This window comes from Rousettus aegyptiacus, unplaced genomic scaffold (assembly GCF_014176215.1).
Source record: "Rousettus aegyptiacus isolate mRouAeg1 unplaced genomic scaffold, mRouAeg1.p scaffold_m13_p_14, whole genome shotgun sequence".
Classification (NCBI taxonomy): domain Eukaryota; kingdom Metazoa; phylum Chordata; class Mammalia; order Chiroptera; family Pteropodidae; genus Rousettus; species Rousettus aegyptiacus.
The window spans coordinates 60,786,603-60,857,775 of NW_023416289.1; the positions used below are offsets into that span (position 1 = coordinate 60,786,603).

Here is a 71,173-nt window from a genome sequence, read left to right on the forward strand (position 1 = left end):
AGATGAGCCCCAGTAATGCCTGCCTTTCGCCCCTCTATAGCTGGTAGACTCGGCGCACATGGCTATAAGTGAGTCAAACAATGAGTTACAATTTTCACGAGTTCCAAAATTGCTTATTTACGAAGTGCCTCTCACCGAGACGAGGCCTGTGCCGCATGCGCCCTGCCACACGCAGCCCTCGCAGCGTCACAGGGAGAGCTCTGCAGAGTTCCACTGCGACCAGGTGTTACTGCTGGCATTGTTTAAAACTCGGCCACAGTCGGTGCGAATAACCGGATTCTCCTTTCTTCCTGGAGCCCGGGGTCACGGTGCAAAGAACACACGGACAGATCCAAAGATGCGAAGAGTCACGCGCATTCTCCAGACAGACAGACGGACAGACCGAGCACGGAAAGAAAAGGGAGAAGCACAGCATCGATCGGAAGGACGAGGCGTTCGAAAGAAAAATGGCGAGGAGTTCATTAAAATGGCGTAACTCCCACTGACTGAATGGTTATCATTCGACGACGCGCCATCCTCAAAGCTGTACATCCTCTGTAAGTGCCTCTCAAAATCCACAAGTGTTCGGCCCCATTTTACGTGTCAAGAAATTGAGGCTGAGGATGGTGATTATCTTGTCCCGGAGCTGACAGATTCTGGAGTTCTCGCCTGATTGACTGCTTGCTGAGAGCCAGCATCCGGTGCTATTACCCGAGTCCTGCCAAAGCTTTTCTCTTCTTAATTTTTGATATAATTAACACCGTGAAATGCATAGATCTACATTATTCGGTTTAATGAGCATTGTCACCGAGACCCCGTCTCTCAAAACTCGATAAAAAACATTTTCTTTATCAAATAAAGGTCGTGTGCCCTTTCCCAGGTGTCATATAAATGGAATCAGTACAGTATGTACTCTGATTGTGTCTGGATTCAACTACTTTTTTTTTTTTGAGATTTAGACATATTGTTCCAAGTTTCGGAAGTCTGCTATTTTATGATGCTGATAGAATTCCATCCGACCACACTACACAATTAGTTTGCCTCTTACCTGCCGGCATTTGGGATACTTACAGTTTGAGGCTGGTATGGAAAATGACTGCTTTAAAAATTCTTCTAAAAGTCTTTTTGTGGGTGTAATTTTCACGTCTGCTGAGTAAATGTCAGGTTGAGCGATCGGGTCACAGAGTAAATGTGCTTATCTTTAAAAGAAATTGCAACGGTTATCCACAGTTCGATTACACCATTTTAGAGAATGTATGAGAATTTCAGGTGCTCGACAGCCCTAGAAAATTTTGTGTTATCAGTCTTTTGATTATTCTGGCCATTCTAGTGGCTATGAAATAGTGATTGTACAATTTTACACTCCCGTAAGCAATCTACGTAATTACCGCTAGCGTAGGCTCCTTAGTCGCCGGTCCGCTACACCTATCTTCCCGAGCTACTTGTGTCTCCCATTTAGGATAAATCTCGTACTTTGGTATTTCATTTTCTCTCCAGTAATTTGCTTTTTATCTGACATACCTCCTTTGCTATTTTTTTTAATGGTGGCTCTATAGATTTACACCATCTACCTCAAAAACACTGCCTACTTCATCAACAGTATAGGATTTTGCAACAGTGTAACCCCGTTTAAACTCCTCACACCCCCTGCTGTTGTTATTGTCACCTCTATATATGCTAGAAACCCCGCGACACATGACTATTCTTTTTCTTTAAATGACCAGTTGTATTATAGATGCACGCATATGTATGCACACCATTTTCACTGTGCATAAGGCCATATTAACATCAGAAGAATGCACCAACTTTGCACAGGTCTGTGGCAGTCGAGTTCCTATGCAGAATGAAGACATTGCCTTGATATGCACAGCACTGTGCGAAGCGAGGACTGCGTGTATCACATGAGTGTGTATGGGGGGTGTAATTTCAAATATACGAGTATTTGTATGTATGTATTATTATAGTAAATGCTCTGTATTCAGTTATTATAAACAGGCATGTACATATATATTAACATTTAAAGTCCTTCTGCATGATGCGATTTTTGTCATATGTACTTTTCACTGTATGAAAGCCCTCTCTAGTTCCCGTCACCTCTTCCCGAATATCAAGATTCCGTCTGCTGTGCTCTCCAGCCGGATAAACGTGCCTTCGCATTTCCTGCAGCGTGTGTCTGCAGGAAAGAGACCTCCTCACCTGTCGTGTGAAACAGCGTTATTGAACCTTCATTCTTTTGTGTCAGTGAGCTTGGTTTCTCTCAGATTCTGCCTGTCACTGATCATCCAGCATTTGGCTTTCTCTGCTTGCTGTCTCACTTAGCCTCACGCCCTCAAGGTCCGTCCGCGTTACCACACGAGACAGGATTTGCTTCTTTTTCATGGCTAGTGTTCAGACACACATACACACGATTTTCTTTAACTGTTCATCCATTGATGGACACTTAGGTTGTTTCCACGTCTTGGCTACTGCAAATAATTCTGCAATAAACATGGAGGTGCATATGTAGTTCAAGAGAGTGATCTCGTTTCCTTTGGATAAATATTTTTATTGCTTCGAGGATCCTCCAGACTGTTTTCCACAGTGGCTGCACTGGTTTACAGTCCCACCAACAAGATCCAGTCTAGGTATAAGGTCAGATCTCACTGTGGTCTGTGTTTGCATTTCCCTGATGATTAGTGATGCCGAAAACCTTTCCATGTGCCTGTTGGCCATTTTATATGCCTTTTTAATAAAAATGTCTATTCAGTTCCTCTGCTTTTTTTCTTCATTGGACTGTATGGGTTTTGCTTGCTGTTGAGTTGCCTAAGTTCTCGGTCTATTTTGGATATCAGCCCCTTGTTAGATAGATGATTTGCAAATATTTTCTCCCGTTCAGCAGGTTGCCTTTTCGTCGACGGTTTCCTTTCCTGTGTCTGAGCTTTTCACTTCCGCGTGGCCCCTCGTATCCATCCCTGCGTCTGTCACCTTCGCATTTAGTGTCAAATCCAAAAAACAAAATTATCGCCAATACAAATGTCAATACAAATGTCCCCATGTTTTCTTCTCTGCATTTTATGGTTTCAAGTCTTTAATCCATTTTAAATCGATTTTTGTGTTTGGCGTGAGTTAGCGATCAAGCTCAATTTTTTGGCACGTGGCTGTCCAGTTTCCCCAATGCTATTTGTGGAAAAGGCTGTCTGTTGCCCATTGTATATTCTTTGCTCTCATCTTCATTCCTGAAATATATTTTTGGTGGCTAGAAACTTATGGATGAGCAATTTTATTTTTGCTTTTAGCACTTAAAGATGTTCATCCGTTGAACTTGGTCATCAGACAGACTTCCTCCTGATGTCTTCCTGAATGTCACATTCTTCTCTGCTCAGCTACTTTCAGAAACATATAGAATCATACTGAATATCAATTGTGATTGAAAAACAAAAATAAAAAAAAAATAATAAAAACGATGCCACACTCCTCACAATCTGTTTGCTTGTTTATTTGGGAACACATCTGTTTTTACGAACACAGTTTATTTGTGCTAACAAGATAAAGATTTAATCTCTTTGTTTCTAACAGTTTGATAATACTAGACATGTCTGTGGGTTTCCTTTCTTTATCCTCATTAAGTTTCACTGAGCTTGTCAGAGGTTAGTGCACTTCACCACTTCTACAAATTTCTCAGCCATTATCATCTCATCAAATAATTTTCCATATTATTCTCTCTCCTGTCATTCTGGATCTCAAATTACACATGTTAAAATTATTTTTCATATCGCCCTGTGGGTCTTGAGTGCTCTTTCAATGCTTCAGTTTCAGTGTGTTTCACTAACCTCTCTCTGTGTCTATGGACCCCCCCCCACCCCCACCCCCCTGCTGTGTTTGGTCTATTAAGCCCATTGGGTGAATTCTTCCTTTTGATATTGGGTTTTTCCTTTTGTAACATTTCCATTTGTCCTTGTCATAGTTATTCATCTCTTTGCTGAAGTCTTTCTTTTGTTTACGTGTGTTACTCACCTTTTTACTATGTGCTTAAACATATTTATCGTGGTTACTTCAAGGATTTTTTTCATTGCCAGTTTAAACATCTTGGTCTTCTAGTGCATTTGTTTCATTTCTTGTCCATAGGTTACATTTTTCTGCTTCTTCCCTTGTTTTTTAATTTTTTATCATGTGCAAAACAATGTGTGTAAAAAAATCGAGATGGAAGTATGTAATAGTCACTTCTGGGGAGGGGGAGAAGACGAACTCTCCTCTGTCAGGCCGCTAACACGTGGGGTTTTAATGTTTAATCTGATGTGCAGTTAACTTCAACGTGGCGCTCTTCCGCACCTGTTCTTAGAGTCAGCCCCCCGCGGTGGCTGCGGACGCATGTGTTCTGAGGGTGCGATGCAGACATTCTCTTCACCCTCACCCCTCTGCTCCCTCGTCTCATGCTCTTTCCTGTAAACCCAGTCGACAGCATTTTTGTCGACTGAGTTCACTTTCCAGCTCTGCTCCTGTCTCTTCGAGCCTCGGGAGGTCTTTCTCGTTCCTGACCCTCTGTGCCTGGCATCCATCCAGGCCCCGCGGTGCACCTGTGCAGCCTGTGCGTGCACCTGGGGGGAACTTGGAGCGCGGCCGGCAGTCTCTCTCTCCTCCCGGCCACGGTCTTGTGCTCGGGAAGGGGCTCATGGTGGTCTCGTCCCGCTGCCCAGCTCCCGCCCACTGGCCTGCCACTCAGATGCAGCCGGCGGGGGCCTTGGAGGGCGAGTCGGCAGGTGGGAGAGACCTCTATAGATGGCTCAGACTCTGGAGCCGTCACACCGGACGCCGCGCGGGCAATAAGCGTGTGTTAATGGTTTCAGGAGGTTCTCATCACAGCCATCTGCGGGGAGTTTGTTCCCGTTTCTGCGTCAGCCCGGAGATGAAACGGCAGTGAGACTCTTCTCCTTGGAAGGCTCCTCTTCCCTGGAGCCAGATTGGTTTCGGTTCCTCTGTGGCTTCTGCTCACTGATGTGTTGTGAAATGTGGCCCTATTGTTCTCAGGGACAGCGTGGGACTTGGCTTGGAACAGCCTTTCTGACCTTTAAGTCAAAGGCTATCCAGAAAGCGTAGACAAGAATCAAAGATCCTAGCACGATGGCCCTGTGGGGACCTGGATCTGTTCTTGAAATGTCATAATCAAAATTTCTCCCAGTGTCTAAATTCATCTTCATAATACAATGGGGTCAAAGGATAAAGGTGCCCATGGCTTGACCGAGCATCAGGAAGTTGCTGTTGATTTTCATTCGAAAGGACACTCCGAATCTCTGTCACACACTTTGCCGTCGGCCCCAGAGTGACGCGTCTGTGCCCTCGGCTGTGACGAGGGAGGTGTGTGCTCACCAGAGCCGCGGTTATGGTCAGTTCCCGGAGTGGACACGAAGCGCCGTCAGGGCCACACGTGTCCCCGGCATGGGTGGAGACCGAGAACGCACCAGGGTGAGCCGGAGGGAAACCGTCACGGTTCTGTAAGTAATCGAAAGCACCAATGTGGAGCGGCCAGGTGTAGACGTCACTCCATCCTGCCTTCCTCACGGACTGGCAGGACGGAGTGGCTGAGGACGCTGAGGACAGGTAGCCACGGTCCTTGTTGGGAACGGGAGTCGCCTGTGGACAGGCACATGCATTTCCCAACAGGGACCAAGTATTCGCTTCCCTGGGGCTTGAACCTATGCCCATGATAAGCCGTGGGCCGTGGACCGGTAGTGGAGACCGGAGAATGGGCGGCCTGGGGGTCACCCGCTATGTCCCGCCTTCGCTGCTGCTCACACCTCCCCTCAGCTTGTGAGGGACCCCGATTCCCTGGGGCCTTGCCCCACAGTCCACCCCGCTCCTCACCACCAGGGACCTCCCTCGACCTGGGGTCTCTCTGGGTTGAGAGGTCCTGTGTGGCCCCCAGGCCCCGGTCCTCCGTCCCGTCAGGAGCCCCTCCTGGAGATGGTGTCCTGTTCAGAGCTGCTGCGAAGTGGCCCTCGGATGGAATGGGAGAAATGGAATCAGTCACCAGGTGGCAGAAGCAGCCAGCCACACCCTTCTCGGGCAGTGGGGAGGGAGGCGTCTCCATTTCTTCCTGAACTGGCCGTGAGGGTTGGGGGCTGGGGTTCCATCTGATCGGCTGGGACTGCTGAGAACTGGGGAGTCAGGACTGACAGCAGCTCCACTGAACGCCATCGAGGCCAGGCCGGGGCCGCCGCGAAGGAGCCCACAAGGACGCATCTCCCCGAAACACCTGAGAATCCCCCCCACCCCGATGAGGGATGGAAAGGAGTGGGGAGAGCGGCAGCCGCTGCCCTCACGTTGGCTTCGGTCCAGATCGAGACGGACCATCTTCCTTAAGTCAAACGACCACAAACGGTGCAAGGGGAAACAGGGCGGCGGGCGCGGGAAGACGCCTCTGCACTGTGTGACCCCGGCCAACTGCCTACCACGTTCCGTCTGCCCTGTCCAAATAAGTCCGCAGGGGCCGTCTCCTCGCGGCCCCCGGGTCAGGGCCCAGACCCCTGCGCAGAGCGCTCTGCTCCCCGCCCTAAGCCCCCATGGCCCGCTGCCTCACACCTTGGCACGCCTGCCCGAGACCTCCTCCTCCCGTCGACCTTGGTCTCTAACGCGACTGCGTGACTTGTCCCCGGACCTGTCTTATCTCTCTCCCATTCGAGTCGTCTGTCTGTGCGCACTAGGGAGGTCCCCGTAGGCAGGCACGCCGTCGGCCTCATCCAGCGCCGTTCCCAGAATAACGACCGGCACCATCGTGCGTGTTCCGTCAATATTTTTATTGACCAATGAATCAGTGAACGAATGAAAGGACACATATCAACAAGCGAATATTTCGCAATGCCGAGTGCCTCTCTTCATCTGTTGATTTACCATTCCGGACTTTATTTTACACGTCGTTCTATATCGTACACAGATTCTAAGGCAAGACCACTTTGGGTGAAAACCCCACTGGCTCTGTGATCAAAAGTATATGAGTTAACATCTGTGGGTTTCAGTTCCTCATCTGTAAAATGGTTAAAAAAGTGTACTCTCAGCTGCCTGCACGAATTGCATATTAAGTGCTTTCTAAGTATTAGCCCTTCCTGTTCACATTATCATCATCATCATTAGTCTGTCATGTCGAGTGTCCCTCTATAATTTTACAGCCTAATAAGAGTGTCATCCTTTGTCCTTTTATCTTTCATTCTGCGTTTCGTAAAATGTCCGAATTCGGTTTTCTCACACCACCAGGCACTGCGGGTGGTCAAAAAAATGGATATCACACTCAAAAAAAAAAAAAGTTCCCAAAAGTATTCTATCTCTCGTACTGCTGTTGGCATGCATTTATTCAAACTCTCTATATTGAAAACAATTTCAGACTCCCATAGAAATTGCAAGAAATAGTAGAGAATTCCATATCTCCTTCATCTGCCTTACCCCAGTTATATACCAACTTACATACCAAAGTACGATAATCAAAACTAGAAAATTAACATTGGTACAATATTATTAAACAAACTACAAACCTTATTTGGATTTCACTGGTTTCGATATGCATTCTTTTTTTTTTTTTTTTTTTTTTGAGGGAGTGCGTCTTTCTATCACATTGGACCGCAGGCATAGCCATCAACATAATGAGCATCACAAAGAAATTCTCTCGCGTTACCCCTTATGGTCACATTTCCCACTAACTCTGGTGACAACTCCTCTGCTCTCCACCGCCATCAGCTTCGTCACTTCTGGAATGTTACGGAATTGCCGTCCCACAGTGTGGGACCTTTCGCAGCCGGCTTTTTGCACACAGTGTATCTCCTCTCGGGTCTGTCCGCCTGCTGCGTGTCACAGCACTGAGTTCCTCTTGACTGCCGAGTAGTATTCCACGCCGTCTGTGCGCCGCCGTTCCCCCACCGGCTGGTCGAAGGGCGTGCGGGGTTCTCGCGGCCGGAGCTGCTGCTAGCCTGAGGCGTCGGTGTGGTGGCTCCGTGCTTTCATTTCTGCAGAGCGAATACCCAGGAGTGGGCGGTTTGGTCCGACGGCACGTGCGGGTGTAGCAGAGAGTGCCGACCCGTCGGCAGGGCGTCCGCCTCCGTTTGCGTCCCCACCGGCGGTGCGTGAGCATGCCGGCTGCCTCAGACCTCTTCCTGGGGAGAGTGTGTTCTCGCAAACACTCTGCTATGTGAACAGACGTGTTTTGCTGTGGCTTTATTTATATTCCCTAACGGCCGATGGTATTGACCACCTCTTGCTGTGCTAATCTGCCATTCACATAGCTAGTTTGGCTATGTGTCATTTCTGGTCTTTGACCATTTTCTAATTATTGTTTGTTGTCATAATGTCGAGTTTAGACAGTTCTTTATATGTTCTGGAGGCAAGTATTTTTTTTTTTTTTTAGATATGTACTCTGCAAATGTTTTCCTTCATTCTGTGGCTTTTTCCTCCATTATCTCTACAGTGTCTTTCAAACAATAATTTTTAATCTCGATGAGGTTCAGTTTATTAGTTTCCTCTTTTATGGATCATGACTTTGGTGTCTTGATTTACTATTAGGTCGTAAAGATTTCTCCCCTGTGTTTTATTCTAAAAGTCTGAGATATTTACATTTTACACTGAGATGTATAATCATTTTGAGTTCATTTTTGTATAAGGTGTGAGGTTTATGTGTAGGTTCTTGGGGGTTCGTTTGTTGTTTTTTTTTTTTAATATGAATATGCCCAATTCCTCCAACAACATGAATGTTTTTTTTTGTTTGTTTTTCTTTTTGTTTGTGTGTTTTTTTTTTTTTTGCTGTGCAAAAACTTTCTGATGTAGTCCCATTTGTTTATTTTTTTTCTTTTGTTTCCCTTGCCTGTGGAGACATATCAGAAAAATATTTACTAAGAGCAATGTCAGAGAGTTTACTGCCTACATTTTCTTCTGGAAGTTTTATGGTTTGGGGTCTTATATTTAAGTCTTTAATCCATTTTGAGGTAATTCTTGTATATGGTGTAGGAAGGTGGTCCAGTTGTGCTTTTCTGTGTGTATCTGCCCAGTTTTCCCGACACTGTTTATTGAAGAGACTTTCTGTGCTCCATTGAGTATATCTGCCTCATTTGTTGTAGAGGAAATGACCTCGTAAGTGCGGGTTTATTTCTGGGCTCTCTTTTCTGTTCCCCTGATCTATGTCTTTATGCCAGTACCATGCTGTTTTGATTGCTATAGGCTTGTGGTTTAGGTGGACATCAGGTGTCATGATGTCTCCAACTTTGTTCTGTCTCAGGATTGCCGCGGCCACTCAGAGCCTCTTACGGTTTCATACAAATTTTAGGATTATTTTTTGTAGTTCTGTGCAAAATGCCATTAGTGTTTTGATAGGGACAGATTTGAATATATAGATCGCTTTGGGTAGTGTGGACATTTTAACGATGTTGATTCTTCCTATCCATGAGCACAGTACGTGCTTCCGTTTATTTGTATCTTTAGTTTATTTTCTCAATGTCTTATAATTTTTCAAGCACAGGTCTTTTATCTCCTAGGTTAAATTTACCCCTAGGTATTTTTTTAATGTAATTGTAAATGATTGTTTTCTCTTTTTTTTCTTTTTCTTTTCTTTTTATTTTTTTTAACATTTTATGTTTTCTCTTTCTGATAGTTCATTATTGGTGTATAAAAATGCAACCAATTTCTGAATATTTATTTTGTATCCTGCTGCTGTAGCGAATTAATTCATTAGTTCTAACATTTTTTTTTGTATAATCTTTAGTGTTCTCTAGTTACAGTGTCATGTCATCTACAAATGATAGTTTCACTTCTTCCTTTCCAATTTGGATGCCTTTTATTTCTTCTTCTTTTTTTTTCTTTTTGATTGATGTTGCTAAGACTTCCAATACTATTTTGAATGAAAGTGGAATCTTTGTCTGTTCCTGACCTTAAGGAAAACGCTTTTAGCCTTTTCCCCTTGCGTACGACGTTAGCTGTAGGTTTGTCATACGTGGCCTTTATTGTGTTCAAGTGCATTCCCTCTGTTCCCACTTTGCCAAAAGTTTTTATCATAAATGCATGCTGGATTTTGTTGAATGCTTTTACTGCATCTATAGATATTATAATATGATTTTTATCTTTCATTTTTGTTTCTGTCATGTATCACATTACTTGATTTATCGATATTGAATCAACCTTGCATCCTAGGAATAAATCAAACTTAATCAGGATGTATAATATTTTTAATGTTTTACTGAATTCGGTTTGCTCATGTTTTGTGGAGGATTTTTGCATTTTGTTGATCAGGGACATTGGCCTATATATATTTTTTTTCATAATGTCTTTGTCTGGCTTTGGAGTCAGGATGATGGTGGCTTTTAAAATGAGCTTGGGAGCCTTCCTTTCTCTTGAATCTTTTGGAGTAGTTTGAGAAAGAGAAGTGTTAATTCTTCTTTTAATGTTTGGTAAAATTCAACTGTGAAGCCATTGGTCCAAAACTTTTGTCTGTTGAAAGTTTTTTGATTACCGATCCAATTTCGTTGGTAGTAATTAGTCTGTTCAGATTTTCTGTTTCTTCCTGATTTAGTCTTGGAAAATTGTATGTTTCTAAGAATTCATCCATTTTTTTCCAGATTGTCTAATTTGTTGGCATATAATTACTCACTATTTTCTCATAATTCTTCATATTTCTGTGGTGTTAGTTGTTACTTCTTTTATCTTTTATTTATTTTTTGAGTCTTTTCTCTTTTTTCTTGATGAGTCTTATTAAAGGTTTATCAATTTTGTTTATCTTTTCAAAGACCAGCTCTTGGTTTCACTGATCCTTTGTATTGTTCTGTTCTTTCATTTGGGACATTCTTTTTCATCTCCTCATTGTGGCTTCCTTTTTCCGTTTGTTTCTGTATATTAGGCAGATCTGTTACGTCTTCCAGTCTCCAGCCAGGTAGTAGGCCTTATGTAGTAGATTCCCTGCATGGCCTGTTGGCATACTCTCCCTGATCATGAGTGTTCCGGGTGTGCCCCTTGTGTGGGTTGCATGTGCCCTCCTGCTGTAGTCGAGCCTTGAGTGCTGTTGGCCCGGCAGTGGGTGGGATCGACTCTGAGGCTGACTGGCTGTCAGGACTGGCCACGCCCACAGGCTATAGCGTCTGTGTTGGGGCTCGCTTGACAGAGTGGGGTTTGCCCCAGGAGGCTCGTGTGCAGGCAGAGACCACGCTGTGGGTGTGCCACCTGTGAGGCTAATCGGGTGGTGTTCTATTGTGGTCTGAAGCCGGCCACCAAGTGTGTTGGTTCTGGAGCCTCTTGGGAGGGGCTCAGGTGCAGGCCAAGGTCGGCTGGTGCCTGTGCTGGACCTAGAGGCTCATGGAAGAGGCCACGCCATGAAGCGAGACTGGCTGCCACCAGCACTGGGCCAGAGGCAGCTCGGCAAAAGGCCCAGGGCACCCGGAGGCCTGACATCACCTACTGGGTACCCGTAAGACTCAGTCGCTGAAAGAGCTTTGGGCAGTTCCCGAGCTGGGTGAGGGGTGAGGCCGGGTCTCAGGGTGGGCGGAGCAGTGTTCTCCAGGGTAATGCAGATTCTGATTGGGCACCAGTGCTGAGCCTGGGGCCGCTCAGCAAAAGGTGCAGAGCACACCTAGGCCAGCCATTGCCCACCTGTGGTCCTCAAACACCCCTCCCACCTGAAAGTTGTTCATGGCGGTCTTAGGCTGACCGCTGGCTGAGAATGCGCCTCCTGGGGCTCATGAGATGAGACCAGATGCTTGAGATGAGGCCAGGGCCTTGGTCCTGAAAGAACCCGGCGGTTGGTGATTGGGCGGGGCTGGGCGGGACCCCAGGGGCACGGGGCGGGGCGAGCAGAGCCCCCAGGCCAATGAACGTCCAGGTTCGGCCGCGTGGGGGCGGGCTCAGTGCAGGCAAGATGGCGGCGCTCCGCCCACCCGCACAGGCTGCTGGGAGGAGGCTACACAGGGACAGCGGTGACCGGCCCTCGGGCCCTCGCCCTGAGGCCACACAGCCCAGGCGCTCCCCGTGTGTCTCTGACGCCACCTGAGCTGCCGTCCCCCCGCCGGAGCCCGGGGTGAGTGTCTGAGTGCGAACGCGTCTGCGCGCGGGCCCTTCAGGGGGACGTCTGGGCGCTGGCAAGCGTTCTGTCTCCCCCGGACGGTCAGAATCCCTGCTGCTCTTCAGTCATGTCGTGGCGGCTCCTCTTCCTGTCACTGGTGCCCCTAACTGGGGACCTCGGGGTGAGGCCATGACCCCTCGCTGCCTCAGGGGGACCTCCACTGCTGAGCTCGCCCCCCCCCCCCCCGTCATTTGCAAGCGCCACGCCCTGGGGTGGGGCCAGCCCCTGTCCTGTCTCTGCCCTCCTGTCAGTCTCTAGGTGACTATATTTTTAGTTTCGGGACTTCTGTTCAGCTAGACTTCAGATGGTCTGTCAGGTTGACTGCTCTACAATTTCGTTGTCGTTTTAATGTGGTCATGGGAGGAAGCAAGCACAGTGTTTATTCCACCATTTTTCCCAGAACTCCCAAGTCTGGCAAGAGTTCTTAATCAAATAACAACACTAACTTTAAAAAAAATAATTATGTATGATAATTATATGTGTATATACATATATGTATTTTTTTTCTGAGATAACTGAAAAAACAAAGGGTGAACTCTTCAGGACCAGAAACTCTAGTCCTATTCCCATGTCAGTTGTCAAGATCTCAGTGAAGCAGTGACCTCTGAGTTCTGATGGTCTCGGCCCGAGCTGAGTTCTTATGCCTGATCTAAGCACTGTGGCAAGGAGATACGACCACCACACTTCTCGTAACCAAATCGTCCCCCACCAATGGTCAGTATTATCCAAAATGAGCAGCAGACACACAATGGGATGTGAGGGTGGGGGGAAAGCTTGGAGATTTATACCATTTATGGATGCTTTGAGCTACGCGAAGCAAAGCAAAATAACATCATCACCACAAATAACCCACAAAACTGCAAGACAGTAGCTTAAAAAATGGGATTTATTCTATACTCCAAGAAATACAGTGGTCTTAAAAAATCAAAAATAGAACTACCATATGGTCCAGCAATCCCTCCTCTGGGTATTTATTCAAAGGAAGTGAAACTGAGATCTCGAGAAGGTATCTGCACCCCCATGTTCACTGCAGCATTTTTCACAGTAGCCAAGATGTGGAAACAACCCACGTGTCTGTAAATGGATGAATGGATAAAGAAGATGTGGAGAAAGCTATGAGAAAGAAGGAAACCCTGCCATTTGCAACGTAATGAATGAATCTTGAGGACATTATGCTAAGTGAAACAAGTCAGAGAAAGACATATACTGCATAATCTCACGTGTGGAACATAAAAAAATGCCAGACTCATAGAAACAGCAGAGTGGTGGCCACCAGGAGCTGGGGGAGGTGTAGGGGAAGATGGAGAGGTGTCGGTCACAGTGTGCAACCTTCCAATTATAAGATGAATAAGTTACGAAAATCAAATGCACAGCATGGTGGTTATACTTAATAATACTGTATTATGTACTGGAAAGTTGCTAAGAGAGTAGATTTTAAGTGTTCTCACCACACACAAAAATATATAATGTTATGTGACGTGAGGGAGGTGTTAGCTAATGACATAGTGGGAATCATTTTGCAACATGTAAGTATATCAAACCGACTCATCATACATCTTAAACTTACCCATTGCTACGTCAGTTATTACTCGCTAAAGGGGAGTGGGAGGGGGGAGTACAGAGATGAGCGGGCAGCTGTTGATATTTGCTCAGTGGTTGGAAGGTGTTAGGCTCCACAACTCTGATTCTGTTGGCTGTTTTCACACTTTTCCTCACAGTGGCTCCTGATATCCCTTCTCTATTCTCATAAATGCTTTATGCTCTGTGTAAAAGGACACAAGACTTGTCCTTACTGCTCTTGATTGGAACATGGCTGAAGGCTGATAAATCAGATAATTAGTCTGTACTTCCTCGGTCACAGAGACAGACCAGAAAAGAGTGTTGGCTGTTGTTTGTGGGTCAGCTCATCTGTGTTGCTGGAAAAGTCAACCACAAATCCACTTAATTAACTCTGGCCTTCAAATATGCTGCTTTTTTTCCTGCTTGGAATCATGTTCCCTCAATTCTTTGCCAACTCTCCCATAATCCTATAAGTATCAGCTTAAATTTCACCTTTTCAGAAAATTCTTTCCCAAGCATGTTATCTTAGCTGATCCCTTCCATAGTCTTTTATTACTCTGACCAAGTCGCTTTCTTCATTATCTTATCCAAATGTGTAATTTGTATTTAAAGCATGCCGGGTTTGTTTTCCTTTCCTAGTGCTATGAGTTTATCAGTAAACTCCGTGAGGTCAGGGGCCATTTTTGTGTAATTTATTAATGTGTACTCAGTACCCAGCACAATATGTCCATATGGTCGAAGTTCAGTAAATCTCTATTAAATAAACATACAAGCAAATACATTTATACATCAAATTTCAGAAGCTGTAAGACTTTTTTTGATATACCAAATAAGTTGCTAATAAAGGGACAGATGAAATTCTTTAGACCCAGGAAATTGTACAATATAAGTAAGGGCTGCAAACCAATCAGTAGGTGAAACAAAGAAAAACGTGATAAATTAAGAGATAAGGACCCCTGGTTATCAATCAGAAAAGAAAGAATGTGCTAACTCAAAAGAAGCCTGCAAAAAAAAAAAAAAAAAAAAAAGAAGAAGAAGCAGCAGCAGCAGCAGCAGCAGAAGAAGCAGCAGAAGCCTGCAGTGTAGTTCCTTCGAAATGCTGGGTCATCCTGTGACTAAAATTACTAGCATTTTCGAGGACATCGACTGTATCTTCAGCTTGTTATTTTTCTTCTCTTTTGCAGTGTTCTAGACTCCAGCCCATTCTAACATTTATCTCCTGTCTCCTTTTAGTAGATTGCCAGAAAACTTTTATAGTCTCACAGACCTGTGTGCCTGTCCACAGAGCAGTTTCCCAGTCAGAGTCCTCCTCCGAGGTTTGTGCTCCCCACCACGGCCATGGTGCTGATTCCTTTGCATCCTGTAGATGGACACTTCTGTGTGACTTCGCTGGGAAGTTCTGAGTTGGGCGTACCTGTCTGGGCCTTTTGGCCTCCCAGAGAGGCATTCGCTGCACTGAAGCGTAATTCCTGTTATTCATCAGCTTCATTAACACTAAACACTGTTCTCGTCTGTTCTCTGTTGCATCTCTGACCCCTGGCCCTGCGCGCATCCCAAATGAAAGCATACTTAATTAATTCATAATTAGCTAATAAAATAAGAAAGCATGAAGTTGTTTATACAATTACAGGTGTAGGAACATCAATTTGTATTCATTTTTGCTAGTACAGATTGTTGACTTTTATTATATTGATCAATTAACATTCAAGAAGTACCTCAATTTAATAATAAGGGAAATTGGATTTATTTTTCGTTTTTGCTCTTGACATTTTGTGTTCCCTTGGAACATTGACCTGTTTGTTCCCTTGGCTCATTTACCTAGTAAAACAATACTTATTTGCATTATTTCTCCTTAAAAAAAACCATCTCACACTCTTGTCAGAATGACTATTATATTATCAAAAATGGAAGGAATAATGGCGCTGCTGAGGATGTGGAGGAAAGGGAACCTTTGTGCACTGTTGGTGGGACTGTAAGCAGGTGTAGCTACCGAGAACAACAGTATTGAAGTTCCTCAAAAAATTAAAAATAAAGCTACCACGTTATTCAGCAATTCCACGTCTGGGCATCTATCCAAAGGAAACAAAATCACTATCTCAAAAAGATATCTGCTTCCCCATGTTCACTGTAGCATTGTGTACAGTAGCCAAGACATTGAAACAACCTATAAGTCCCTTGGCAGATATCGAATGGATAAGGAAGACGTGTATATATATATATATATGTATGTATATATATATATACATACATACATACATACATACACAGTGGAATATTATTCAGCCATAAAAAGGAAATCCTGCCATTTGCGACAACGTGAATAAAACTTGAAGACGTTATACTAAGTGAAATCAGTCATGCTGGGAATGACGGATACAGCATGATCTCACTTAAAAGTGAGATTTTTAAAAACTGAACTCACAGATACCAAGAACAGATTGGTGGGTGCTGGAGGCAGGGGTTGAGGGGCGGGCAAAGTGGGTGAAGGTGGTCAAAAGGTGCAAACTTCCAGTTACAAGATATATACAAACCTTTGGAAGTTGCTATGAGAGACCTTAAACATTCTCTGCACAAGAAAAAATTGTGACTGCGTGGTGATACGCGTTAACTGAACTTTCACAGTGCGCCGCTGTCACATTGTACGACAGTGTTACATGCCAATGAAAATAAAGCAAACGCATAAATGTCAGCCCGTTTCCTTGGTGTAATCAAAGGACCAGCTCGTGAAAAAGATTCTTGTAGACACTATTTTTCTTTCTTACTTTGTCTTTCCCTAATTTCAGCTAGACTGTACTTCCTCTGTTTTAGAGTGTTTGATCCTTGTTTGCTATCTTTGAGGGTTTTTTGTTTCTTTGTTTTTTGCTGTGTGGTGGAGTAAGCCTTTTATAATATTTTGAGTTTTTCTGCTCTTATCAAGCACATGCGTGTGCACACGTGTGCACACACACACATATGCCAGTCTCTACACTGAATATCAAGGCAATTATGGAAATGACGGATATGATTTTTACCCGTACGCCTTCAGGAAGAGAGAGACAAACTAATATACAGGTATCATGATGTGTGGAAAGCACACCCCGTACTGGAGGGAATGAGTCAACACGGAGGATGCCGCAGAGGGAACGCGCGACCGTGTAAGATGTTCGTTTAAACGTCTTCCCTGTTTGACAGTGATGCCACCAGTCTCGGACCAGCTCACATCGGGATTTCATATTTGATTTTAGGTTTACAGAAATCGTCTTGCCCTCTGTGACTTTAACAAAATGAAGGTGGTCCCCGTGACACGTGTGTGTGGGTTTTGGCAAGAATGAGGCGGCAGTGAGCAGGACGGGGGGGGGAGGGAGAGCTCGCATGTCGTGGGGTTCGGTGCCTCTCCCAGGGGAAGTCAGGGCTTCGCCGCTGGTACCCGGTCTGGGACGTGGGCCACCTGTTCCTGCACGACCTCCCCCGCACTTTGTCGGGCAACCTTTTGGGAAATATCTGACAATACTGTCCAACCTTCCAGTTGAGACTCAGGTGAAAATCTGAGATATCAACTGTTCCCTCCCTGTGCTCCACGCCGCAGCCCTCGCAAAGCCAGGCGTTGCGGATTAACTGCTCCATGGCAGGGGAGTGTCTGGGGGCGGCTGGCCGCTCCGGGTCGGCACAGGGGCTCAGCAGCCTGCCCGCTCGGCTTGCTGGGGTCAGCGGCTCACTGCTTGTGACCCTGACTTTCTCTGGAGGGCTGGTCCTCCTTGATGAGGCTGATGTGCTGTGTCAGCGAGCTTGGGGTGGCTTTGGAGTTGTCCCCCCACCCCTCCTGGCGGAGAGGAGTGGGAGTACAAATGTGGGGAGGGAGGTGGGGGAGCGGTTGGCTCCTGAGTTTGTGGCCGTGGCCGTGCGGGGAGCCAGCCCAGCAGCGAGGGACGCGCTAGGGCATTAGAGAAAATGGCCAGCCCCTGGCTGTGGCGGGGGTGACAGCTGTGTCCCTGCTCCAGAAACGAAACCTCTCAGGCAGTCCCGGCATTTTAAAGCAGCGAGTTTGTTTTGATTCTGCAGAAACTGGCAGGAGGAAAGGGCGGGGAAAGTCATTTTTTAACAATTCTAAAATGTCTAAACATTCGCTTCGGTGTGGGTTAGAGGTGGCCTAACAGGTTTCCCTGCCCCGTGGGAGGCCCTGGGGAGGGGGCCGTGTCGGCACACAAGGAGAACTTTAGTTACTTCTTTGGGGGGTGATGTCTCACACGTTCCCCTCATTGCCCGTGTTCCCCTGGTTAGGTTTTGACCAAATGGTCTTTTTCAACCTTCCTTGCAAGACTGACACCTTCCTGAGGTTTCTCATGACCGTCCCTCGCCCCTCCCTGTGCCTCCCACCCCGTGAGGGCTTGTTTTCTGGGTGGCCCGTCCCGAGGCAGCCCCCCGCCCACCCTCACCCAGGCACCCGCATGTGCCCCTTGGTCCTCCACTCTGGGGGGGGGGGGCCGTGTTTCCAGTCTTGGCTTCACCACTAAGCGGGAGTGTGACTCAGTCGTGTCCGCCAGGCTCTCTGAAGCACTTTCTTAATTTGGACAATCAGAATGTGGTCACTTTCTAAAAGGTTAATATGAGCGTTTATTAGAAAAATGAAATCCTTAGGCTCGTGTGTTTGTGAAATCTTAAGAAATAAACCGAAAAGCAGAAGGTGGGGGGCAGTCGTGGGCACGGGAGGGCAGAGCGTACGCTCTGGACTCATCCCGTGTGGGTCTAAACCCCACTCCTCCTGTCACCAAGCTCATGACCCAGGGCGAGTCATTTACCCACTCTCCTCCCGGACTCCCCCCACCCCCCGCCTGTCCTGTGGGTGAAGTAAAAGGGGAAAATGCATGGAAAGGATTTAGCGCAACGGCTCACTAAGTGCCCATGGAAAACAGCCACCCGTTTTGTAAAATGTAGAAAATGCGAGAGAGCAAATTACTCTGGGTATTAACTGTCCCTGTTTCTGTGACGTGATCACGAGCACTTCTGCTTTCTTGCTTTTATACTTTTCTGTATTTGTCAAAGTTTGGAAAGGAACATGTGTTACATTTTAGAAAACTAGAAAGTTCACACATTTATGAGTAATGAGTAGTGATTTTCCCACCCTAATAGCCGAAATAGTTAGGATATTTGCACATCTTGTAAAACGTCTCATTGCCGGCCCGCATTACTTTGTGAGAGATGAAAGTACACTTTTGCAAAACTGATTGTATCACAAGAATCTTTAATGTTTAAAGTTTACTCATGGTGGGGTCTACTGCTGGGTACACTGTGCCAGATGCCCACGCGGAGGCCAGCCCAGCCCTTGTCACTGCACTGGCCCCTGCCACTGCCCGTGCCCGGCCGGGTCACAGGCGCAGGGCGCCCTGCCCTTCTCTCCGCGTTTGCTCCCAGCCGCCCAGAGGCAGCCCGCCCAAGGCGCACACGGCATCCGTCCCGCATAAAAGGAGATGGAAAACTTCTCAGTGTATTCGTCATTTTAGCACATCTCTGGTACAAAAATTCAAGGCAGCATGAAAGCGAAGCACCGACCGAGCTCACTTAGAAAGACATGCAGGAACCTACGCGCTAGCTAAGAGGGCCGAGATGAGTATATGTGGCACTAACAGGTATAAAAGCGCTGTGCTGAAGATTAAAGTGTGGCACGGGGCCCAGTGCTCTGAACACCCCCGACGCGCCCCGGCCCGCCCGCCTCTCCCCGCCCCAGGGGCTGGAGCCTCGCTGCGCCCCTGGACCTGGCTAGTCCTCGGAGACAGTGGCACGGGGGTAGTGGGCAGCGAGCTCTGCTTCCCTCAGGGCCCTGGCCTCCTCCAGCGCTTCTCTGTAGCGAGAAGGCCAGGCCTGGGGGTCTTTCTTGAAGACCCTGGCCAGGAACTCCATGATCTGCATCTTGGTGATCTCGCGGCTGGCGCGGGAGCCCCAGAAGAACTCGAACTCGGGGGGCTCCACGTGGGGCACGCGCTGGTACTTCAGGTAGTTCTGCTGGACGAAGTCCTCGGTGATGAGCCGCCGCACCTCGCCGAAGGTGGAGTGCTTCTTCCAGGGCCGCAGCCCCAGGATGCGCAGCACGTTCCAGACGGCGCTCTCGCGCGCGCCGCGCCCCTTCACGTAGATGAGGCTCAGGATCATGAGCAGCAGGCCGGTCATGGGCATGCGGCTGCTCAGCGCCATGCGGTCCAGCTCCTCCGGCCCGAGCGCCCTGACCAGCGAGAACTCCATGGTGTGCAGGCTGGTCAGCCGCAGGTGCAGTCCAAACACGCGGGCCAGCACGAGGCTGCTGCGCCGCAGGATGCTCCGGCACCACTTCCTGTAGCTGCCGATGACATCCTTCACCATGTCGGGGAACCAGATGACCATCCTCTTCTGGTCCTTCACCAGCACGTACCACATCAGCTCGTGCGCCTTCTGCACCAGCTGCGCCGGGGTGGGCGGCTCGGGGCCCAGCTGGGCCACGCTCAGGGCCTGGGGGGCGCGGCCCTCCTCCGCAGCCTCCTGCAGGGCCTTGGGGTCCCCCTCCTCGCCGGGGACCTCGGGCGGCGGCGGGGCCGGGGCGGCGTTGCTCGGGCCAGGAGGAGGGCTGTCCGGCCCCGCGAGGGTCGCGCCTGGGGACGGGGACGGGGGCGGGGTGGGCCCCCCGGGGCTGCTGAGCGCCTGCGGCCCGGAGGCCTCGGCTGCAAAGCTGGGGTCGCGCCCATCCTTACTCTGCTCGGACATGTCGACTCCGTGTGACAAGGGCAGGGCCTCCGAGTCCAGCAGCTCCTCGAACCTGCGCTCGCTCCGCGGGCTCCGGCAAAGGAAGTGCGCGTCGCTGCGCGCTCGGTGCCTTCCGCAGCGGCTGGCGGGGCGGGGCGGGGCGGGGCGGCCGGTGCGCCTGCGCGGCACGGGCGGGGGGCGGGGCGCGGCCCGACGGGGCGGGCGAGCGGGGCGCCCGGGGCCAGGCGGGGGCACCGGGCGGCTGGCCAGGGAGCAGGCTGGGGGGGCGGGGGTGACAAGGGTCCTCGGCGGGGCCCAGGTTACTTCCCGGCGGGACGCCCGCGGCAGGTGTGTCCAGACTCAGGTCGGACAGCGGAGTCCCCAGGCGGTGCCAGGCTGTCGCGCGCACCTGGGTCTGCCGCGCGCACCTGGGTCTGCCGCGCGCACCTGGGTCTCCTGCGACCACCTGGCTCTGCCGCGCGCACCTGGGTCTGCCGCGCGCAACTGGGTCTCCTGCGACCACCTGGCTCTGCCGCGCGCACCTGGGTCCCCTGCGCCCACATGGGACTCCTGCCCGCGTGTGTCAGAGCTGGCTCGGAGTGCGCAGTTGGCGTGGTCTTGGCAAAGTGGCCAGCTCTGCAAAAGGTGTCTCCGCTTGAGACACAGAGACGTGCCCGCTAAACCCGAGGGGCCGCAGACCCAGAGAGGCGGTGTCCTCAGTCCGTGTGCAAAGGGCGCGTCCCTGGAGAGACTGCGCTGATGACAGTGCCAGTGCTTCGACGGTGTTGGCTTGTCATGGGGATTGCCATGTCCCTCGGGTCATTTTGATTTCACTTTATTTTTTCCACTGAGGTCCTGTCATTCAAAGGTTGCCGTATTTATTAACACTCAGTGGCGTGGCGTCCCCCTGCGCAGTGAGCCCAGCACCCTCTGCCCCGATGTGGTGGTGACCCGCCCCCCCCCCTCGTGTTCACGTAGGAGCTTCATCTCACAGCAACTGACTGGTCCCACCTTGGCACCCACGGCTGGCGTTTATTTTTTTGTTTCTTTTTGTTTTTATTTTTGTTTTTTTAACGTGAGTCCCGTAGATTATATTCGATAATCTCGAATGGCCAATAATAGGTTATGCGACATGTTGGTGGTTGTGTGTTTTTAATTGCAGAAAGCAAGTCTGCAGCGGGTGGAGCCAAGCTGTCACGGGGTGGTCGGGGCCTGTGTGGCCCTCTGCCCTTCCTGGGCTTCCTCAAGCCAAGGCTTCTCAGATATGCCGCCCGGAGTCTGGTTATTGTCACTGGAGACCCAAAGCTTCTTACGGTATTGTCCGGACATCTCTGCGGCTCTCTGCTGGCCTCGCCGTCCTCATCTCTCTGTTCTTCTCTCGGGCAGGTAGAAGGAGGTGCCCTGCTGCTCCGGTGTCTTTGGATTGCCCCACTCCTGTCCCCTTTCGCAGGCTTCCCGCCGGGCACACAAGCGTGATTCCTGCGGACTTTGCAGGTACGTCCTAGCTGATTTCCCCCCACTCATCACTTTTCTCTCTAGTTTATGGACGCCTGTTTTTCTGGGAACAACTCACAGAGTTGTGTCGGTTGTGTTAGTTTTTTTTTTTATTATTATTGTTTGAGAATGTCTCTCGGATTGCCCCCATTTTTCTTAAAAATAATCCTCACATTATGTTTTATAGCCATTAATTTTCTTTTTTGATTCCACATGGTTATTTTTTAAACATTTGGGTTAATTGTTTAGTTCATTTAAAGTGTTTTTAATAATGAAAACGTTTGAGCCTATTAATTAAATCTCAGCTCAGCCTCCAGCCATGCCACCCTGAAGCCCGATCCCATCTGATCTCGGAAGCTAAGCAGGGTTGGGCCTGGTTAGTGCTTGGATGGGAGACCACCTAGGAAGATGGGGTGCTGTAGGCATAAAAAATGAGGGATTGTAAGCTACAGGGTCCTTGCAATCTGTGAGGACAACCAAGGGTTGCCTCGCCTAAAAATAAATGAATAAATAAATAAGTAAATAAATCTCAGCTCAGCTTTGGCCACAGGTCATAATCTTTGCCCTCGTAATGTTATTAAAAGTGCATCCCTCATACTGTAGGCTTCTGGATTTAACAGATTCGTGAAATGGAATTACAAACGTGAGCACAATTAGGAAAGCATGAACTCACTTATATGTGAAAAGTATAAAATCAACTGTAAAAACAGCAACAAAAACACAATGACTGCGAAACTGTGCATGTGCCTCAGGGAGTACTCAGGGCTCTGGCAAAGGTGTAGCTTGGCCAGAGCTGGACCCTCGGCTGGTGGCGTTGGCCCATGGCCAGCAGCAGACCCATGTCTACCCCAGCTCCCGTTGGAGGTCGCACGTCATCGTGACGGGAGGGCTGTGGAGTGCGCCCCAGCGCCTGTGGCCCTCTGAGCCAGCGTGCTCGGGGGTCTTACAGTGTTGGAAGTGGTGCTGGCTTCAGAGTGGAGCACGGGGCGGGCCCCAGGGGCGCTGGGCCACGGAGCCCAGCTGTGCATGTCCTCAGCAGGCCAGGAGGAGCCTGCCGAAGAGGCTCCAGTTCCCACCAGGATGGGGCGGGAAAAGTGTCAAACTTGGGACAGCTGTGATGGGGACAAAGTGCAGCTGTGTCCCGGGAGGGGAGGGGCTGGTAGCTTGGTGACTACCTAGGAGGGTGCATGCCCACACAGCAGAGGTGCAGACCCCGTGACTGAAAGGACAAGGGTGGACGAGTGCACGGGGCGGCCTCCTTAATGCAGGGGTCACGATTTGGGGCCAGAGCTGCAGGGGTGCCCTGAGAACTCTGGGGACAAACGAGCTCGCTGGGTTTCTCCAGGCCCGGCCCCATTTGAAACGGGGAGCGAGCCCCCTCAGGGCCGGTGCCTCGGAAGCAAGAGCCTGAAGTTTCCAGAATGTCTCTGCTGGCAAATGCAGGAAGGGCCGGTCTTGGAAGCAGGGTCCTGTGATCGGGTTGCAGGGGCGCAGCAAGGTCATGGTGAAGCCGGTCGGCTGTGGGGCGGTGGGGCGGGCCGCCCTTGGCCACCGCTGGAGGAGGAGGGGCCCGTCCTGGCACTGGTTCCCACGCTGAGAGGAAGGGGCGCGGCGCTCCCAGCGCGGAGGCCCAGGGCCCCCGCCTGGAACGCGACTCCAGGCTCCTCTGGCCCCCCAGGCAGCTCCTGAGCCTGGCCCCCCACACTTCCCCACCCCCACCCCCCACCCCACCCCCGACACGGGCCCCAGACGCAAGAGGGCTGAGCAAGCGACTCTCGAACGAGTTCAGCGAACATTGAGCAACCCCCGTCATGTGCCTGGGGGGAAGGGCTGTGGGGGGACCGCCCGGGGGCTGTCTGGCCGCCTGGCCCCTGAGTGTCCCCTCAGTGTTCTCACAGGGACAGCCACTTGCCTGTCCCATTGAGGCCCAAGGACACTCACTGCGAAGGGAGACCCCTGTTCTCTCCAGGCCCACAAGGCAGCCTGCTGGCACTCGGGGACTGACAGGGTCCCCAGTGTCTTAGGATAGGTGACCTAGGAGCAGTGGTCAGCCAGGAGACAGGTGCAGGTGGGCGAGGAGAGGCAGGGAGACCAGCGAGGGGGCCCGTGAGGGACACCCCCTCTTCACCCTGCCACTGCTTATGACACGTCGGTCCTGGGCATTGTGCCTGGGGTGTAACGAAAAGGGACATGGCCTCCTCCATCTAAAGTGAGGGGACGCAGTGGAGGAAAGGGGCCGTAGCAAGTAGGCAGACGCATGCTTAAGACATCCTGTGTTGTGTGCCTCGCGAAGGAGCCACAGCGCTGTTGCAGAGGCCAGAACAGATGGACCCCGTGTCCCGCCCAGGTGGCGGGAAGGCGCAGACAGCAAGGGGGCGTAGGGCACGCAGGGGCGGCCGGGTCCTGCCCCGGTGGGCAGGATGGAGCAGGGCCACGTGGCCGGCCTGTGGAGGACGGTGGCCACGCCCCGTGGGTCTGGGTATTCGGGTCCCAGGGAAGAGCACGGGGAAAGGGCAGGTTCGGGAGACGAGGGTGGTAAATGTCACCGCTCTGCGGGGATCTAGAGCAGGGCTCCCCCGAGGGACCTTGCGTGGCCTGAGGAGATGGTCCCTCATCGTATGGAAGTGTGACACCTGCGTCCCCGTGAACACACGTGTCGATGCCTTTCAGACGTGGCGAGGGTAAGGACAGCAACGCCGCCGTCCCGCACACGGCCACGGCCCGCGCCGGGCAGGACGCCGTCTGGTCGACAGCAGCTGCGAGTAACAACCAGGGCCGTGAAGAGAGACTGACGACAGGCTCAGGCCGTCCGGGCCTCCTTCCAGCTGGTCTGGGGGTCCCCCCAACTCGGGGCGCACCTTCCTGAGACGGGATCCCCTCAGCAGACCCCGGGCTCACGTGCGCGGCGCATGATTCTGTCTGCACGTTGCTGGGCTCCGCCTGCTGGCGTTTTGTTCAGCATCTGCGCGTGCGCGTGCGTGCGTGTGCGTGCGCGTGCGCGTGCACGTGCACGTGCATGCATCGGGCACGCTGGTCTGCGGCCATCCCTGTTTGTCCTGTCTTCATCTGTTACTTCTGGGTACAGTGTCACGTTAGGTTCAGGGTGTACGACGTAGGGATTCGACCCTTGCAAATCTTGCAACGTGATCATCGCCCCGCGAAAAGCTGTCACACTGCCACAGACCGGAGTCCCTGTCACCCCTCCCCTCTCACGGCCGTCAGTTTCTCTCTGTGAGTCTGCTTGTTTTGTTTATAAGTACCATATATAAGCGAAATCACGTGGTATTTGTCACTTTCTGAGTTATTTCACTTACATAGTGCCCTCTAAGTCCATCCATGTTCTTGCAAATGGCAGGATTTCATTCTTTTTTATTGCCGAGTAATATTCCATTATATATATATGCACTTTATTCATTTGTTGGTGGACACTTAGGTTGCTTCCACATTTTGGCAATTGTAAATAGAATTGCAATGAACATAGAGGTGAATATGTCTCTTCGAATCAGTGTTTTGGGTTTCTTTGGATAAATATGCAGAACTGGAATGGCTGGGCTGTAAGGCAGTTCTGTTTTTCCTTCTGTGAGGGACCTCCAGGCCGTTTTTCACAGTGGCGGCACCATTTCGCAGTCCCACCAACAGCGCATGAGGGCTCCCGTCCTCCGTATACTCACCAACACTTGTTCGTTGGATTTTCAGCAACAGCCATCCTGACAGGTTGGAAGCGGCGCCTCATTGTGGTTTTGGTTTGCGTTGCTCTGACGATGAGTGCCATCGAGCATCTTTTTATATGTCTGTTGGCCCATGTGCATGTCCTCTTTGGGGAAATGGCCATTCAGGTCCTCTGCCCAAATTTTCGATTGGATCGTTTTATTTTCAATTACTGAGCTGTATGAGTCCTTTACAAGTTTTGGATATTACCCCTTATCACATGTATTATAGATGAACATCTTCTGTCATTCAGTAGGTTGCATTTTCATTTTGTTGACAGTTTCTTTTGCTGTGCAAAAACTTTTTAGTTTGATGTCGTCCCATTCGTTTATTTTTTGTTCCTCTTGCCCGAGGAGACGTATCAGAAAATATTTCTAAGAGCATGGCAGAGAGCTCACCGCCTGAGCTTTCTCCTAGGAGTGTTATGGTTTCAGGTCTTACGTTTGAGTCTGCGATCCGTTTCGAGTTTATTCTTGGGTATGGTGTGAGAAAGCCATCCGGTTTTATTTTTCGCGTGTATCTGTCCAGTTTTTCTAGCACCGTTTACTGGAGAGGCTGTCTTTACTGTATGTTTTTTCTTCCCCTGTCACAGATTAAATGGCCACATAGACGGGGTTTATTTCTGTTCCGTCGACCCACGTGTCCGTTTTCGTGCTAGTGCCGTTTCGGTTCTTAGTCTGTCTTCGTTGCATAGTTTGAAATCAGGGCGTGCGATACCTCTCACTCTGTTCTTCTTTCTCAAGGTTACTGTGGCTCTCTGGTCTTTCGTGATTCCATATAAATTTTAAGACTATTTGTTCTAATTCTGACGAAAATGCCCTTGGTGTTTTGAAAGGGATTGCAGTGCTGTGCCCTGTCCGTGTGGGCGAGTGCACGTTTTCAGAATTTCGTATGGACGGAATCATGTGGTATGCGCTCTTTCCTGTCTGGTTTTCTTCACTCGGTGTAGTTATTCTGAGATCCATCCAAACTGCAGTGCATACCGAGAGGTTACGCTGTTGAGCAAAATTATGTTGCCTGAATACACCACAACCTGCACGTGCTTAACCACTTTGCTTAACCATTTAAACGCTTTATTTTACCTTTGCCGATAATATGAATTGTTTCTAGTTAACATCTATTACAGATTAAATCACCGTGAACACTTCTGTGAAAGAGTTTGCTTGGAGACATACCTGCATGTCTCTTCCTAGAAACGGAATGTGTGGAATACTTGGTAGGTGGATGTTTACCTTTTAAGTGCATTGTCAAAATGTTTTCCCACAGTTGTAACATTTTGCATTCCCCCTAGCAGTGCCTGAGGGCACCATTTCCTCCTGTGCGTGGTCCAGGCGTTTCCACGTGGGCGGTCCGATGGGGCTGCCGCGACAGCTTGTGGCAGTTTGGATGGCATTTGCCTGGCGGCTGATGAAACTGAGAACTTTTCATGTTCTCAACCATGTATCTATCACCCTTGGGAAAGGCCGCTTTGGAAATATCTTATCTTAGGCACAGCTGGTCTTTCATTCTCTTAAGAGGGTTTTTTTGAGAGCAGAATGCTTTTTATTTTGATAAACTCCAGTTTATCAGTTTCTCCTGTAAGGGACTGCACATTTTGGTGTCTTAGCTAAGAAATCTTTTCCCAGCCTGAGGTATTACAGTTTCCCCTGCTTTCTTCTAGAAGTTACAGTAGTAGGTGTGATTTTAGGGTGCACTTACAATGAAAATGGCATATTTTATAATGATCAATTTTGATTCAAATTTTGTATAAAGTGTAAGTTATGGATTGAAGTTCAGTCTTTTAAAAAGACTTTTTCTTGATACAGAATTGTCTTTGTAACTTTGTCAAAATTCAGTTTTCGACGTAGCTGCCACTCCTCGCATGCGTTTTCAGCTCTGTGCCGCTGATCTGATCTAGTTTACACCGACACCCCCCTGGTCCTGACTGGTACTCAGTTATCATAAATCTTCTAATGAGGTACCATTCGTATTTCATCTTCATTCTTCCTTTTCAGGGTTGTTTTCAGCTATTCTGGGTTCTTTGTGTATCAAGAGGAATTTTAGAATCAATTCATCAGTTTCCATCACCTACATTGCAAAATGATTACCATAGTCAGGTTCACTAACACGTACCTTTGTGAGGAGCTGTCAGCACTTTCTGTTACATTCCCACCATCACTTTATTTTTATTTTATTTTTTGTAAGCAAGGCAACCCTTGGTCGACCTCACAGACTGCAAGGACCTTGTCCGCTTACAATCCCTTCCTGTTTGATTGTTTACGCCCACGGCACCTGGTCTTCCCCGGGCGGCCTCCCATCCAAGTACTCGCCAGGCCCGCCCCTGCTCAGCTTCCGAGATCAGGCGGGATCGGGCGTGCTCAGGGCGGCGCGGCCGAGACCCGCCACCACCTTACAGGGGCCCCAGTTTCCCTGTGTGCTTGTCAACACTTGCTGTGCTCTCCCTCTTTTCATTGGTCGCCGCCCCAGTTGATGGCACGTGGCATTGTATTGTGACACGGATTTGCATTTCCTACTGATTGAGGATCCTGAGAATCATTTCGTGTGCGTATCGGCAATTTCCATAGGTGATTTAGAGAAACATCTATGCAAACACTTTACCAGTTTTTAAAACTGAGTTGTTTCTGCTTTTGTCATTGAGTCAGAGGGGGCCATGATCCATTCTGCATGCCAGACACTTAGCAGATAGAAAATCTGAGGCTATCTTCTCCCGATGTGTGCGTCGTCTCTTTACATCCAGCCCCCCTAGCCGAGCGTGGGAAAGCAAATGTCGGCCCATGCTCCATCAAGGACCTGCCTGCCGGCCCAGAGGGCACAGTGCCCGTCTCCCTGTCACAGCGTCCACGCGTCCCCCCTGAGCGAGGCACGCGAGGAGCCTCGCCCCCGTGGCGCGTGGAGGCAGGTGAGCACCCACGGCGCGGCGGTCTGCAACCGCGACGCGGCGGTCCCCTCCTCAGCAAGCGCTCCCCTCCTGCTGCAGGTTTTCGTTCAGGTTCTGAAATTCTGAGCGAGTAGATCTGCGTGTTCTCGCCGGTTTTATAGTTGCTGCAGGGGAAGGAAATACCCCAGCTCCCCACTCCGCGGCGTCCCGGATGTCACTCCCTTCGTTCAGCTTTTGCATGAGTCTGAACGCATCTTTGTCCCGCCTCTTTTTGAAAGCTTTTTCCCCCCACTGTGTGTAAAATTCTACGTTAGTTTTGTCTTCTTTTAGTACAGAAGTCCTCCTCCTCTGCAAGGGACGTCCCAGCGGACACTGGAAACTGAATAGTACTGAAGCCTATGGACACTATGTCTTTCTTGTACGTTTGTACTTCTTATAAAGTTCAATGTATAAACTAGGTAGAGTAAGTAGTAAGACAATAGAACAAGTACAGCAGTATGCGCTCTGTCGCTCGCTCTCTTTCACACACACTCACACACACACAACTGATCTGATAAATGAGGCGACCACTAAGTGACTAAGTGTTGGGTAGTGTATATGGGCTGTGGTGACCTTAGAAAAAAGGACGATTCATGTCCCAGGCAGGATGGAGTAGGATGGCACAAGATTTCATCACCCTTCGGGCCTGCTCGCAATTTGAAACTCATTTAATGATTTATTTCTGGAGTTTTCCATTTAATGTTTTCAGACCAGGGTTGGACCTGGGCACCTGAGGCCGTGGAGCGCGTGCACGAGGGAAGACTCTGCTTGAAAGGGCGTCTTTGCGGTGGTGCGGACTCCCAGGGCGCGTCTGCCACCACCTCGTCCTGCTTCCTCTGGCCGTGATGTGTCTCCGTGTCCCCTGGGTGCTCTTAAGCTTTCTATCGCTGGGTCTGGGTGTTTTGATTACAAGGAGCATTGACGTCATTTTCTTTTAAGTTTCTTCTCCTTGGGTTCACTAAGCCTCTTGAATGTGTGTGTTTACACTTTTCATCAGATTTCCAGGATTTTTCACATGACATCTTTGGTTTTCGGAGACACACACAGCCTGCTTGGAGTTGTCTCAGAGCTCACGGATTTTTTAAAATCTCTGTTCTCACCCATAACTCGGTGAATTAGGAGTTCTTCCGGTATGGCTGCTGGGAAGAAACATTGTTTTCCATCTATGTCAGGGTCACACCGTGTCAAGTCTCATTTTTCAGATGGTGTCCCCTGAGTATTTTCCTCACGTGCATGTGTTTCTCAAGCCATAAAATTTTGGCTCTTTCGCTTCTAATTCCAGAGCTGAAGCCCATTGGAAAAACATATAATTTTTTCCTTACTCGATCCCAGGATTTTATTTTTTTTATCGAGATGAACAAAGTTAATAAACTTGTATTATCATTTTGAATTCTTAAAAATCCTCTAAGCTTCTAAACAGGCAGTTGTTCTTACATTTGGTTTCGTTTTCCAGCTGGAACGCGAAATCTGGGGGCTTTAGATTTCACAGTGTGTTTTGGAGTCAAAAGTCAAAGAATAACATCTTTCTGTCTTCGCGACGGCTCTTCCAGCCAAACGTGCTTACTTAGAGAAACCGGCCGCCTCGCCGAGCCCCTCTGCCTTCGGTTTGCTTGGCGACGGTCACTGCGTGGACACCAGGCCATAATCAATTAAACGAAGTCTGCAATCTCGCTGTCCATGTGTGACTTGCCACAAGTCACCTATAGATTAACGTTACGCTAAAACCAAAGGAAAAATGATGACCTCTGGGGAGACTTGTTTTGTGAATTGTGAGCTTGGACTTTCTGTTCCCTTTTCATGTAAATATAGTATTTTATGAATACATGTGGTTATATATCATTTTTCTTTGAACTCTTGGGTCCTGAAACAGTTCCTGTCAGTGGGGAGAAGTTACATCCTTTTCCTCTTTCTGAACTGAGGCTTCACATGCCCTTCGTTTCTTCTTCCTCTGAAATTTCTTTTTCTGCACGTGGGACTGACGGCCAGACTAGGGGTTATGCGAATGGAAGGAACACAGGCTGAAGTGATTTTCCGGGGCACAGAGCAAGGAGCTCTTAAGTCAGTTGTTTACATTAGAGAAGAATCTTGGCCCCTGGGAGACTCTGAAGCAGTAAAAGTTGATTCTCGGGTACACCGTGCCCCCCGTTGCAGCCTGTCCACCTTCGTCCCGTGTTCGGGAGGCCGAATCCTGATGGTGTCTGGGCTGCCGGACCTTGCTGACTCAGAAATTCTGCAGAAACACGCTATGCGGTGATTGGACAGCTCTATTTATCGACTCTTTTTCTTTCCTTTTTATTTCAGGTGGTCTTCGAGCAACCGAGGGTGACATCCCGGTGACATCCCACTGCCTCGTCCCTCGCCGCTTTCCTCAGCCTGGTGCCCGGACGTGAGCCATCGCAGAAAAAGCAGGGGAGGCGCCTTCCGTGCACCTGCCCGGGCCCGCCTCACATCTGCCTCGCACCTGCCTCGCACCTGCCCCGCACCTGCCCTGCACCTGCCCGGGGGGAGACGCAGGTGTCGGTCTCGGCGCCTCGGCAGCACGTGCTCCCAGCTCCCGACGGCCGGACGCGTGGGAACAGCGCAGCGCTCTGGGTCTTCGTTTGGGTATTCGGAAGGTGAGACATTTTCCTTCTATTTATTATTTAGTGTCCTGATTTTTTTTTCTGTTTTCACCCATTTTTAAGTGTTTCTTTTCTTCAAGGTAAAATATTGCTTTATATTTACACATTTAAAGTGCATATAACAAGGACAAACTAGATGCATGTAAAGAGAAAATAGTAATTACTTTTCCTTTATAACTGTGGTTTAGTTTATGTATTTCCAGTGTGTTTACTATAAAAACAATGGGATAATAGAGTTATATGTTTTTATGTTACTTGTCATATTGAGAGTTATTTCCATGTCACTATCTCACATACTTTAAAGACTACTCAACACTTTATTATATTAACCAGGCAGAGAATATTAAAAACATATTTTTTGGATGGAAGTTTAAGATTTTTTCAATTTTTGCTAGTATCAGTTGTCACAACATATATCCTCATTTGTGAACACAATCTACGTGTTTCTACAAATGTAATTGCTGTGTTAAAGGATATAATTGGATTTTTTTTGGTCCTCACATACATTTCCACAAGTTTGGAGCCAAGTTTTCCACTCACATCAGCACATGCTGGCAACTCATCTCTTCAGTTTAAGTGTGTTTGATGACCAATGAGGCCGACCACCTTATAATCTACAGTGTCATTTAAAAGGGTTGTTCCTGTCCTTTGTCGGCCTTCTGCTTATTGATAAGGCTGGGATCGTAACTACCTGTTGTTTAACCACACGTGGGACTGATAATCTCTCCTTCTTATTGTTTCGCCTGTTCATCTTGTCACCGTTTCTGGGTTAGGACAGTAGTTGAAAATCAAGCCAGTCTCGTGATTGTTTTTCTGCCGGTCCAGACACAGCTGGCCTTCTCCAGGCCCCGAGCATGGGGTCGAGCCAGTTATGCACTGTTTGAGCAACATTCCAGGTTTAAGGGTCATTTCACAGGAGAGGACCTCGGTTCGTGACTCACGAGGTTACACGCGCAAAAGATGAAAAGAGCGAGCGCCTGCGTGCAGGCAGCCATGACGGGACCCTCAGCCCGGGGCCCCGGGCCCGTGTGGGCACCCGTGGGCCCGCGAGATGGAACGGGACCCTCAGCCCGGGGCCCCGGGCCCGTGTGGGCACCCGTGGGCCCGCGAGATGGAACGGGACCCTCAGCCCGGGGCCCAGGGCCCATGTGGGCACCCGTGGGCCCGCGAGGCGGGGCAAGTCAGGGCGTTGCATTTTCGTTCAGTTTTACATAAATAGTACAGACTGTGTTATGGATTTTGAATAGCACAGAATAGAAACAAAACATCTTTATAACCCTGGCTCGAATCCAGCCTGGACTCGGAGCCTCTCGGGGGAGTCGTCTACGCAGGGCCTGTTTTGTGGGCGCGTTGTCTACACGGTGCCTGTTTTGGGGGCGCGTCGTCTATGCAGGGACTGTTTTGGGGGCGCGCTGCCTCACCGCTTGCCGCACGCCTCCCCCGCTGTGCCGGCCCCACCTCCTGTGCCCTGCCCTGGCATGTCCGAGCAGGTGTCCCGGGCCTGCCCCCTCGCCCACCAGTGCCTGCCCAGGTCGGAGCTGCTGAGGGGGACAAGGCTGTGCTCCTTCCCTCCCCATGGACAAAGGGCCACATTCTGGGCACCCCTACAGGTCGGCCACCGCCCCCCCACTCTCGGCCCCCGTTGCCCGTCCCCAGCGAGGACGGGAAGGGCGGCCTGGCCCCCAGTCTCGTCTTCACTTCACTTCAGGAGGCAGCTCCAGAGTCTCCTCCATCCCTAGGCACCTGCTAGACGTCTACCTTCTCAAGAGGCACATGCTGCCAAGCCCAGTCTCCAGGACAGTGGATCGACAAGGCCAGGGGCTCTGGGACTATGACTCCAATGGGGAAGGAGAAGAGAAAAGGAAGAATCAGAGAGAGAGAGAGATGGAGAGAGACACAGGGAGAAAGAGAGACAGAGAGAGACAGACAGAGACAGAGATGGAGAGAGACAGACAGACAGAGATGGAGGGAGACAGAAAGAGAGCTAGAGATAGAGAGACAGAGACAGACAAGACAGATGGAGAGAGACAGAGACAGCGAGGGGGAGGGGGAGGGGCTCAGGCTCGGGCTGGGCCTGGGCCCGGGCCGCTGTCCGGGGCTTCTCAGTCTCGCCGCCCTGGCTGTGATGTGCGACGAGGCGCTGAGCCTGCTGCGCCCCGTTAGCCTGACGTCAATGGAAGCAGTGTCATGGGCCGCACCGCGGATGGCAAGGGGCAACTGCCTGCCACTGGTTAAGGGGTTAACAGATGGGACTTAGTATTGTTCCAATCTGTTGGACTAGTTCGAAGGCCCACGGAACATTGACTTTCTGCGTTTTATTTTTTTTCTGGAGAAGAAGAATTCACGCCTCCCTCTGACATGGGTTCTTTCTCTTTGGAAACAAATAATAACCTCAGTATTCCGTCCTCCTTTATCCCCGCAGCCTTTGCCTCGGTTTAGAATTTCATCAAATCTCATTTACACAGTTTCGGGAGCCTGGTAACCAGTGTCCCTGGCAACAGCCCCCCTCCCCGACTCCGCCTCAGGACTGGTTTTCTTCCCTCTCCTCTGCTCGCCTCCCGTGGCTCTGTCTCCCCCATCAAATGAATTTTAATGCCACACTCATAATACATGTTCTAATATTGTTTGTGTGCCTGGCTAGTCCTTTTTGCATATGAATGTTTCCTGAGTAGTCGAAATGATTGCTCTGTATAATTTATATTCTGATTTTCACCTAGCAGCAATTTCATAAGCCTTTTCCCAACTGCTAGAGAGTCCTAATAATTATTTTTCCAGACAACATGTGGATCCGTTGGGGGGGGGGGCGTTATTCAGTTAATCATTGGACCCTGTTGTTGGATATGTTGGCTGCTTCCGGTTCTTCAGGGTCGTTTTAAATAATGCTACGTTGAAGGTCTGGGTATGAATTGGTGTTTTTCCCATTTTTGACTGATTTCATTATAAGATACATTTTATGGGGTAGCGTCACTGGGGAAACGCATGGAAATGTTTTTATGGCATTTGATTAAAATGTCAGCGGCTTTCCAACCGCAATAGGCCCGTCGCCACTAACCAGCCCTCGCATCGCCGCATCGTTTTCTACAAGACGCAAGACTCGCAGAAAGTCATGCGCATTAAATTTTCATTTAAGGAATGGAAAATTTTCTTAATTTAACAGTTATAAATTAGAATCTTTGCTTTAACTATCAACAGGGTTGAAACCAGCCGTGCGGTTCGCCGCGTGTGTAATTTGGAGCAAACCGTTATGATTCGGCCCGTCACTGGGGACCCTTCGTGAATGCAGAGGGCAACAGTGTGTCCGCACCGCCTCCGGCCACGAGGCTTTCGGCCTGTCGTCTTGCCATTGTCGGCGGCGAGGGGCCGGTTCTTCCTTGTTTTCCACACGGGCTTCAGGGCCATTTAGTATCCTCAGGTTCTTACGTTCTTTTCCTTGTTCAAGCTTCCTTACCACCTTTTTGAATTCTTTGTTGAGGAGTAGTTGGTGTACAGAAACGTCCACATGGAATGGGTACATCTTGATGATTTTGGACACACGCGCACACCTGTAATAACATCCCCGCAATCAAGATGCGAGACATACCCATCAGCTCCAAAAACTTTCATGGAAACTGTGTGTGTGTGTGTGTGTGTGTGTGTGTGTGTGTGTGTGGTTTGTTATGAACACTTACCATGAGCTCCGCCCCCGTAATGTATGTTAAAGTGTGCGACACCTTATCGTTAATTACAGGTTCTAAGGAGTAAATCTCTAGAACTTACTTGCTTAACCGAAACTTTATAGTCATTGAAAAATAACTCCCTCATTTCTCCCTCCCCTCAGCCCCTGGCAATCACCCTCTCTTCCACGGGTCTGAGTATTTTAGATACCTCGCGTAAGTGGGATTATATAATATTTGTCCTTTCGCAACTGCTGTATTTCACAATGAATGTGCCTCCTAGGTTCATCCACGTCGACATAAATGGCAGGGTTTCCCTTCTTTTTAGTTAGTTTATTTCTTTTATTTTTAAAATTCATTTTTCAATTATAGTTGACATCCAATATTATACGAGTGCCAGGCACACACCTTGGTAATTAGACGTTTATGTAACTTACGCAGGGACCCCCGGTGAGTCTGGTCCCCCCGACGCCGTGCGCGTAATCACAGTGTTCCTGCCTGTATTTTATGTGCCGCATCTCACATCCCTGTGACTGTTCTGTAGCTGCCATTCTGCACTTCCTAACCCCACCCCATCTCCACGCAGCCCCCGCCCCCGCCCATCTGGGGACCATCAGTTTATTCTCCGCATCTGTGAGTTTGTTTTCTGTCTTGTGCGTTCATTTATTTTTGTTCTTTAGATTCCATGTGTAAGTGAAACCATCTGGTCGTTTGTGCTTCTCCGTCTGACTTATTTCACTTAGCGCAGTGCCCTCTAGGTCCATCCAGCTTGTCGCAGGTGGTAAGGTGTCATTCATTCTGCGGCCACGTACTATTCCATCGGATGTATGTGCCACATCTTTCAAACCCAGTCATCCTTCAGTGGGCACTTGGGTCCGCTTTCCTTATCCACGAGCCACCCTGTGTCTTTTGGTTGAAGCATTGAATCCATTTACATTCTAAGTAATTATTGATAGTGATGTAGTTATTGCCATTTTGTTATTCGTATTTTTTTATCTTTTTTCTTCTATGTCCTATAATGCTGGCTTGGTGGTGATGAACTCCTTTGGTTTTTTCCTTGTCTAGGAAACTCTTTATCTGTCTTTAGTTCTAACTGACAGCCTTGCTTGGATGTAGATCCTTGCTTTACATCACATTGAATATTTCCTGCCAGTCCCTCTGGCTGCAAAATTTCTGTTGAGAAATATGGACGACAGTCTTATAAGAGCTTCCTCATAGGTAACTAACTGCTTTTCTCTTGCTGCTTTTAAGGTTCTCTCTTTCTCTTTAATCTCTGGTGTTTCGATGAGGCTGTGTCCTGGTGTGGGCCTCTTTGGTTCATCCTGTTTGGGACTCTGTGCTTCCTGGGCTTGTGTGTCTATTGCCTTCACAAGGTTAGGGAAGTTTTCTGTCATTGTTTCTTCAAATAGGTTTTCAATTCCTTGTTCTCTCTTCTCCCCTCTGATGCGAATGTTGGCATACTTCCTGTTGTCCCAGAGGTCCCTCAAACCACCTTCCCTTTTTTTGGATTCTTTTTTTCTTTCTGCTATTCCAAGTGGGTGCCTTCTGCTACTTTATCTTCCAAATCGATGCTTCGACCCTCCACTTATCTGATCTGCTGTTGATTGCCTCCAATGTATTCTTCATTTCAGTTATTGTATCCAGTAAGGACTGGTTCTTCTAATGTTTCCTGTGCCTTTACTGAAGTTCTCACCGGGTTCATCTGCTTTCCTTCTAAGCCCATCGAGCACCCTTACAACCAGCGGTTTGAGCTCTGCATCCGCTAGATCGCTTGTCTCCATTTTGTTAGTTCTTTTCCTGGAGCTTCGTTCAGTTCCTTCATTTGGGCCATGTGTCCTTGTGTCCCCATTTCGGCTGCCTCCCTGGGTTTGTTTCTATGTATTAGGTAGAGCCGTTATATCTGCTGGCCTTGGTACGGTGGCTTTATGTAGCAAGTGTCTTATGGGGCCCAGTGCCACAGTCTCCCTGGTCACCTGATCGGGGTGCTCCAGGTGTGTCCTTATGTGGGCTGTGTGTGCCCTTCTGCCGTAGTTGAGCCTTGGTTCCTGTTGGCACGTCTGTGGGTAAAATCGGCCTTTGGGCTGACTGGGTGTGAGGACTGGCCATGACTATGGGCTGTTGTGCAGGGCTGTCCCCACGTAGTGGGGTTCGCTGCACCTGGGCTCTGGTGCCTGCCCAGTCTGCCCTTTGGGGGCATCATTTGTGGAGGCGGTCGAGTGGGGCTCTGCTATTGTCTGAAGCTGGTCACTGGGTGTCCTGGTTCTGGGGCCTCTTGGGAGGGGCTCTGGTACAGGCTGAGGTCAGTTGCTGCCTGTGCCCTGCCTGGGGCCACGTGGTCTGAGCTCCAGAGTGATCTGCAGATGGTGCCACTTGTGCTGGGCTTGGAGGCACCTAGGAGAGGCTAAGCCGTGAACCGAGGCCTCTGCCGCTAGTGCCGGGCTGGGGGCTGCTCAGCAAGAGGTGCGGGGCCTGCGGAGGCAAGTTCTGCTTGTCTGGAGTTTGCGGGCCTTTGTGAGATTTTAGGGAAGTCTGCAGCATGAGCTGAGGTCAGCCATTTATGAGTGACAGCTTCTGGCAGAGCTTCGGGCCTGTGTGTGATTTCATGGGGCAGGTTTTCAGGGAATCACCAGGGTGGGGTGAGTTTGATGGAGACTCGGGTTTGGCAGCCACCTGCACCTACAGGCTGGGTTAGGGAAGGGTTCAGGAAAGGAACAAAATGGCACAAAAAGCCGCCGCTCCAGCCCTCACCCTGAAGCAGACACCTCAGCTCCTCCCTATGCCCCTGAAGCCTTTCAAGCTGCAGACTCAGCTCTGGAATCAGAGCGAGCGAGTCTGTCAGTGGAGAGTCCATGCGGCCCCTTAGGATGCCCGGGGCTCCCACTGCCCTCCATGTCACCCGGCCACCATCCCTCCTGGTTTTCACAGCCAGACATGTGGGATCTGGCACCCTGAGCTTGGGGGCCTCTCCCTGCTCCTCTGGGGGGACCTCCACAGCCCGGACATCCCTCTGGATTCTCGCCCGCCATGTGGGTGTGAACCAGCCTGTTCCGGCCTCCGCCCTCCTGCCAGTCTCGAGGTGGCTGTTGCTCTGTGTCCTGAGTTACAAGTTCCGTTCAGCTAGTCTGCCGGTGGCTCTCAGGGGGGTCGCTCTGTCAGCTAGGTGTCGTTTCTGTGTGGTCGCAGGGGGAGGCGAGCACAGCGTTTACCTGCTCCACCCTCCTGAAAGGCAGGTTCCCTTTCGAGGGCTGAGCGACACCCCCCGCGTGCGCCTGTCACATGTCGCCTGCCCATTTGCCCGTCAGCAGGAATGTGGGCCGCTTCCGTGTCGTGGCTGCTGTGATTCACGCCGCAGTGAATGTGGAGGTGCAGACGCCCTTCCAGATCCTGGTTTCAGCAATTTTGGGTAAAAAGCAGAAGTGGGATTGCTGGGTCACTCACAGTTCTGTGTAGTAACAACGAGCTGACAAGGAAATTAACAATGCCATTTACAATAACATCAAAAACAAGAAAATATTTAGGAATGAACTTAAACAGGAAGGGGAAAACTTTACACTGAAAACTGTAAAACGTCAATGGAATAAATTAAAGGAGACACCAACACAGTTGACAGTCAATGTAATTTTATGTTAGTTTCAGGTGTACAGCGTAGGGGTTAGACACTTTCAAATGTACGAAGCGATCGCCTCGGTGTGTCTAGTGCCCCTGACACTGTGGCGGCGGGTGCGGGGGAGCAAGAGGTTTAAATTTCTAGTTATAAAACAAACGGGCCACGGGGATGTTATGCACGGCATAAGGAACACAGCCGGTAAGGTCGTAATGACACTGTAAGGGGTCGGATGGGGACGATACTTCTTAGGTATGTAAACGTCGAGTATCTAGGGGAACTCCTGAAACTCATGTGATGTTGTGTGTTAGCTTTCTTTTAATAAAAGAATTTTTAAAAGACACAAAGAAGTATAAATATACCCCCCATTTATGGGTCGAGAACATTAATATTGTTGAAATTCAGTGCAATCTCTGTCGAAATCCCAGTGGCTTTGTTTATATATGTACATATATTTTGAAAAACTAAAATTCGCGTGAGCCCATAAAAGATCCTGAATAACCCAAACAGTAGTTTCTGATGAGGCTGCCGTTGGAGCCGTCTTTCTGCTGTCGGCGAGGCCCCAGCCCGCCCCCCGGTGCTTTCGAGACTGTATTTCCACGTCGTCTGCGGCAGCCGGGCCGCGGCGGGCCGCGGGGTCCAGCTCCCCGCGTTCGTCCTGCGCGGGGCTCCTGCGGTTCCTGGCGCGGGTGCCGCTCGGCGGTTGCGTTCCGGACTCCGCCGTGCCGCGAGCCACACGGGTGATGACGGGTGTCCCGGTGTCCCAGGGAGCGCGGCTGTCGTGTGTCCGCCGTGCTGGAGTCCGGCACGCGGCGCCCACGCCCTCGATGCGATGCCCGCGGCTCCGACGCGCTGCCGCGGCTGCCGAAGGCGGGCGCCGGCCCGGCGGTGTCCCGCATCGGTCGGCGCCGCAGTCTGCCGTGTGTGTCGCGAACGGCCTCCTGCAGCTGTGGGGCTCTGGCGGGGCCAGGCGCCCTGTCCAGGGGCAGGCATGTTTTGAAAGGGATTTTTTTCTGAGCAGCGGGTCTCAACGATGGGCTTAACATACCCAGTAAGCCATGCTGTGAACAGGGGCGCCATCGCCCAGGCTGTGCTGTGTCCTCTGTAGCTCCCAGAGCAGACCGACCGTAGACTGACCGTAGACAGGTCGCGAGAAGTACCAGACGGCGCAGAGACGCCGAGCCGGCCGAGGCGCCCGCCCCGCGGTGTCTCGGGCCCCGTCCGTGAGAGCGCGGGGCCCAGGGCGCGTGTCCGCCGCCGCGCGGGGGAGTTTCGGCATCGTTCCTCCCAGCCCTGCCCTCTGTCTCTTCTCCTGCGATACCAGAGATACCAGACGTGGACCTCCATCGCAGCGTCACGGGCCCGTGAGGCTCGGCCGGTCCCTTTGTCCTCCGTTTGCGCTCCGCTGTCCAGGTCGGGGCGTTTTCCATCGTCCTCTCCTCAAGGCCACTGATTCTTTCCTCTGTTCTCCCCATTGTCCCCTCAGACGCATCCTGTTCACACCTTTGCTGAATCCATGTCTCATTTACAGGTAGTTTCCACAGATTTCCCACACACAGGGTCATGCCGCCTGTGCCCAGAGGCAAGCTTCCTTCCTTTCCCCTACGTACGGAGTGTGCTGTTCTGATCTCATTTCACCAGCTAGAAGCTCCAGCACAACGTCACACAGAAAACGCGTAAGCGGACCCCCTTGCCTTGCTCCTGAAATCGTTACGCAAGCATTCTGTCTTTTGCCGCTGCGCACACTTTGGCTGTAGGTTCGTCTGGGATGCCTTTTGCCAGTCTGAGGAAGTTCCCTTCTATTCCTAGTTTTTTGAGAAATTCTGTCATGCGTGGATGTTGCATTTTGCCACACGATCTTACTCCCCCTCTTGGGATGATTATATAATTTCTCCTCTTTAGACTATAACTATGATGTATTATATTGATTGATTTTTTAATATTGACCTCATTTGCAAAATACTCACTAGGTCATAACTTCTCATATTTTGGACATGTCGCTGGATGTAGCAAGCTAATAAATTATTAGGGACATTTGTATCTGTGGACATGAGGAAGTCAGCTTGTGGTTTCCTTGTAAAGTCCACCTTTGATTTTGTTATTAGGATAATTCTAGTATAAACATACAAGTTGGAAAAGTTCTCTTTTAATGAGAGTTTTGGCAGGATTGATGTGATATCGCCCTTAAATTTTATAAAATTCACCAGTGAAACTATTTGGGTGGGAAATTTTTTTTCCTAGTGGGAACGTTTGAAGTTATGAATCCTTTAGAAAGATCAATAAACTTGATAAATTCACAACTAATCAAGTTATAAAAAGGAGGAAGATACACAAACTGCAGTTCCAGGAATGGCAACGTGATGTGGCACCAAATATCTTGCAAACATACAAACAAGGAAAGATAATACGAGAATATTTTGGAAGCCTGTGGACCAGGAAATTTGACAACTTAGAGGACCTGGGCAGGTCTGCCGTCGGTGGGAGAAGGCTGAGGCCAGCGAGCCCGGCGGCCTGTCAACTGTCTCGTCCGGGAACGTGCCCCGGTTCCCTCCCCTGAGCACCACGTGATGCCCGGCTGCTTCTCCCAGGAGGCCCTCAGGAACGAGGGTGAGTTTTTCATCTTGCCCGCAGAGAGCTGATGGCCAGGGTAGTATTTGTCCACACCAAATATCTGACTCAACTGCATCTTCAAAACCACCATTTTTAATGAGGCCGCATATCTTCCTGCGTCAGGACGTATTTCGCGGGGGTAGACACTATTCAATTTACCATCAAGGTTTCCCAAGTAACCTGGTATTCCAGCCCATCCATGGGAGCTGTGGCCCTGGGGTTTGCGTGGGCCGATGGCATGTGTGAGGGGTAGCTCTGGTGTGCGGGGGAGGTCAGCCTGGAGCCCAGCTGCCGGCCGGCATGACCCCAGGCCACGTGGCCATGTGCCCCCGAGCCGCGAGGCCCCTTCCGGGTTTGACTTCCCGGGGGTCGTGGAGGGTGCGGCGTTATTTCCCTGCCTGTCGATTTATTTTCCTGACTTCTCAAAATTTTACAGTTTTACTTCCTATGTTTAGGGGCTACGTTTTATTTTAAGTCATTTGTGTAGGGTGTGAAAAGAAAGTTTGGGGTCTATTTGTTGCTGTCTTTCCATAACCGTTTGTTGAAAAGATGATCCTTATCCTACTTAGTTACCTTGACACTTTTGTCAAAAATCAGTTGACCATAGAAGTGTGAGTTTATCGCTAGATTTATGTTTCTGACCCACTAATCTATATGTCTATCCTTAGGCAAATACAAATTTTCAACAAAATGGCAAATAGGCAGTTTGGCTATTTCGTATATAGTAGTATTTCTGTGTAAATGTTAGAATTAGCTTGATAATTTCCACCAAAAAAAAAAACAAACCTCTACTGGGATCTTTTTGGATTTCATTGACTATAGATTTGATTCAGAGAACTGACATCTAGATAAAACTGAGCCTCTTACCCATGAACTTACCTAGATTATTTTTAAGTTATTCTACCAATGAGTGTAGTTATCAGTGTAGAAACATTGTACCTATTTTGTTAAATGTATTTCTAATATTACATACACGTTTCTGGCACCAACTTGAGAACAAGGTCCCCACAATTCACTGAAAAGACTCAGGACCCAAAACAGCTGCTGCACCACAGACATTAAAGTCTGCAAGAGACAAAGGCGCATAGGCCATGCCCGAGAGAGTATCCTGAATATAGTAATTATGTACATAATGTACAGTATATGGGTAATAATGTGTATATATAATATGCAGTTATACAGTAATGTATAAGTATGCATATGTGGTGTTTAAAATAAAATACATTTAATATATATATTTAAATGCCATTCCGAATGCTACATTTAATTGATTTTACTTTCAAGTTTTCAGGTGGCACTATATAGGTGTACAGTTGGTTTTTGTGTATATTTTTGGATCCTGCAACCTCGCCCTACTCACTGATTCTAGTACTTTCTTAGATTCTTTAGAATACAGCTCTGCACACACAAAGGCCATTTTGCCTCTTACCCTATAATCCGCGTGGGTTTTCCTCCTGCTTCATGATAGTGGCCAGGCCCTGGGCCGGGACACAGAGCAGAGGTGGGCGAGCGCGTCTTGCTGTATTTCCCGTTGGGATTTAATTTACTAATAGTTTCTTAAGGATTTTGGCTTCTGTGCTTATGAGGAAAATCAATCTACAGTTTCCTTTGCTTCCTCATTTCTCCAGGCCCTGTTGTTTTTTTTGTTTGTTTTGTTTTCTTTTCTTATTTATTTTTTTAAATCAAAGTCATGATGAATTCATAAGATGAGTTGAGGGGTGTGTAGGAAAGGGTTAACCCGGAGGACCAGGGCTGCTCAGCCCTGGATATTTCCAAGGAAAACACATCTCAGGACTCACCCGGGCCTGGTCTTCAGAGATAATCTCTTAAACCCCTGGAATATCCGGCCTGATAAGAGCTGCTCTCCACAGAGGCCTTGGACCCCTTCGTCCAGCCTGATAAGAGTGTGTGCCAACAGAGCGATTAGTGGGGAATGCCTTGTTCTGCTCTGGGGGCTGGAGGTTGCGGAGCTGCGTTTGGCCATGTGGGTGCCGCACAGATGGGTGGTCATGGAGGCCAGGAGAGCCTGGGTGACAGCAGTTCACACAGGTTGTCGCCCATCGGTGCTGGGAGGAACAGGCATACGTGTGGGGCCCCACTGGGGGACAGCAGCCGAGAGCTTGCACCAGCTCCCTCCCGGGCTTGGCCCATGCTCCTTTTCTTTGCTGATTTTCAAAATTCAATGTATTGGGGTGACATCGGTTAATAACATTATATAGGTTTCAAGTGCACAACAACACGTCATCTGGATATCGATTGATGTGCTCACCACCCAAAGTCACGTCTCCTTCGGTCACCGTCGTCGTGACCCCCTGTCCCCTTATCTACCACCCCCCCCCGCCCCTTCCACCCCGGTCACCACTAAACTGTTGTGTGTCCGTGAGTTTGTTTTGCTCGCTCATCTGCCGCTTCCTCCTTTATGTCACTCTTGTGAGTGAGTGTGGTTCTTGTCCTCGTCTGACTTATTTCACTTAGCACCATCATCTCAAGATCCATGCGCGTTGCCACGAATGGCAGTGCTTCATCTTCTCCGGGGCTGAGTCACATTCCATTGCATGTCTGGACCACAGTCTCCTCATCCCTCATCTATCGAAGGACGCTCTGGTTGCTTCCATGTCTTGGCCACCGTGAATAATGCTGCAGTGACATCGGGGTGCATATATCTTTACAGATGCGTGTTTTCAGGGTTTTCGGGTAGACTCCCAGAAGAGGGATCACTGGGTCGTGTGATAATTTTGTTCCTAACCTTCCGAGGCCCCCCCACACTGCTGTCCAAGCGGCTGCACCAGTGTGCAGTCCCACCAGCCGTGTGTGAGGGGTCCTTGCCCCACGGCCTCTCCCACACTGTCACGACTCGCCATGCTGGTGGCAGCCATCCCGACGGGTGCGAGGCGCCGTCTCGCTGCGCTTTGACTCGCGTTTCCCCTCGGAGCCGGAGGAGCTGGGCATCTTCTCCCACGTCTCTTGGCCCTTCGTATTGACCTTCGTGTTTGCTTTCACTGTACTAAGCGATGCTGAGTGCGGCAGCTTTTCTGAGTCCCGCGAGTTATTTCAGTAAAGTGCCGGTCCGAGGGTCGTCTGTGAAGCCGGGCCTCAGGGTGCTGCCAGAAGGGGGGCTCGGGAGAAGGGGCTCGCCGAGATGAGGCGGGAGCATGGCTCGGGGCTTGGATGAATGGCGCAGCAGTGACCGGGTGAACGCAGGGCCTCTCTGCAGTTCTGCTGGAGGTCAGGACGCGGGGGGGTGTCCTCCTGGACCCCAACCCTGGACTCTAGACAAACGCACTCTGTTTACTCTGGTGTGGACACATTGTTAAAGCTGGAAGCCAAAGACGACAATGAAAAACCTGACCTCAAATCCCCAGGGACACTAGTCCAAGGAATTAACCAGGGCGAGGATCAAGGAAGGACTCAAAGTCCCCTGACCCGACCCCAGCTTGCGACCCAAGGCCAGCCACACATGTGGACGAGTGGCCAGCAGGTAGAGAGGAAGTCTTTCCCAGGCCCTTCGACAATGCTCCGTGGTTCAGAATCTGTGGGTGACATGCTCAGGGAGGCAGAGGTTGCACTGAGCGACAGTGAGGGGCTCAGCAGCCGACGGGAAATGGCCGTGTGGGGACAGACTCCGTGAGCAGCGGCTGTGCCCAACCCCCCCCCCCCCCCCCCCCCCCCCCCCCCCCCCCCCCGCCCGGGCGGGAGCTGCCGGCTGGGGCGGGGCTCCGGCAGCGCTGTCGCGTCTTGACGGTGTCTCGTGCCGTAGGTAAGGCTGGTGTCGTAAGCCCGCCTTCCGCCAGCTTTACGTGCACGCCCGCATGGCAGCTACAGACAGGCCCAAGCCCCCAGGCGGCGTCAGACACCTCCCTGGTGAACAGAAGGGGGCTGTCATTTTCACTGGCGCCACGTTAGCAGGTGGAGGGCTGGCACCGAAGCGTTCTCCATGCGGTAGCCCTGTGTGACCGTGGGACCCGTGAGAAGGCAGGTGGCTCGTGGCCACTGAGAGGCGGTTACAGTGGCCGAATGAAGCGGTTCCACGTGCAAAGCGTCACGGTCCCTCGTGGGGCTGCCGCAGCCGGAGGGGACTGGCCTCGGCGATCGATCCGCCAATGACTTTCTTCTTCTCAGTCTCCAAAAGGAGCCGAGCACCGCGCGCCTTCCCGGAGGGATGGCGGGGGAGGCGGTCCGCACCCGCTGTCTTGCCTCCAGGCTGTTCGAATTCTCCGGTTTAGTGTCATGCTTGGGTTAGAAGGAGTTGGGGACATGTGTGGCGAGAAACGACGTCAAGGGGATCACGATCGCATCGGAAACCGAAGAAAAGCCGCGAGCGCTGCAAACCCCGTGGCGGCGCGTGACCGGCGCAGGCCGGCTGAGAAGTCCAGCGCGGCTCCGCGGGCGGCAGTGCCCAGGGCGCTCTGGAGCGGAGCCACCCGCCACAGCCGCCGCTGCCCGTCTCCCGGGCTGGGCCGTGAGCAGAGCACCTCGTTTGGGTTGTGGACGTCACGCGTTATTTTTTTTTAATTAAATGTATCGGGGTGACATTAGTTAATGAAATTATATAGGTTTCAAGTGTACAATTCAATAATACGTCGTCTGTGTATCGCGTTGTGTGTGCACCACCCAAAGTCAAACCTCTTTCTGTCCCCATCTGTCTGACCCCTTTACCCTCACCTACCTCCCCCACCTGGTTCCCCTTGGTCACCAAGAAACTCGTGTCTGTGACTTTTTGTTTGTCTTATCCTGTCAGTTTTTTATACCTCGCATATGAGTGAAATTATGGTTCTCAATTTTTCTGTCTGACTTATTTCACTTAGCAGGATAATCTCAAGATCTAGCCACATGGCCACAAGTGGCAGTGTTCCATCCTTTTTTATGGCTGCATAATATTCTATCATATGTATGGACCACAGTTTCTTTAACCATCATCCATCGAAGGTCACTCGGGCTGTTGCCATGTCTTGGCCACCATGAATTGTGCTGCAGTGGACACAGGGGCACATCTGTCTTTACGGATGTTTCCAGATGTTACGGGCAGATTCCCAGAAGAGAGGTCACTGGGATGTCGCATGTTCTAAGCTGTCAGTATTGCCAGCTGTCCATAAACTCCCCCAAAGAAGGATGCGTTTAAATGCAGGCCTGAACAGTGGGAGGCTGCGTGTGAATTGCAAAAAGCAGCGGTGTAATCCTCGCCTTTGGGCGCGCATGCTCCACAGGCAGACAGCACTTTCAAAGTATTTGCAAATCACACTGGAACTTACGGCATAACCTGTGGGCGTCACTCAACAGTGCTTGATGAAATTTTTAATGAGAAAAATGTCCAAATGTCCAAACACATTGACATCCAAACTTGCCAGTGGGTTTTAACTGTGACTGCCCCATGACCGAAGGGCTTAAAATAAGCTCGAAACCTGAAATACCCACGATATCCTTGCTGATGGCAACTTCCAATCTGTCTGCTTCTGCAAGGTGGTTATTTTTTCTTTCATTAGGTCCCACGCGTGAGCGAGGTCGTACAGCGCCCGTCGTCCTCTGACTGACTCACTCCACTTGCCCCTGAGGTTTCGTCCACATCGCGAATGACAGGTCCCACCCTCTCTATGGCTGAGTGATATTCCCATATGTACCCTGCACCACCTGCTTTTCCGAAGCTTGCAACGCGCTGCTTCCCTCTCTCGAAAGTCCTACATCCGTACTCGTTTTCACTAACCGAAAAAGAAATCCAAAGAGGATTTTCACTTTTACCAAAAAAGGCGAAGCGAAAACGGCGCTCGGCCTTCATTTCGTGGCGAGGGGCATCGCCAGGCTTCTTCGTCGTCCCGAGCGTGCCTGCGAGCGTCCACCTTCCTGCCGTTACTACCTGCTAGTGTCATTTTAGGTTCCACGAGCTATTTGGCACGATCTGGCAGGTTATTCTGAGGATGTGGGCGTGCTCCAACAGTTTTCCTATAAATCGATGGCAACTGCATCTTCACTTTTTGCCATTTCTGTTTGTCTGACTTCGGAAGTTCCGTAGGCGCGCCGCACTCCCAGACCTCGAGGCAGAAACCCACGTATCTGCGACACGCGGGCTGTCTCCGTGTCTGGGTGGCTGCAAATAGCGCCTCGGGGAGCGCGGGGTGCTGGCGCTCCTCAGTGTAGCGCTTTGGGTTTCTCCGGATGAGTACCCAGAGGTGGAATCGCTGGATCACGTGGCGGTTCTGTTTCTAACTTTTCGAGAAGCCTCCATAGTGCTTTTCCGTGGTGGCCGAGCCACCGCATGACCCCACCGACAGCCCGTGAAGGGCCCCTCTTTCCCACATCCCCGCCGGCCTTGGCACACGCCCTGCCTTGACAGCCGGCGAGTGTGAGGAGTATTATTTCTCTGCAGTTCTTATTTGCATTTTCCTGACGATTAGTGATGTCAGACGCCTGTTCATGTACCTGTTGGCCATTTCAATATGTTCCTGGGGAAAATGTCTACTTAGGTCCTTTGCCTGTTTTTTTAATATTAGCCTGTGGGATTTTTTTTTTTTTTGAGTTGGATCAGGTTTTTATACACATTGGGTAGCAATCCCTTATCAGACGGATGGTTTGTACATATTTTCTCTCGTTCTCTTTGTTACCTTTTCAGTCCTGGTCCCCTAAGTCTGTGTTTATTTTTTTAGATCTCTGTTCCTGCTTGGATAGTTTTTTTTTTTAATATTTTAAATTTTTCTCATTTCCTGCAGTATTTAACTCTCAGCCTGTCAGGTAAAAATTCCCCTTCAGTTGCTGTACTTTCCAGCTCTACAAGTTGTGTTTTTTATGGTTCTATCTCTCACTTTGTTCTTATCATGTTCAAGTTCCCTTTAAGCACTTGGGCGTGCGTTTAAATTTTGTGTTTACTTGTCATTTGCTCATTCCATTATCTCTGTCACTCGAGTCTTTTTTTATTTTAACTGACTTTTCTCCCGGTTATGAGACTCATCTTCCCACTTCTGTGCATATCTGGAGGGGTTTTTTGCATGTTGAAAATTGTGGTTTTTACGTTGTTGATGATCTGGATTTTTTTGCCTTTTAAAGAATATCGAAGTTGTTTGGAAAGGCGACTGAAATATGTACGAAGTGGTGCAATCCTTCTGAGTGTCGCTCAGTCTTTGTTTGGACAGGTGTGGAGTGTCCTGTATTCTCGGGGTGGGTGATCGCTGTACCTGACACCCGCCTCTGCTGGTGGCCCCACCGGATGCTCTGTGCTCCAGACTCCTCACTTTGCCCCCGCCCCGACTCTCCGAGCTCCGAGAATTGGTCGGGGTACCACTGTCACCTGGGCCCCTCCTCACAGAGCGTCGGCCTGTGCACACGTGGCTCCATGGTCTGCCACAGCAGCTGGGTCCACGCCGGTGCCCGGCTCGCCCCCCGCCTTGCTCTCCTCCCCACGTCCGCTGAGGTGGCCTGCTGCGCTTGGGCGTCCCTCCCAGGGCTGCTGTCCTGAGCGTGGAGGAGAAAGCCTGGGTGACAGTGGGCCCGTCGTGGGGTTTCCCGCTGCAGCTCCACGCGGTCCGTGTTGCCACATCAGCGAACTGTTGGCTCATGTGTTTTTACCAGTTTTCTAGTTTTCAAGGGGAAGATCATGCCCCGAATCACAGACTGTGGCCTGGGCACCTACAGAATCTATGATGATAATTTATGAGTAAAGGAAAAAAAAAACGATAATAAAAATAAAACCACAGTGGAACATCATGAATCACGAGGGAAACGCAAATTGAGCTTCCGACGAGATGCCACGCACACTAAGATGGCCGCCGTCAGAAAAGAACAGGAAGTAACGGTGCCGAGAAGGACGTGAGAAGTGAGGACCCTGTGAGTCCTGCCGGCACGGATGCGAAGTGGCACAGCCACCCTTGAAGACATTATGGCGATTCCTCAGCGAGTCGCAAGTGGGACTGCCATGCCGCCCAGCAGGGCCGCAAGCGGGCCTTGGAGGGAGATTTGGGGTTTTTGAAATAACTTTTCACTCTTCAGTGACGGCTGGCATAGATATTGTATTAGCTTCGGGTGTCCGGCAAGGTGATTAAGGCTTATGTAACTTATGAGGTAATCACCCCGGTGAGCCCAGGGCGCACCTGACGCCATGCATAGTTATGGCGGTGTCACGGACTGTGTTCTTCGTGCTGCACTTTCTGTCCCCACGATTATCCCGTCGCTGCCGGCTGGTGCTCCCTAATCCCGTCACCTTGTTCACCTGCCCCGCCACCCCTGCCCGCGGGCAACCATCTGTTTGTTCTTCGAGGATGTTCCTGTTCTGTTCATCTGTTTCGTTCTTTAGAATCCATATGTCAGGGAAATCATGTGGCATTCGTCTTTCTCTGACTTAGCATAATACCTTCTGGGTCCATCCATGTTGTTGTAAACGGAAGTTCCTCAAAAATTAAAAATAGACCCGCCATGCAACCCAGCAATTCCACTTCTGGGTGTTTATGTGAAGAAATCCAAAAACACAAATTAGAAAATATACATGCACCCCTATGCTCATCGAAGCATTATTTACAATAGCCGAGATATAGAGGCCCATTGACAGCCGCCTGGGTGACGGAGCAGGGGCCCATGCACACGATGGACTGCTACTCAGCCGTACGAAAGAACAAAGTCTGACCTCGCTCTTCTAGAGCACGGGAACTGAAGGTGCAGGCTGCTGGCTGGGAGTGTTGGAATCTGACACACTAGAGGTGACCGCGATTGGGAGTAAAGGGTAACATTAGAGGTGGACAGTGGTTGGCCGGAAGTAAAGCATAACACTAGAGGTGGTTAGCTGGGAACACTAGAGGTGCGCAGTGGTTCGGAGCAGAACAAAACTAGCGGCGCACGCTGATTGGTTGGGAGTAAGACGTGACACTAGCGGCGCACGCTGATTGGTTGGGAGTAAGACGTAACTAGCGGCGCACGCTGATTGGTTGGGAGTAAGACATCAGCCTCCTTTCATGCTGACCTCTCGGTCCCGCTCGCCAGGCCGTGGGGTCTTCGGTCCCCGGTGGTGGTGGCCCTTGGCGCGGGTGTGGAGAGCTCTCAGAGAGAGGAGGACAGGACAGTGCTGTCCCCGTGTGATGGCCGAGGAGCCCCGCAGCCCCCACGCGCTTCTCTGGGCGCTCGTTTCCTGCCGGCGGCTGCCACCAGCGTCTCGGGCGGCGCCGCAGAGGCAGGCAGGGTCTCACGCTTCTCCCCCGCTGGGCGCCCCCTTTCTCTACGCACTGCGCACTGCGTGTTTGACAAGAGCCACTTTTTTGATGCCATTCTGAAGAGGCAGGCCTGAGCTGTACCTGAGAACTCTGCCACCTACTGATCCTGCGTGTAATCGCAGGTCCTCGGGGTTTGCAATAGCCAAGTGCGATCCCTGAAGAGTGTGTGTGTGTGTGTGTGTGTGTGACACACACAATGACAAGGCTGCAGGAATGGCAGCGAGTGGGTTAGGAGCGCGGCAGGAGGCATCGCAAAGCCCGAGGGGAGGACACAGGCAGCGTCGCCTCACCCACGCGGAGACGTGCCTTGGTCACCCGGCCGCATTCCTTGCTCCCCGAGTTCCCCGGGCAGGATGCAGGCGTGGCGTCAGGCATGCGGCCAGGTGTGAAGTCAGGCCTGTCAGAGGGAAGGCTGGCCGATGGCTCGTTTCGTGCAGGTGATGGTGCTGAAGTCACGACACAGGCGTCAACCCGCTGGAAAGGGAAGTCTGAGGATAGGAGAGCAGAGCCTTCTAGAAGTGCTGCATGCCCTCCATCTCTTAGCCCACTGTGGGCGGGGCGAGGCCCAAGTCATGGGATGGGGGACGCAGGCCTGTTCTGGTCCCCTCCTCTCCCCTCCCCCATCCGCCTGCCTCTCGCCTTGGGGTTCAGACAGGCAGAGTCTGTGGTGTGTCAGCGCAGAGCAGCTTGGACTTGGTCCACCATGGACCCACTAGGCTTCGTCGAAGTGGCAGCTTTCATGTGCTCGCAGGTGCTGGCCCCACATGGGGTGACTGGGCCTGCTGGAGGGGACAGGTCAGCGACCATGTGAAACGGGGCACAGGAAGGAGCCCAGTGGGAGCTCCAGGCTGCGGGGACGCAGGGGGCTAAGCCGGGGTCAGAACAGGACGGGGAGCAGAGGGCTCTGGATGGTCGCCTCCATTTGAGTAGTGCCCCACATACAATCAATCGTGTGGGGTTCAGGGGCTCCCCATGTGAATCCCAGTGCTGTGACGCACGGGGTGTAGGGTGGAGAGTTTGTGTGTGAGCATGTGGGCGTGTGCATGTGTGTATGTGTGTGTATGCATGTGTGTGTGAGCATGTGTGTATGTGTGAGTGTGTGAATGTGCATGTGTGTATGTGTGTGAGCATGTGTCTGTGTGTGAGCGTGTGCGAGTGTGTGTGTATGTGTGAGCGTGTGTATCTGAGCGTGTGTATGTGTAAGCATGTGTATCTGTGAGCGTGTGTATCTGTGAGCGTGTGTGTGAGCGCGTGTGAGTGTATGTGTGTGAGAGCCTGTGTGTGTGTGAGTGCGTGCGCGCGTGTGTGAGCGGCAGCTGCGGCCGGGCGTGGGTGCGGCGGGCGCCACGTCTGCGTCGCCACCCTGCGGCCGGCTTTGTGTGCCGAGGGTCTCTTTGTGCCTGCGAGCCTGTCTTCTCCCGGCAGGGCGCCCCGCTGGGGGAGGGCGGCCGAGGGGGGGCGCGCCGCCCTGCGCCTCCGTCCCAGACCTGCCGCCTGTTCTCCCTGGGCGCAAGTGCACTAATCACCCACTTTATATTCTGTACCTGTCCCGACGCCAGCCGCCTGCACTCAAGCCGCCTTAATGTTCCCGTCGGCTCAGCAGCGTCCAAAGGGACCTCTGGTTTCCAGGCAGAACAAAGTGTTAGCGGAAACCATGATTGCCCCTGGACTCAGGCGGCAAAGCAATTAAACCTGGGCCTGGTCACTGTGACTAGGGGTGTGGGGGAGGCAGGGGTCGTAGTGAAGCCTGACCCGATAACCAGGGAGGCTCCGGGCGGCCCCCCAAGCTTTCCCAAACCCCGACAGCCACGGCCGTCACCCTGCCCCTCCCAAACCCCACGCTTCGTTGCTGCTGACAGGCTTGGGGGTGCACTTCAGAAATGACAAGCGGGGTGCTGGAGATCAGGGGTCTCCTTGGGAACTCTGTGCGGGTCTGTGTCTGTGAGCGCTTTGTTTCTCAGAACAAATGTGCGGACAGACAGCTGGGAAGGAGGGGGCGCTGGAGGAGGGGCGAGCGGCGGGCCCTCCCGTGGAGAGGAGGGGGCTTCCGGCCTTGCCGTCTTCCTTGATGCCTGGCAAGTCCTCCATTGTGCCTGTGTTTCCTTTAGGGTCACAGCAGAAGCAGGGGTGGGGACCCAGGTGGTACAGAGGGCCAACCCTTCAAACCCGCCACCCTTTCTTTGGGGCTGACAATTCCTAGGAAGAGCCTCCAGTGGCTCCAAATAAACCGCCTGTCTGCCCACCTGCTCCCCATCCCAAGGCAGCCGAGGGTGAGGCCATTTGGGATGGAAGCCCGGGGGTCTTCGATTCAGGTGTGGATGAATGGAGGCGCCCTGAACACCCGTGGTTTAAGATGTGGAATTAAAAGGCAAAAGGGACCCCAGCAAGAGGTGAGTCAGCAACTTCGCAGAGCCATGGGTGACTTCGAGAGCAACTCAACTGAAAAGAATCAATTAGAACACCATAGTCTTCGGGGGCCCCGACGTCAGGCGCGACGGGCCTCGGGCCGCTGCGCCCCTGGCGCCCGAGCGCCTGGCTCAGGGCCGCGTGGGCTGTCGAGGACATGCTACCTGCTCATCCCGGGGGAGGCACAGCAGGCTGAGTCTGGGTCCCCCCTGAGTCCTGTCCGGGTGGGGTTTTCTTGTCTGTCTTTTGCACGGGGAAGGTGACTGCTCTGCTGGAAGGGACAGTGTTTTAAACGTCAGCGGTCTCCTTGAGTCCAGTGCGGCTGGGAAGTTTGGACTTGGGGATCTTGGCTGAAGGCTAGTGTCAGGCCCATCGTCAGCAAGAGGCTGTTTCTGAGCAGAAAGACCCTGGCAGCAGCGGGGGAGTGAGGGGGCCGCGCCTCTCGGTGCGGGGAGGGTCGCTGGGAGCCTGCGCGCGCCTCTCTGCATTGCAGGGTCTCGTCTGCGCCTGCGCTGCAGCTGGGCCCTGGGCAGGGGTGTTTGTGCAGAAGAGGGGGGCGTCTGTGCACTTGTCATTGTCTCCCTGACCCCCTCCCTGTCCTCCCTCCCTCTGGGTGGCATCAGGATTATTCATAAACCATTTCCCATTTCTGATGTAAACACTCCAGCAGGTTCACGCAACCCGGTGGGGTCTGAGGTCTCAGGCTTGAGCCTAAAATAAGTTTAAAATAGCGTGGTCTTCTGGGAACCCTGACATGGGATCAAAGAACCCCCGAGGCCTCCCCAAACGTAACGAAAGGCGCTGCCTCCGGACCCCACCACCGCTGCCCCGGAGCCCCGGCGCGGCGCCCAGCGCCTGCAGAGCGGCCCCTTTGGGCATCTCTACTAAAGGTGGGGGCACCCGGTGCAGGGGTTCGGGGTACATAGTGTGGGCCTGTGAGCATGAACTGCCCACCTCTCTTGGAACTAATTTCCAAATATTTCCAATCGAGAATGCCCGAGGCGACAGGGCCCTCGCCGCTGACCGCCTTGGCCTGCCAGTGTGGGCGAGGTGGCCAGGACAGTCCTCCCGGCTTCGTTTACCCGCCACTGCTGTGCCGCACGGGACGCCGCTCTCCGCCCTGGAGCGTCCTCCCCGCGCCGCCCGTGGCACCTGTGCCGTGGTCCGGACCCCCGGACCCTCGGCGCCGCTGTCCGTTTCCTGTCGGGGCCCCTCGCGGAACGTCAGACGCACGGAATGCCCCGGGCGCGGCCGCAGCGGGCGCGTGTGTGGCTCGGCGTCTCGGGGGGTCCCGGAGCGCGGTCCTCGCTCCCCGTCCTTGCGTCCGCGCGCGGGCACCTGCGGCGGGTCGTGAGCGCGCTCACCCGCTGCGGGACATTTTGGTGGCCGCTCCCGCCACCAAAGGACTTGGAGAACGGCCTGTGTGAACTTCGCATTCGGGGGCTGCGCGCACGCGGCTTTGCGAGCCGGGGGGCCCCACGCGCAGGCGTGTGACGGCTGCTTGGCGGCGCCGTGCCGCCTCTGAGACCCCGGCAAACTGTCGCCCACGTGGCGGAGTCGCTTCGCTTCACGCAGTGAGCACGCGTCGGTGGCCCCGAGTCGTCCCCGAGGACGACTGCGTCCCTTGGGATTTGGCCATCGTAATGGATGGAACAGTGTCTCGCGGCTGTTTTAATTTAGTTTCCCTAGTGACAAATGACCCTGAGCAGTTTTACATCTGCCTGTCTTCTATGACGGGGTGTCTGTCACCTTTCGCCTGTTTTTAATTGGGTCATTTGATTTCCTGTTGAATTGTAAGTGATTTTCGCCTACTTTGGATGTAAGCACTTTATCCCGTATGTGTTGCAGATTCTCTACCAATACAAGGCTTGACTTTTCATTCTCTTAATAGCGTCTTTCACTAAGCTGCTTTTCACCTTTTTAATACACTTTTTTATTTAGATTAGTTTCAAGTATACAGTACATTGGTTAGACATCTATATAGTTCATAAAACGATCCCCCCAATTGCCCCCTCCCTCCCCTGGCCCTCCATGTAGCCATCGTATTGATGCTGACTGCATCCCCCCCCCCCCCCGCCGGGCTCCCCGTGCCCAACTTTCAGCTAATAATTTGTACTTCTTTAACCCTTCACCCCATTCTCCCAGCCCCCCAACCTCCCTCCCCTCTGTCTGTCACCAAATAATCCACTATATTTGTGAGTCTGTTTTATACAATGGAATATTACTCAGACATTAAAAAAAATGAAATCCTACCATTTGCTACGACATGGATGGACCTAGAAGTTATTATGCTGAGTGAAATAAGTCAGAGAAAGATAAATAGCATATGATTTCACTTATATGCGGTATCTAAAGAACAAAAAGAACAAACTTATCAAAAACAAACTCACAAATACAGTGTTTTTTTATTTTAATATAGTTCAGTTCATCAATATTTTATTTCATGAAGCATGCCTTTGCTATTTTGTTTAAAAACTCATCACCAAACTCTAAGTCACCTAGATTTTCTCCTATGTATTTTTCTGGAGCTTTTTATAAATAATTTTACAATAGGCCTGTGACACATTTCTAGTTAATTTTTGTATCAGGTGTAACAATTGTATAAGGTGTAACACTTTCAGCACATGGATGTCCTCTTGTTCCAGCGCCATTTTTGAAGAACTGTCTTTGTCCTTTGTTGAAAATCAGTTGACGGTGTTTGTGTGGGTCTCTTCCTGGACCCTCTGTTCTGTCTCCCCGATGAATGCCTAGTCTCTGCCAGTCCCACACTGTCTTGAGTGCAGTAGCTCAATATGAAGTTTTGAACCTGGCAGCGAGTCCTGTAGCCTCCGCCTCCTTCAGTTTCGTGTTGGCTCTTCCAAGTCGGTGTTTTCATAGGCGTTTTAGGATCAGTGGGTCGATCTCTACAAAGTGCCTTCCCGGAATCTTGATTAGGATGTCCCTGAGTCTGTGGATCAAGTTGGGAGGAAGTGACCTGTTAGCAATACTGAGCCTTCCAGGCCCCTCACAGCGGATGACCCCCGTGTGGTTAGCGCTGACGCGATCTGACTTCCGTCATCACTGTCATGCCTAGAGGCCCTTTCTTCATATTTATTTTTTTGGTGATATCGTAGATAGTATTATTTTTATTTTTTATTCTATTTTTTATTAAATTTATTGGGGTGACATTGGTTAATAAAATTATATAGATTTCAAGTGTCCGGTTTAATGATAAGTTACGTATACTGCATTGTGTGTGCACCACCCAAAGTCACATCTTCCGCCACCATCTGTGTGACCCCCTTTATCCCTATCTACTGCCCTCTTGCCCCCCTTCCCTCTGGTAACTACTGAACTGTTGTCTGTGTCCATTAACTTTAAGTTCCAATAGTTAATTTTTGATTTAATAGAAAGAATATGTATCTTGCAAGTTTTTTTTACTTGCATATTAGTTCCAGAAGCTTTCTTGTAAATTCTCTGAGAATTTCTACATAGGCAACCATGTCGCCTGTCAATACGGACACCTTTATCTCTTCCTTTCCAATCTGCATACCATTCATTTCTGTCTGTCTAGCGAGGCCATGCACTGCAGTGTTGAATCGAGAAGGCAGTGAACCTTCCACCATCATGATGTCAGATTCAGATTTAGATTTAGTTTTTAGATGTAGAATGTCTCATATCTACCCTTTATTAGATTCAGAAAATTTCTATCCATTCCTACTTTTTGTGGAGTCTTTATGATTAGATATTGAATATTGTCAAATACTTTTTATTGATGTGATCATGGTTTTTTTTTTTTCTTATGCAGCCTGGTCATATGGTGAATTACACTGATGGAGTTACACATGTCGAACCCGTCTTGCCTTCCGAATTTAATCTACACTGGTTGCGCTGTAACCTTTTCTTTATATAGTGTTAGACAATGTTTTATTAAGCATATTTACATCTATATTCCTGAGAGATATTGGCCTGTAGTTTTCTTTCCTTGCAGTGACTGGTTTTGGTATTTGTGAAATGCTGGCCTCATAAAATGAACTTCTACTTTGGGGAAGATTTTTTTAAAAAATGGTATTTTTTGCTTAAGTGTTCATTAGAATCCACCACGACAACGTTCTGGTCCTGATGCTCTCCTTTGGGAGGCTTTGAGGATCAGGCCGGTGCGTTGAGTAGACTAAGGACTAATGGAGTTGCTCGTTGCGCCCCGAGCTTCCGTCGTGTGTCCGTCACGGGACTCGCTCGTTTGATCCAAGTCATGAGGTTCGCGGACATGTAATTCTGCTCGGTGCGCCCTTCATATCCTGCCGCCGTCCGCGGGTCAGCGGTGATCCGCTCTCTCATCTCCGGTACCATTTTTTTTCGCCTTTTTTTATCGGAAACCACGAGTAGAGGTTTTCAAAGAGCCATATTGGTTGCTTGCTCCTTTAATAATTCTTATCCTGTTCTTTTATAGGGAAGGTTGTTTTGTTGTTGTTGTTGTTTTCAATATTTATTCTCCATTCTCTCCTTGGTTCTTCTGGTGTCCCTTTTTGATATTGCCACACAATCCTGGAATATTCTGTTTTGTTTTCTTTCTTGCTGCGGTTCATTCTTTTTTCTCGTTGTTTTTAAGTAGGAAGGTCTCTGCTGACTTATCCTCCATCAGCACGCCCGGCCGTTTTCGCTGCCGTGTTCACCGTTGCTGTGATTTCCGTTCGACCCCTTTCTTAGCTCCCACGCCTCTGCCGCCGTCGCCCGCCTCCTCTTGCACGCTGTCTCGTTTCTCCGCGAGGGCCGTTCTGCATTAATCCCGAGCATTTTAAATTCCTCGTCTGATAGTTCCAACATCTGTGTCGGATCTGAGTCTGCTTGGGATGCGCGCACCCTCTGTGTGGTCTGTGTTTTTCCTCGTCGTTCAGTGTGGAATTTTTCTCTCCGAAATTTAAACATGGTACATTACGTAACAGGAGCAGAAGCACCCAGGACTCCGCTGTGGGGATTTGTGTTAATTTGGCCAGAAGTTGTGTTTTGCTTAATGTTTGTTGTAGCTATAGGTACCAGAGGCTTTGCATTCCTCCAGTGACCTTGTTTTTTGTCTCTTTTAGCTGTAGGAATTCCCTGCGTCTCACCGCTCAAGGCTAGTTCGCGTCTTGCAGCTGCCTCGGCCGTAATCCACACTGGGGTCTGGCCTTGGTGTGGCTGGCCAGTCCGAAAGGGGTGGGGGTACCCCAACCTTCAGAATCAATGCTACGACTTTAGTGTGTGCATGTCTGGGGGAGCAGGGCCTTCGTGGGGTGCTTACAGGGGAGTCAGGGCTTTGTGGGGTGCTCACGCTCCTCTTCCACCTGGAACCCCCTCCAACCCACCGAGCTCCTGCCTCCTGCTCTGGCTGCTCATTCCGAATGTTCTCCCTCGAATCCCTGTCGACTGTGGATTTTATTTCGATCCGATTTTCTCCTTGGGTGAGATAGAGAGGCTGGAAGGGGCTGGAGCGGAGCAAAGCTCCTCCCTCCCCGAGTGAGACATGGTGCCAGGGCCGCGGGCTGGCGCAGCCCGTTTGTGGAGAGCAGCCGCCCTGCCCACGGCCGCCTTCCTCACCCCCGCCGGGCCGAGCGCGAGTCCTTCTGAGATGCTTGCTCGGAGGACCTGGTGGAGTTCTGGGTTTACTCTCCGCCTTATTTCTGCTTCTGGTTTCAGGAAAGTCTGGCGAGTGAACAGGAATGAAGTGCTAGAGAGTTTCGTTGTGCACCAGCCCATAGCAGGCAGGAAAATATACGTGTGCGTGTGTGTGTGTGTGTGTGTGTGTATAGTATCTTTACTCCCATCAGCTTACACCATATATGATAAACAATTTGAAATGAGTTTGAAATAATTTGAAATGAGTGAAAGGTAAAACAGTTAAACTTTTGTAATAATAAAGACCAGGAAAATAGCTCAATGACATTGGATAGGAGAAGATTTATTGAGCAATACTATTAAGGCAGAAATTAATTTTTGAAAACGTAATTTGGACTTTGTTAAAATTAAGAACTTCTTATCCCCAAAGGACTTATAGCCACAATTTATTTAATACACACACACACAGACACACACACACACACACACACACATCAAATCAATAAGAAGCCAGGCAGTACATTGAAAATGTGCAAAATACTGATCAGACACTTCAAAAAGATGACATTGAGATAAGCAACGAGCATGTGAAAGTGCCCGACACTCGGAGGAACATGCGTGGAAACAGAGGTCTCCGTACACGCCCACCCGAATGACTGAAACTCAAAGGCGGCGCCGATCGTGGGGGACGTGAGCTCTTACGTGCCGCGAGTGGGAGCACAGAGCGGCACAAACACTCTGAGAAATGGTTGGCCACAACACGTGCAGGCAACTCGTGACGACAAATCCCATCCTCAGTACATTCGCAAGAGCAATGATCGTTTGTGTCCAGCACAAGACATTTAAAATAATACAGCGATTTTATTCATAACAGCTTCAAATTGAAAACAATCTTAACGTGTGTGAGCCATGGCACATGGTAATAAATCGCGACATATTCACACAGTGGAGCACCACACGGCAACAGAAAATGACAACACACATAATCGGAAGGATTAACACAAAGGGGAATAGAAAGGACCTCATGCCATACAATGTCATATATGGGAAGCTCAAAAAGCATTCAGACCACATCTGCAGTGACAGACAGAATAACGGTGAGCCCAAGAGGGCTGGTAGCTAGACACAGAGGTAACATTTCAAGGTGCCGGAAATCTCTGTAGCTGGTCCGGGTGGCTGGTCGCACGCTCGGGTGAACCTGCATTCAGCTGTATGTTTAAGATCTGTGCCTTTACTGGATACGCACTTCTGTTTGAAGAAGGAATAAAAATTAACCTTCGAGACTGGGGTTCTGCAGCCGTGAGCCCATTTCCGTGAGAAGCAAGCCTGAGCAGCACCCCATGCTGGCCGGCAGCTGGCGTCCCTCCAGTCTGGAAGCCCGGTGTGTCAGGGACCCTCTGCCCCGCCCGGCCAGGTCCCCTGTGCCTTGCACGCTAAGTGGCCAGTCTGCCCGTGCTCCTCTGAGCTCCCGGGTGTTGGGGGTGTCACCAAAGTGACAATCGTGAGAGTGACTTCCCATAAATAGGTCTCTCCTGCCAGAAGGACATGGGACCATGGGATAGGGTAGCTTGGCACGGGCCGTGGGGACTCCAGTTTAGGAACAGAATAAACACTTTTAAGCCCTGGCATTCTGCAAGCTTGATTCAGAAAGCATGGGGAGTTCCTGCCGTTTAATGCCTGGGATTTTAAGATCTGTTGGGGCTATGAGGGAACCTTGACTGAGGGGAGAAGGGAAAAGAAGGAAAACCAGGGTCGGAAATGTGGGCTCTGCTCAGAGGGTCGCGGGGTCCGCCTCGCAGTCCACTGAACACGACGCGGCAGACGCCCGTTGGGGACCTCGGCCGCTTCTCGGTCGCCTTGTTCGTCGTTCTGGCGGTGAGCGGCGTGGACGCCTTGCCCCTTCTGACCGTGAACCCTCGGCGGCTGTTTCGTGGGCAGCCACCTGCTCTGGTGCAGCAAGCGGTCTCTCCGTTTCGTCGGTGGATTCCTGCGCTGTGCAAAAACTTTTAGTTCGATGGAGTCCCATTTGATCGCTTTGTAAGTTACACAAATGTCTGACCACTATGCAGCACGCCCGAACCTAACACCATAGTGAACATCGGCTGTAACCGAAACGTTTTTTTGGGTTAAAACAAAATCACACTTTCGACGAATTTCAAAAATGGTGTGGGATGGTGGGACAGGTGTGCTTGGAGAAAGGTTGGTTCAAGTCCCCTGCGGACGGAATTTCAGGAGGATCGAATGAAGAAAGCCCTTCCGGGGGGCCCCAGCCCTGTTGGGGGGCCCAGGCCCTTCCGTAAGCCTGCGCTGCTGCGCACACCTTTGTTTCTGAGCCCGGGGCGCAGCGCCGAGGGCACAGTGCGCGTGATTCGCCTGAGCCCGAGGCAGCACCGTGGCCGGCGACCGGATCGGGTCCGCGGGACGCCAAGCCGTTGCTCTGGAGAGGAGCTGGTCCCCAAGGCCCCCTGCCCGGCAGGTGCATGCTGTTTGCAGCCCGAGACGACACCCCGCATCCCAGCCCGGTCAATGCAGTGAGGATGCGCAGCCCCGGGAGGCCCGAGGCATCCGGCCGTGGCGCCGAGCCGGGATCTCCCTCCGGGTCACCGTCTCCCCAAGCCCCTCGTGGCCGGAGGGGCCGGGACAAGGCTGACAGCTGGCCGCTCACGTCAGGCGTCGGGCCAGTGCGCGGAGACTCTGCAGTCGGAGCCCCTCATGGCGGGGCCGGTGCGGAGCTCTGAGGACCGTGATGGACGGTTCGCTTGTGCAGGAGACGCGGGTCAGACGGGGCCGCGCCAGGCGAGGCGCCGCGGGTCTCCCCGTCACCTGCCACTCCCCGAGCGGCGCGGAGCCGCCCCCCTACCAGGGGGGTGAAAGGAGGCGCCCTCCACGCGGGGTCCCCCAGGAGCAGCCCCTCGCCCTGCGCCCCCTTCACTCGCTGAAGGCGGGAAGGGAAGGCGACGGCCTCTGCTTTAGATTTAAAGACGAAGCACAGAGAGAGGACAGACCCCTCCCACACCCGGGCGCCCGCTTCCCCTGTTACCAACATGGTGAACGGCCGCGCGGCCTTTGTCTGGAGCAACGAGGCATTCACCGAGACTTCCTCGCCTTGCACCAATGCCTCCTCTCCGCCCCGCGATCCCACCCAGGACACCGCGCGGCGGGGCGCAGTCGCCCCGGGGGCTGCCGTGGCTGAGCCGGTTTCTGGGTGTTGGGCGACCTTCACAGTCCGTGGGGGTGCCGGCCAGGCCTTCTGCAGAACGTTCCTCTCGATACCAGCCTGTGCTTTTCCTGACGGTGAGACGGGGTTACTGCTTTGGGGGAGAACGACGGCCGAGGTGGCGCGCCATGTCCGTCACACATGTCAGGGACACGTGCCGTCAGTGTCACCGCTGCTGGTGTTGGCCTTGGCCGCCTGGTCATCGCCGTGCCGTTTCTCCTCCGTGACGTGACTCTCCAAGCCCCTTCCCGTACCGTAATCCTTGGACGCGGCTGCGGACAGCCCGCACCGATGGCGGTGCGGCCTCACGTGTGGTCCGGGACTCTGCTCCACACAGTCCTGTTTTAAACCTCCGATCCCCAGGACCCTCGAGAGACAGGCTGTCAAGTGTTCGCCAGTGACAATCCAGGTGTATAATTGGAGGTCTCGCGCCTGTAACTTGGTGTCTGCCTTACGTTTGTCAAAGGTGTCATTTTAATTCCTGGGGAAGCAAATTGGTAGCGGGTATTTGGGAGAGGATTTGGAGAGCTGGAAGGGGGCGTGGCTTTTCCCAGACCCCACGCCCCAACCGTGGGCACAGCGGGCTCATCTCGAGTGCCGGGGACCTGGCCGAGGGCAGGGGAGGCTGTGCACACTCGACTTCTTCTGAGATTAAAAATCAAACAGAACTGTGGCTCGTGCAGAGAGAGCCCTGGATGTCTGAAACACAAGCTCCACATCAGATGAGGTGACGATTCTTTTTTCAGATTTTGTTCCCAAGAGCAAAGCTGAAGAAATGCAGCGTGTAGCACTTAGGTTAGTTGGCTTTCACTGTGGCACTGCAGAACCAAAGGTCCCCCAAATTTCACTGACTGGCAGTCACAGACATGTGCTCCTTGCTCATGGACGTGCCAACAGAGGTCGGCATGACTGCCCTATGCGACTTCAGAGGTCATGGCAGAAAACGCACCGCATCCTTATGGCAGAGGGCGTGCAAAGCACACGGCCTCGGGTGGGCCTTCAGGCCTCTGGCTGGACGTGGCGTACACCAGTGCCGCTCCCACGCTAGAGGTGGTCTTAGGGCCGAGTCGATGGCCGTGGACATGAAGCACATCCTGTGTCTGGGGCGGGGGGAGGAGCGGCCGGGAACAGCAGGGGGGTCTAATGCAATCTGGACGATATTAGGGGCCCGAGGACGGCTCTAAGTCTCACGGAGCCACAGGCCGTTCTGACACCGCCGGCCCGTCGGTGGGTGCGGGGCCCGGGCGCCCAGTTAACCTTTATTCCGTGCGCCGCCAGAGCGCCTGCAGCCGTCCGCACAGATCTGTCTAGCGTGTGCTCCATTCGTCACTTAAAGTAATCAGAGGTGAACTGACGTCACCAGCGGTGAGCGGCCTTCTGAGAGTCACACCCTTAGGCGTCTTCTGTTTCCTGAGACATTTTAAACCAATAAAATTGTGGTCTGAATCTCCCTTTAATCAATTCAAAGGCCGTAACTAAATCTGGGAGGCCAGGCTCTTGGTTTCGCATCGCCTCTAACACTGAGTTTTAATTCTCATTTCTCGATTTCACCTTTGCGTGGACAGGATGAGCGATTCCGTCTTTAAACCACGGTTGCTTTTTACCTTTTCTAGAGTGGCGCACGCCAGCCAAGCCTCGCTAGTTACCCCCCGCCCCTCCATCTCCTCGCGGACATCCATATGTCTCTCCGCGTTATCACACAGAACCCTTTTAGCAAATGTTTTATCAAGGAAAACACGGGTCACTTTGTTTTTAGGCGTCGATAACGGCTTTGTAGCCACCTGTCATCCGGACCTGACACGAATATTTTTCTCCTGTGTTCTGGGGGCGCCTCGGAACTGCTGCCAGTTTCTTTCTTCGTTAGTTTTCAGTACATCATTACCGCGGTTAGAGATGACCTCAGAAGCTCAAGAATTCATAATTACAAACATTATTTTCTCGTTCACGTAAATAGTGGCCGTGTGTCTGGTGGGGGCCGAGTGCAGTTCCCCACATGCCTTTTTATTCCAGCGTCCAGATGGAAGGATATGACATTCTGGTGACAGAAGGGACAAAAGCAACCACAGACGCACGCGACGACTCTCGGGCTCATGCTCGGTGTGCGACATTCATCATTTCTGCTCACATTCCATTGCCAAAAGCGAGTCACGTGTCTAGGCATTGGATGAGACAAAGAATGTCCTAATAAGCAAGTGAGAGTCACTAACTGGCAGCGACAGAGTCTGCGCCCAGAAGGGAGACAGATAAGCGGCCTGATCTTGAGATATCCTTACAGAAGCCGCACGGTATTGTTTGTAATAAACAGGTTTCTTTATACCCGTGTTTCCTACTCATTTTATATATTTTTTTTGTAGAGGAAAGTGGGAGAAAGTAGGGTGGGAATAAACATCAAAAAGCAAGGGGCGTCTCGTTCCCGCGCTGGAACCCGTACATCCTCTTAGACCTTGTCCTGTCCTGTTGCCATGGAGACAGGGCAACGTCTGACTCAACAGCTACTCACTGTTACCACCTGTTTCCCTGCCGACAGGCGCGGTGGCCACTGGCTTCGCAAGCGGCCGCGCTGATCCCTGACGAAGGTGCAGGGAAACAGGTCATCAGCGACCCAAAATAATGTACGAAATATGCGATTGTATCAGGAGCAAGTTAAGACCCGAGAAAAATAAGGCGGCGTCGGCAGGTGCCGGGGGCCACAGGGGCCACGCCCCGTGGCTCGCTCCTAGGAGCATTTTCCCACGCGGGAAACGGGGGCCAGGGGTTTTCAGACGCGGTTTTTCGTGCAAAGTAACGGTCAGGCCGATTGGTCCAAAGTTCGGACACAGACGCGTGGGAGGGGACATCCGGGAGGGGACGGGCGAGGTGGTGCGGCGCCCGCCGCTGGCGGTGGGGACGGTCAGGTCGCGTCTCACCAGAAGGATAGGTGAGACTCTCTCCCGGACCGGCTGGCCGCCGCTTTCTCTCTGCCGAAGGTTGTTACCGCGTACAGCTAATTTTAAACTGTCAGTTGGGAGACACGTTGAAATCTGAATTCACCCATTCTGACATCTTTTTGTATGATTTTTTTCAGAACAATGAAAATATCCCAAAAGCATGTTATTCTCCATATTTACTCATATACTACACATTATTTCTTAGCCACAGCTGTGTAAAGACCATTTGCTGATATTTTGAAATATACGTGTGTGTATGAGAGAGAGAAAGAGAGAGAGAGAGAGAGAGAGAGAATGAGAATACAACATACCATTTTCCACAAAATTATTTCAAATATTATTGATGTACTTCATGGTTAAAATTGTGAAATTATTAACACCTTAAATTGATACTTTTCTGTACCATGTATTTTAAATTGGAAAAAAAAAAACACTCTGCAGGTGTCGAACAGGCAGATGGACACTTGCAGCTCTAATTTTGATTAATATGTTTATGAAGATCAAGAAAAACAAAAAGATGAAAAGAGAACTTTTCAAATGTGAAGAATGCTTAAAATAGTCAAAGTATAAAAATAAAAGTAGATAAAATCATGAACTCCATATGTAGTAAAACTATGGGTGATCAAACAATAAATAGGACCAATAGCAAATATATGACAATAATTATAAAGAATAAATCTTTGGAAATTGATATTTGAGGCATCTGGAACACAGTGAAAATACCTAACACATTTGGAATTAGAATCTTGAAATTGGAAGAGAGAGAAATAGGGCTTTGAAGCAATATTTGAAAAAATAATGCTTGATAATCAAGATGCCAACCAACATATTAAAGAAATCCAGTGAAAATGAGGTGGGATAAATACAAAGAAAACCACACCTATAGCATACATCGTAAAAACACTGAATACCAAATCAACGAGGAAAATACTGAAAGAAGCCAGGGAAAAACAGACACGTTATGTTCGAAGGAGCAACATTAAAACACCAATTTCTACACAGACATAAGTGAAGACAGGAAGCAATGTTACTTCTCTAAAGTAACAAGAAAATAACTGCTGACCAAGAATTCTGTGTTCAGTGACAATATCTTTTTAAAGTGAAGTAAATGTGTCTTCAGAGAAAAGTTTCCAGCATACCTGCCCTAAAAAGAATAAACAAAAGGACATGTTCAGGCAGAATAATTTCTAAGAGAAACACTGGGAAAACAGGAAGAAATGAAGGCTATGAGACAGGCTTACTATGTGGTTGGATATAAATAGATATTGGTGTATGAAACAACGATGCTAAGATCTCGTAGGATTCAAAATATAAGTAGAATTAAAATGCAAGACAACAATAATGCAAAATGGATTTCTAGCATTACTGGGAACATGACAAAAATAGGCATTTACATTAGAATTTATTAAGTTAAAAGAACATATTGCAATCCATCAGATGGCCAATAAAAATAATAAAATGATCTACAAATAATAATTTAGAGGTTAAAAAATGAATGACTAAAATATCTGATTGATTTAAAAGTAAGTCCAGAAAGGCGAGAAGAAATATAAACCAATTGATGCTCAACGATAGCAATTACATTAAATGTAAATTACATTAAATATAAATTGACTACCCAAAACACGAAGATTGAAATCCAACTTTATGTTTCCACCAGGATGTAGAGGTTGCATCACTCACATGCTTAAATAATAAAAAAAGACACATCCATGATAATTTGGGGGATGCATTCAAGTGTGAAGTTTGCAAAACAAATGAGCCAACATTCTAACGGGACACAGTGCCTACAGGGAGAAACAAGACAGCCACACACTCAGCGAGTAAGCATAGTGCAGTAAGAATAATTCAGGATAGTTGGCAAAGTTGTGAGGCCATTTACAACAGCATTGAAAAAAAACCCAATGACTAGGATTAATTCTTACAAAAGTATGTCAGGCCTCTTAACAAAACTGTAAAATACTGTTTATATAAATCATAAATGTAAAGAATGGATGACTACATGTGGCCTTGAATCAGAAGGATCCATATTAAATATTTCAGTTCACCTTGGCTTGATTCCACATTCAGTGCAATCCTAATAAAAATTTTAGCATGTGTTCAGAAATTGACAAGATGATTCTAAAATTTATATAAAAACACGAAGAATAAAGACCCAATGTAACTTGAAGAAAAAGCACAAATTTAGAGGACTTACGCCACCACATGTCAGGGTTGGAGCAGTGCGACCTGCATTGCAGGCTCGAGCTTACTGGATCGATCAACAACACAGAGACTACACACACAGCCCCACACGTAAGGCCACCTGCGTCATGACGCAGGGGCACCATGCAGCGCTGGAAAAATAGTCACCTGTTCAAAAATGTTGCCGGAAACATATATGTATGTATTGGTCCCTGCTGTTATACAAAATAATCAAGTATTTAAGGCTTTCAGATCTAAACAGGAAAGGTAAGGCAGAAAAACTTTTCCAGAAGAAAACATGAGAATAGCTTCATGATTTCACAATGAGCGAACATTTCTTAACTAGGGCATCTGACGCCTTGCAGGGTATCTCCAGCTTTGCACGAGGAACAAAATCTGAGAGAAGGGGACTTCAGCCTGTACTTTCTACATATGATCCGAATTCCAGCTGTTCTGGTTTCTCCGTCTAGTTTACACGGGGCTTCTCACCAGCGAGCTCATCGAAATCACTGAAGTAACAGATGTCAGGGCGAGGAGCGGGTTGGGGGGGGTGCGAATCCTCACTCCCGTTTCTGAGTTCAGGTCTGTGAATCCTGACTTTCTGTCCATGCTTCTTAAACACAAAGGCAACCACCTGGAAACAGGTGCCCAGGTGTTGGTGTACAGTGGAATACTACTCAGCAGGGAAAAAGGTTGAACTGCTGACATATACAGTAACATGGAAAAACCTCAAAAACATCATGCCGATGAATAATCTAAAATAGTGCATGCTGTTCATTGATGATATTTATATGATTTTCAGTAACAGGCAAGTAATCTATTCTTATGAAAATCAGACCACGGGTTGCAGTGACTTGAGCGAGAAGAAGCATGAGTCAATTTTGTGTATTGGTGGTAATTTTCTACATTGTGATAGGGTTTTGAGTCGGGGAGAAAGGAGAGAAGCAAGAGAAGAGTAAACAAGTTAAATATTTAAGGCTAAAATGGTGTACAGGATCCAACTTTTAAATCTTTAACTGCTCTTTGAACTATTAAACATGAAGAAATCATCTTGTTTTTCTTTCTACCGCTGTAGCTGGCTGTGTTTCTATTCTCTACTGCTGGAGAATGAAATGGACAACTCTTATGATTTTGCCATACCAATATTTGGTAATAGAGTCAAAATAATCATAAATCGAGGCAACTTAGCTGTTAAAGTTTTCCCTTTAAAAGCATTTATTTTGTGAAAGTTGCCGTGAGGCAAAAAATAGAGTATCTTTGAAAATATCGAAGCCAAAAAAATGTCTAACATTTCGCTACTGGAAACGTAATTGAGAATAGGCCCAGTTTTGTTCATTTCGCCTGGTCGGTTGGTTGGTGGGTCGGTCGGTAGGTCGATTTGTTGAAGACAGAGGTTAGTGAGCCACAGCGACCATCGCCGTGTGGGGTCGGGGAGGAGGAAGCCAGTGGGCGATGCCTGGCACGTGAGGGGTCTTCCCGGGGGGCGGCACAATGCTCTTTGTCGTATCCGTGACCCCAGCTCTACGGACTACCATGGGGGACTTGGGGAGCCGAAGGCATGATAGACCCGCGAACGGAGGCTAGAGGTGCTCTGTCAGCTTTACCCCCAAATGCCTTTGTCCCCCGTCTCCCTGCTCACCCCCAGCCCTTTCTGATCTCGCTCTTTGAGACCGAAGGTGTTCTTGCAGCCACTCTTGGGTTGTTTGGTGTAGAAATTATTAACTGCGCCCTCACAGTTGATGACTTCGGTGTAGGAGACAAGCTGCCTGCTGTGTCATGTGACTGTTTGTGAGGTCTTGCAGGGCGGCAGGGCCTTCGGCACGCCCGTTTCCCCCTCGGGCTGGCACACCCCTGAGGGAGCTGTTCCTTCGGGGTGCTGCCGGCTGGCCCTCAGCATTCCGTGAGGAGTCCCTACTCGGGCTGAGCGTGTCCACCTGTGGCATCAGACCTCCTTCTCGTCCTGTTCCTGGGCACCGCTGGGATCTGGGGGAGGCGGCTTGTGAACAAGGACAGCTCTTAGTAGGTCCTGACAACATCTAGACAGTTCCGAGATACACAGGTGGTGGGGCAGGTGGGCATCAGCACCCAGTCTGCCAGGTGAGAGCGTCTTCCCTCCGTAGACCCTTCCCGGTCCCTCCAGCTTTTTCATGTCCCCCTCCGCCTCACCCCTGGCTCGCAGTGTGGCGTTGAGAGGTCGCTGTTTGTCTGCTCTGCACCTCGAGGGCCCCTCTCCCCTCGCGCTCCCAAAGCTCCTGGTTTCTGGGGGACTTTCCCGTTGTGCATCTGCTTGTTAACATCGACGGGGTTGCTCGGTGAGCCCCAGAAAGGGCCCCGTCTTTCCGCCGGCTGCATCCCCACTGAGGCCTTGGCGCCCCACAGACCTCTGGGGCTAAGAGCAAGCGCGGCACCGCGCGCCGGGCCTGCGGGCAGCCCGCGTTGGAAACGTTGTCTGTGCAGAGACCTTTGGGATTCACATCCCAGTATCTCATGCTTCGTTCCTGCAAACAGGGGCCATGCGGAGCCCTCTGGGGGCGCGGGTTCCCGGGGCGTCCGCACTGGGGTGCGCGCAGGGAGGCCGCCTTCGTGCTCGGCCCGCGTACGCGCGGGTTCGGGGAGCCGGGGAGGCCGGGGTGCCCGTCCGGCCGTTCGTCCCTCAGACACACTTTTCTCGTGTCGCGCTGTCGTCCGGCTCCGCGTACCCGCCCCGTTCCGCTCGCTTCTCCGCGTGCGCGCGCGGTTGCGACGGCATCGCGTGGGGGGGGGGGAGCAGCACGTCTCCGGGGGAGGCGGGAGGGGGAAGTCACACTCCGTGGGTTTCCAGTTTCAGACACGAGGTGAGCAGGCGAACCCAGCTCTGCGGCGAGGGCCGAGCGCCGGGCGGGCCCAGCGTGTTCGCCAGACCGAGGGGAGGGCGCGCGCGCCGTCTGCGCAGAGGGACCAGGGACGGGGAGAGGGACCCGGGCGGCGCCGGCCCGGGGGCTGTGAGCGCGCGCGGCTCGCGGGGCTCAGGCTCAGGAGCTGCTGCCGCGGCGAGGAGCCAGGGCTTTGGGCGGTGCCGGGGCCGGGCGGGCCTGAAGCATCAGATAGTGGCAGAACATAAGGAAATGAGAGGAAAAAAGGTGGACGCGTGTCCCAAGAGCAAAGGAGCTTTAAACAGCCCTGGGGTGGTTCGAGAAGCGAATTAAGGATGGTTTCTGATTGTAACCAAAATAAAATCAACCCGTGAGTCCACACGGATGTCTGGAGATAAATATCTCACAAAGAAAGAGCAGAGAAAGGACAAATCTTTCCGTAGGAATTACAAAGGTAACTGTAGGCGCTTCCCCCACCAGGAGATGGAGCTTACTTCTCCTCTCTCGCATGCAGGCTCAGGAGGCTGGCCTCTGACAAGGACGGAAAGTGACAAATGGCACCTCCGCAGTGGAGGGAACCGGCCGGCACCATCCCGAGCACGTCACCACGGTTCCCGCCACAGGTGACAGGGCCCGCGGGTCCCGTGAGCCCTGGCTGACCGGACGAGGGGTGTGCCTGCCTTCTGTGGCGTTCGTCTCCAAAGCTCTCAAACATAGTGAATAATCGGCACACACGGGATCGACTCAAGTCGAAGGACATTCTGCACAATGCCTGATGGGTAGTCTTCAAGGTGTCAAGATTATGAAAACGAAACAAAACCGAGAAGCCGCCACCGACTGCAGGAGGCTGAGGACGTGGCGTCTCGGGCAGGGTCCTGGGACAAGGAAACGGCTTTAGGGCGACGACCCGTGACCTCCGAATAAACCCCAATTTACTCAAAATCACGTGCTCATGCCGCGGTCTTAGCTTCCCAGCTTCATTGCACTATAACTGATAAATAACAATCGTATATGTTTAAGGCGCACCGCGTGATGCTTTCATGCAAGATATGGTGCGAAGTGTCACCACAGTCAAGCTAATGAACACGTCCCTCGCCTCAACGTCACTGTTGTTAACATCTACTCTCTCAGAAAGTTCCAGGTGCATAGCACCCTGCTATTGACCGCGCTTGCCGTGCTGTGCGTCGGGTCCCAGGGGTTTGCTCAGCTCAGCGGGAACCTCGCACACTTCGACCAGCACCTCTCGTCTCCCTCACGCTCAGCCCCCGGCAGCCACCGAGCTCCTCCCTGCTTGTCTGAGTTCGAATACTTCAGATTCCATGTGTGAGGTGATACGGTGCGCAGCTTTTCGTGTCTGGCTTATTTCACCTGGCTCAGTGTCTTCCAGGTTCATCCATGTTGTGACATAGGGCGCGATATTCTTTTTTTAAAGCTAACATTCCATTGTGTATGTGTGTGTATGCAGGTAGGTAGGTAGATAGATAGATAGATATAGATAAATGATAGGTAAGTGTATAGATATGCATAATGGAATATCATTCAGCCTTTAAGAGGAAATCTTGCCATTTGTGACATGGTTGAACCAACCGAATAGCCTAAGTGTCAAGTAGTCTAAGTGTCTGTCAGTCTGAGTGTCTGAAACAACAGCACCAAGTGACGAAGTGCCCAGACACTAAGGTCATTCCCACGTCACGGCGCTCGTGACTGATGCTGCGGTGAACGTGGACTGCAGGTGTCTGTCCCAGACACCGCTCTCGCTTCCTCTGCGTGTACGCCCGGAAGTCAGGTCACTGGATAACGTGGTTTTTGAGAAACCTCCACACCGGTCTGCACGACGGCGGCTCCAGTGCACATCCTCACCGACGGTGTGCGAGGATTCTTCTCCGCCTCATCCAAGCGGACACCTGTTGTCACTCGTCTTTTTGGTAGTAGACATTCTGACAGGT

The 71,173-nt window shown here is 50.7% G+C and overlaps 1 protein-coding gene and 1 pseudogene across 1 annotated transcript; one reads left to right on the top strand and one right to left on the bottom strand.

The window, feature by feature from the left end:
- Positions 1 to 18,792: 18,792 nt before the first annotated feature.
- NDN (necdin, MAGE family member) lies at positions 18,793 to 20,422 on the bottom strand. The gene has a single exon (XM_016154872.2). It carries the CDS (start codon positions 20,300 to 20,302, stop codon positions 19,328 to 19,330), a length of 975 nt encoding a protein of 324 aa, XP_016010358.1. The 5' UTR covers positions 20,303 to 20,422; the 3' UTR covers positions 18,793 to 19,327.
- A 1,662-nt stretch (positions 20,423 to 22,084) lies between these two features.
- LOC118611671 lies at positions 22,085 to 22,200 on the top strand (annotated as a pseudogene).
- Positions 22,201 to 71,173: the final 48,973 nt, after the last annotated feature.

Excerpts from the sequence above, each read along its gene's own strand:
- NDN (XM_016154872.2), bottom strand. The coding sequence starts at position 20,302 with ATGTCCGAGCAGAGTAAGGATGGGCGCGACCCCAGCTTTGCAGCCGAG.